A 72,089-nucleotide genomic window follows, 5' to 3' on the forward strand; every position below is an offset into this window, starting at 1 on the left:
TCAACATAATTGATGCCTATTCAACTTCTGTCTTATTTGTAGATGTTTGGTAGAATGGTATTAGTACAACGAAAGTTGGCTTTTATCAGTTTCGTGTTGTTCGATTAATATCATCACCGTTACATGCTAAGGGTAATAACAATAACTATTGAAGGAAGTATTAATGAATTTATGATCTCATGTATGTTTAATATTGTTAATTCAAGTATCAATTAAGTGTTTAATTCTCGTAGTTAATTCAAGTTAATAATTAGTTAATCATAATCTACGTGTTATTGTCTTGAGATTGAGAAGTAATTATACATTGGTGAGTAAGTGTTAATTGAACATAATTAGTCCGAGTCTCTGTGGGAACGAACTAGAAAGTATTCTATATTACTTGCGAACACGTATACTTGCGTGTATTATTAGCGCGTATTTTCCGCCCTAACAAGTTTTTGGCGCCGCTGTCGGGGAATCGGCGTATTTGTTTAGTTTATGTACTTACCATCAGTGGTCATTAGGACTCATTGATTAAGACGTGTTACTTATTGTTTCCGGTTGTGTTTCAGGTACTTTAGCGAGCGTTTATGCAAACACGTTCTCGTACTCGCAAGAGGACTTTAGATACGGCTGAGGAGACGGACGAAGTTCTTGATATTCCGGAGAAGATAGATTTTAAAGATTCGGATAATGAGAGCGAGCAGAAAGAACCAGTAATCATGGGTGATCATATAGTTCCGGCAGATCCAGCTCTTATGGACTTTTCACGGCCTAAAATTGATGATATTGAGTCAAGCATCCTTCATCCGGCTATTCATGCTAACACTTTTGAAATTAAGCCGGGCACTATTCAGATGGTGCATAATTCTGTTTCTTTCGGAGGTGCTGCTACTGAAGACCCCAACATGCACATCAGGAATTTTGTCGAGATCTGTAGTACTTTCAAATATAATGGTGTGACTGATGAGGCTATCAAGCTGAGGCTTTTCCCATTCTCTCTGAGGGATAAAGTTAAGGACTGGTTACATTCTGAACCAGCCGGGTCCATCACTACTTGGCAAGATCTTGCGCAAAAGTTTCTGGTAAAGTTCTATCCAATGGCGAAGACTGCAGCTATGAGGACTGCTCTTACTCAGTTTGCGCAGCAACCTACATAATCTATGTGCGAAGCTTGGGAGCGCTACAAGGAGATGTTGAGAAAGTGTCCACATCATGGTATGCCTGATTGGATGGTGATCATTGGTTTCTATAATGGTTTGGGGGCCCAATCTCGGCCCATGCTCGATGCAGCAGCTGGAGGCGCCTTGTGGGCCAAAAGCTATACTGAGGCTTATAATCTTATTGAGACTATGGCTGGAAATGAGCATCAAAACCCAACTCAAAGGATGATGCCTGGGAAGGTAGCGGGTATTCTGGAAGTTGATGCACCTACAGCTATTGCAGCGCAGCTCCAAGCGCTGTCTTTGAAGGTCGATTCTCTAGCCACCTATGGAGTAAATCAGATAGCTATGGTCTGGGAACTTTGTGCAGGTTCTCATGCTACGAATCAGTATTCTCTTGTTAATGAATCTGTTCAGTATGTGAACAATTATCAGCGACCGCAGCAGCCTGTGCCAGCTACCTATCATCCTAACAACAGAAATCATCCCAATTTCAGCTGGAGCAATAATCAAAATGCTATTCAGCAACCATATCAGCAAGGCGTAAGTAAACAGTTTAATCCACCTGGATTCCAGCAACCACAACATTATGCTCAAAAGCAATCATATCCTCAACAAGGAGGTGAAGCTCCACCTTCTAGTGTTGATTTCGAGGAACTCAAGCTATTGTGCAAAAGTCAGGCTGTTTCTATCAAGACCTTGGAAAATCAAATCGGTCAAATAGCCAATGCAGTGCTCAATCGTCAACCTGGCACACTTCCCAGTGATACTGAAGTGCCAGGCAGAAAGGAAGCTAAAGAGCACGTCAAGGCTATTACCTTAAGGTCTGGAAAAGTTGCTGATGCTGAAAAAGTAAAAGACGTAGAAGCTGAAGTTGGCGATGAAGAAGAGAAGCAAAAGGAGAAAGCGGCGGAACTAAGGAAGACTACTGTTGAACACACTCTTCCTGAGGGTAATATAGGGGAGAAACAGCTCTATCCTCCACCACCTTTCCCTAAGAGATTGCAACAACAGAAGCTGGATAAGCAGTTCGGTAAGTTTCTGGAGGTGTTCAAGAAACTTCACATCAACATAGCTTTCGCTGAGGCTCTGGATCAAATGCCTAGTTATACAAAATTTATGAAGAGTATTCTTTCAAGGAAGGTGAAACTGGATGATCTTGATACCGTTGCTCTAACGGAAGAGTGCAGTGCTGTGCTGCAACAAAAATTACCTCCAAAGCTTAAAGATCCAGGTAGCTTCACCATTCTTTGTACAATCGGCAAGTTGTCTTTTGACAAATGCCTGTGTGATTTGGGAGCAAACATCAATCTGATGTCGTTGTCTATCTTCAAAAAGTTAAATTTTCCTGATCCAAAGCCCACCTACATGTCTCTATAATTGGCTGATCGTTCTATTACATATCCACGAAGCATAGTGGAGGATGTGCTAGTAAAGGTGGATAAACTCTTCTTTCCTGCAGACTTTGTTATTCTGGATTTCGAGGAAGATAAGAAGATTCCTATAATTTTGGGGAGACTATTCTTGGCAACAGGCCGTACCTTGATAGATGTGCAGAAAGGAGAACTTACTATGTGGGTGTAGGATCAAGATGTGATATTCAATGTGTTCAAAGTGATGAAATTCCCTACAGAAGACGAGGAGTGCTTAAAGGTGGATTTGATTGATTCTGTGGTTACTTCAGAACTTGATCATATGCTAATGTCTGATGCATTAGAGAAAGCCTTAGTGGGGGACTTTGACAGTGATGATGAGGACGGCAATGAGCAATTACAATATCTAAATGCTTCTTCTTGGAGGCGAAAGCTAGACATGCCATTTGAATCTCTTGGTACTTTTGACCTCAAAAATGCTGAAGGAAAGCTCAAACCATCTATTGAGGAACCACCTACTTTGGAGTTTAAACCATTGCCTGAACACTTGAGGTATGCCTTTTTAGGTGATGCGTCTACTTTACTTGTTATTATTACATCTGACCTTTCGGGTAGTGAGGAGGACAAGCTCTTGAGGATCTTGAGAGAATTCAAATCGGCTATCGGATGGACTATAGCAGACATCAAGGGGATCAGCCCTTCGTACTGCATGCATAAAATTCTGCTAGAGGAAGGTAGTAAGCCAACGGTTGAGCAACAGCGACGACTTAATCCTATCATGAAAGAAGTGGTGAAGAAAGAAATTCTGAAGTGGCTGGATGCAGGAATCATATATCCTATTTCTGACAGTTCTTGGGTGAGCCCCGTGCAATGTGTACCTAAGAAAGGAAGTATTACTGTGGTAGCAAATGAGAAGAACGAGCTCATCCCCACTCGAACAGTCACAGGATGGAGGGTATGCATGGACTACAAAAAGTTGAACAAGGCTACGAGGAAGGATCACCTCCCTCTTCCATTTATTGATCAGATGCTTGATAGGTTGGCCGGTCATGAGTATTATTATCTTCTGGATGGCTATTCGGGGTATAATCAGATTTGCATTGCACCAGAGGATCAAGAAACGACTACCTTCACTTGTCTATTTGGCACGTTTGCTTTTCGCAGAGTTTCATTTGGCTTATGTGGCGCACCTGCCACTTTTCAGAGATGTATGATGGCTATATTCTCTGATATGATTGGAAATAATGTCGAGGTGTTCATGGACGACTTCTCCGTCTTTGGACATTCATATGATGAATGTTTGAATAATCTTCGTACGGTGCTCAAAAGGTGTGTGGAAACTAATTTGGTACTAAATTGGGAAAAATGACACTTTATGGTGCGTGAAGGCATTATTCTTGGGCATAAGGTCTCTAGCAAGGGTCTTGAGGTGGATAAAGCCAAGGTGGGCGTCATTGAGAATCTTCCGCCACCTATTTCTGTGAAAGGAATCCGTAGTTTTCTTGGTCATGCGGGTTTTTATCGGCATTTCATCAAGGACTTCTCGAAGATATCAAAGTCGTTGCTCGAGAAGGATGTGCCTTTCAAATTTGATGATGAATGCTTGGAGGCATTCGAGACTCTCAAGAAGAGTTTGATAATAGCACCGGTGATTACGACACCTGATTGGACAGAGCCTTTTGAGATGATGTGTGATGCGAGTGATTATGCGGTGGGAGCAGTTCTTGGGCAGCGCAAGAATAATCTTTTTCATGTGGTCTACTATGCTAGTAAGACTCTAAATGGAGCTCAAATGAACTACACCACTACTGAGAAGGAGCACTTGGCTATAGTCTTTGGTTTCAAAAAAATTCGATCTTATTTGCTTGGGACAAAGGTGACAGTATTAACTGATCATGCGGCCATTCGCTATTTGGTTTCCAAGAAGGATTCGAAGCCTAGACTTATTCGTTGGGTGCTCTTGCTACATGAATTTGAGTTAGAGATCAAGGATCGAAAAGGTACTGAGAATCAAGTAGCTGACCATCTCTCTAGATTGGACAATCCCGATTCTACTTCACATGATAAGACATTGATCAACGAATCTTTTCCGGATGAGCAGTTGTTCGCAGTTCAGGAGGAAGAGCCATGGTTCGAAGATATTATGAACTATCTTGTCAGTAATATAATGCCTCCTAATATGAGTACAACTCAAAAGAAAAAGTTTCTGCATGAGGTGAAGTGGTATATGTGGGATGAACCGTATTTGTTTAGACAAGGAGCTGACCAGATCATCAGGAGATGTATCCCATTCTATGAGACGGAGGGGATATTACGAGACTGCCACTCCACAGTTTATGGTGGACTTTATATTGGTGAAAAGACAGCAGCTCGTATTCTGCAGGAAGGTTTTTCCTGGCCTACTTTGTTTAAGGTGTGATCGTTGCCAAAGAGTGGGGAATCTTATGAGGAAGGATGAGATGCCGTAATTTATGATGCTTGAAGTCGAGGTCTTTGATGTTTGGGGAATCGATTTCATGGGACCATTTGTCTCGTCCTGTAATAATCAGTACATCTTGCTGGCAGTCGATTATGTCTCAAAATGGGTAGAAGTCAAGGCTCTACCGACGAATGATGCAAAGGTAGTGTTGAATTTTCTTCATGAGCTGATTTTCACAAGGTTTGGAATGCCACGAGTAATCATAAGTGATGAGGGGTCACATTTCTGCAACCATAAGTTCACTTCTATGATGCAGCGCTACAATGTGAATCATCATGTTGCTACTGCCTATCATCCGAAAACGAATGGTCAAGCGGAAGTGTCTAATAGAGAGATCAAGCGCATTTTAGAGAAGGTTGTTTGTCCGTCAAGGAAGGATTGGTCTTTAAAGCTCGATGAAGCTGTTTGGGCTTACAGAACAGCATACAAGACTCCACTGGGGATGTCCCCGTTTCAACTTGTTTATGGTAAGGGATATCATTTACCTGCGGAGCTTGAGCATAAGGCTTATTGGGTATTGAAGAAGTTGAACCTTGATCTAGATGCAGCTGGAAAGAAGCGAATGCTTCAGTTAAATGAACTTGATGAATTTCGACTACAAGTGTACGAGAACAACAAAATATACAAGGAAAAAAGTGAAAAGGTGGCACGAAAGGAAGCTAAATCCTAAGTCATTCGTGCTGGGGCAACAAGTTCTTTTATTCAACTCTCGTCTCCGACTTTTTCCTGGAAAGTTGAAATCAAGGTGGTCTGGACCTTTTATTGTCAAAACTGTGTTTCCACATGGAGCGGTGGAGATTTTTGAGAAAGATCCGGGCCAAGCATTCAAGGTTAATGGTCAGCGTTTGAAGCATTACTATGGGGACACGGAAAACTGGGAAGTGGTTAGTGCCGTTTTATTGTCAACTTGAGCGAGGTACCCTACGTCAAGCTAATGACAAAAAAGAAGCGCTTCTTGGGAGGCAACCCATGATTTGTGACTATAGGAACCCTTAGAAGTTAGTAACCTATCCAAAACCACAAAAAAATGTGAAAAACCAGGGCAAGAAAAAAAAAATCCAGAAGGTCCCTGAGCGCCCGTTCAGCTCTGCTGAACGACCGCTCAGCAAGCTGGGCGCTGGCTCAGCTCTGCTGAGCGACCGCTCAGGACCCGACTGCCTGAAAAAAAAAATTTAGCCTAATAAAAACCCAATAAAATCAGAAAATACAAAAAAATAAAAACACAACCCACAACCCACGAGCTAGTTTCCTATAAACCCACGTTTTTAACCCTAAACCCCACTCTTAATCAAATTTTAACCCTAATCTTTACCCTATATATACATACAACTATTCCATATACTCCCCCATACACTTTCAACCTTAAACGCTCTCCCATATTCAAAAACACAAAAATTAAACACTTCTTCTCAGTTTCAATGGCACCCAAGAGATCCAGGATGATTGATAGCAGCAGCACTGTTCCTACTGCTGACTCTTCGAGGGGTACTGCTGTGAGACCTCGTTTGTTTGATAGGGCTGCGGAGGAGGAATATACTAGGCTTCTGGGTAAATAAATTTTGAAGGAGAGGGGATTCTTACCATCGTGGAGGGATGGTGAGTTGTTGCCGATGATTGCTGAAAAGGGGTGGATTTCTTTTTGTGAGTCACCGGAGGCGGTTCCGATGAGCGTGGTTCGCGAGTTATATGTGAACGCAAAGGCTGAAAAGAATGGGTTTTCTGTTGTGCATGGGCTAACGGTGGATTATCATCCTGAGGCGATTCGCCGAGTGATTGGGCAGCGACAGCGGAAGCCCACAGAGGAGAATTGGAATGAGAAGAATGCTGAAGATTTTGACTTGGATTTGATTTGTGCTACTCTCTGTCGGCCGGGCACGGTTTGGAAGCTCAAGACTGGGACTAACGAGTATCGTTCTTTCCCGGTGATTGCGATGAATATGTATGCCCGTGCATGGAATGCCTTTATTTGTGCTAATATTCTGCCTACTTCACATGCACATGAGATTACAGTTGAGCGTGCATAGTTGTTATGGGGTATTTTGAATGAGGAGTACTATGTGGACCTTGGTGAGTACATCTACCAGGGAATTCTGAAGTTTTTGAGGGGAGCGAAGCACATGAACATCCCCTATGCATCTACTGTTACAAAGCTTTGCCGAGCAGTGGGAGTTCATTGGCCTTCTCATGAGCAGTTGCAGATGCCGGTCGCTCCTATTGATTCAGGGACTCTGAATGCGATACAGGAGTGGACTGGTGGAGAGCCCGAGGAGCATGGGCTGGGTTATCATCTTCCAGGAGGACGTCCAGCAGCTGGTGCTACCATGGCTAGACCGGGGCGTGATGAGGCACGCTCTTCTAGAGCTCAGGAGGGTGCTGGGATGGCTGATGCCCAGTATAGGAGGCTGTCAAGGAGGATGGATGCTATGTACGAGACGCAGAGCAGGTTTGCTCAAGAGCTCACCCTTACACTTGGGACTGCTTTCAGAGGCCTTGGAGCTGACATCCAGTGACCCGTTTTTGGTGAGGACTCTGCGTATCCGCCTCCTGATACTCCACCCTCTGAGGGTGATGATGATGATTTCTCCGAGTAGGTATACCATGTGTTCTTTTCTACTACCTTCACCGGGGACTGAAGATTTTATGTTTGGGGGTGGTAGTTAAGGAATATTTTGTGTGTGTGTCATGTAGTTGCATATTCATGAAAGTTTAGTTCATATAATTGCATATTTTTGCCATATAGTTTTTTTTATATAGTTTGATTTATCATGTAGCTCATGCATATACCATGATCCCTTTTGCGTTGCTTTACCAATTAATTTGTGATATTGATGCGAGTGTAGTGATAGCGTTAGAGTGATGTTGAGTCTTGTAGGTTGAAATGCATGCTAGAAACACCTGTAATTTCACTAAGTCTTAGAGAATGCTTAAGGACTAGATTGTTTTCATGGTTTGATGGTTGTTGAGTTTAAATAGTGATTATGCTTAGAATTTAAAATAGGTTCCTAATGATAAAAGGTATGAAAAGAACCACTTAGAGTAAAATTTTGGAATTCATTGCTAGTTGTGGCTAGGCGTCAAATGGCTAGTAGCCGGCTCGTATTTTTATGCGAGTAGTCTAGGGTTGAGCAAGATGGAGCGAAACGCACTTGCTCAGAAATTGAGAAAAAAAAAAGAAAAAAAAGAAAAAAACTTAGAAAAAGGAAAAAAAAAGAGTAATGCATAATTGATCATGAGTGGGCTCTTTGGTATTCGAGTTATTAAGTTCTTAGGGGACTTTGTGCCTAGTGACCTAAGGCTTTTATAATCTGGGATCCGCTAACCTAACGATCTCTAAATAGATGCCATTGCATAAGTCTTTTGTGGACCTCACTCATTGCACGGTCAAATAAGCATTTGTTTGTGTGTTAAATAAAAAGCATGATTCCGTAATAAGCTCCAGTAATCTTGAAATGTTATAAGTCATTTTGTGCCTAGAAATTTATTCTTCGTATAATCATGTGATTGCCTTGAGGATAGTCGAATTATGATAATTGATCTAGTTTCGAAGCATATCTGTTAAGCATTCGCACACACCATGTGTCTGGCTGTATGTTAGTTTGCATAATTTGATTGATCTTTATTCGCCTAATTGCATTTATTGAGATGTCGTAAGTTGGTTGGTTTGGTCATAGTGAGGGGGATGGCTGCATTTCATATAGATTGCATTCATGCATGTTTTTGTTTGTAATTGAGTCTGTGACGCTTGAGGACAAGCATCGATTTAAGTTTGGGGGTGTGATAAGTGGCATTTTATACCACTTAGAACGTCTTATAATAGCTTGAATTGATGTCTTGAAATCAAGTATTTTGTGTATTTGATGTGTTTTTCTAGTGTTTGAGCATTTCAGGGTATTACTTGCATTTGTGGAGAGATTTCATCAAGAATAAGCCTCAATATGTATTTGGCATTGCAAGTGGGAAGTTAGGAGCAGAATGCAGCAAAGAACGGAAGCAAAATAAAGAATTTTCCAGAAAGGTTCTGGGCGCCCGCTCAACCTAGCTGAGCGGCCGCTCAGGAAGCTGGGCACCCGCTCAGGATTGCTGAGCGGCCGCTCAGGGGCGTAAATTTTAATTCTGATTTTTAGACTCCTTGTTCGGCTAGACTTCCAACTTCTGAGATAGCTGGGTTTTGTAGGGATTATATATAAGTAATTTTTAGAGACGTTTCACGTGTGTTGAATCGTGGTATTAATCAAGGAGCAAGGAGATAAGGAAGAAGACCGTTTTAGCACATAGCAACGAAGAGGAAGCATAGTTTCTTATGATTCTTTATTTCATTGTTACAGTGGATGCTAGTTTTCTTTACTTTGAACCTATTTACTCTTGTGACGTACTCTGGTTTAATATAAGTAGTTCATTAATTATTCTCGTGTGTTATTATCATGTTTTCATATGAACCCATGGTGACGATGAGTGCTATTATGGGCTAATCGTGATCATGGGGTCGTAACAGATTTACTATGGAATTCTTTAGTTAGTTGTTTAATACCTTAGTGTGTGATTATTGTAAGATATCTAGTAGTGGTTGTACTTATTCGTCTTATGTGCGTCACGAACATATAAGATAGGGTGTTAATCTCTTGTGAAGCGACGGTGGATCTTGAGATTTAGAACTTGCCATGCTAGCATAGGTTCATGTATGTGTATGCATGATTAGTGGGTAACTCTAACCGTTTTACTTGCCCTGTGTAATCATAAGGAATAACTTGTGCTTAAATCATTATGTTGTCAAATTCTGTAGACATATAGGGTCTCAACATAATTGATGCCTATTCAACTTCTGTCTTATTTGTGGATGTTTGGTAGAATGGTATTAGTACAACGAAAGTTGTCTTTTATCAGTTTCGTGTTGTTCGATTAATATCATCACCGTTACATGCTAAGGGTAATAACAATAACTATTGAAGGAAGTAGTAATGAAGTTATGATCTCATGTGTGTTTAATATTGTTAATTCAAGTGTCAATTAAGTGTTTAATTCTCGTAGTTAATTCTAGTTAATAATTAGTTAATCAAAATCTATGTGTTATTGTCTTGACATTGAGAAGTAATTATACATTGGTGAGTAAGTGTTAATTGAATATAATTAGTCTGAGTCTCTGTGGGAACGAACTAAAAAGTATTCTATATTACTTGCGAACGCGTATACTTGCGTGTATTATTAGCGCGTGGTGACGATGAGTTCAATTATGGGATAATCATTGTCATGGGATTCTAGCGGATTTACTTATGGATTTCAATAGTTAAATATTTTGATATCTTGGTGTGTGGTGATTGATTGATATCCTAGTATTGGTTGTGCTTATTCGTCTTATGTGCGTAGCTAACATATAAGATAGTGTGTTAATCTCTATTGAAACGACAGTGAATATAGAGGTTTAGAACTTGTCATGCTAGCATAGGTTCATGTATGTGTATGCATGATTCGTAGGTAACTCTAACCGTTTTACTTGCCCTATGTAATCATTATGGATAACTTGTGCTTAAACCGTTATGTTGTCAAATTCTATAGACATATAGGGTCTCAATATAATTGGTGCCTATTGAGCTTCTATCTCTTTTGTGGATGTCTGGTAGAATGGTACTCGTGCAACGAAAGTTGGCATTTATCAGTTTCGTGTTATCTGATTAGTGTCGTCACCATCACATGCTAAGGTTAAGAACAATAAGGCTATTGAATGAAGTATTTAATGAAGTTAGGATCCCATATTTGTCATATATATTAATTTAACCTCAATTCTCTTAGTTAATGTTATTTAGTATAATCTCTTAGTTTAATAAAAACCCAATTTGTCATTTGTCTTAGCATTGAGCAATAGCCATACGTTGTTGCATAGGTGCATAAATTGAACTTAACCTAAACCAGTCTCTGTGGGAACGAATCTGATTTATATCTTATACTACTTGCGAATGCGTATTAGGAGCTTGGTTTGCATCAGTGAAAGCAAGATAATCAATTCCTTTCTCCGGGATAGATGCCCTAGCAAGATTTTGAGCTATAGTTGATTGATGAGAATGAATGGGTAGGAAAGATTTCTGAGAAAGAATGAAAAACGAGAGAGAAAATGGTTATGGATTGAAAGCTAGGTCACTTTAGATCTCGAAAGTTGTAAGTAAGTATGTATCGAGAAGTCTGGGTATTTATAGTAAAAGAAGATGACTTGTCGAGAACTCAAAAATAGACATTTGGAGTTGTCTATCGAGAAGTCATTAAAAGAAGTGAAGTACATGTCGAGAAGTCATTTTAAATTACTCTTATAGAGAACTCAAACTTGACTTATCGAAATGTTAAATAAATACCCAGTTTGTCCAAAAAGTGGACTGAATTAATTCTAACTTTTATTTGAATAAATTCGAAATAAAATTAAAATGCATTTTCCAAAAGTATTTTACTAAAATAATTTATCAATTTAAATTATCTCAGTTCTGAGTTATTGATGAGTTAAATTTTGTACTCATAGAGAACTCTGTGAATGAATACTAGTAGAGAACTCTATAAAGACTTATCGATAAGTCATTTTGAACCTATCGAGAAGTCAGTAAGTTGTCTTATCGAAGACTCACTTGAGAAGTCCTAAAATGACTTGTCGAGAAGTCACTTTATTCTTATCGAGAACTCAGTTCTCTAGATACTTTTGGTTATTGTAATTCTGCCTTGAGTTAATTTTACATATTAAGGATGTAAATTAACACCTAAGCAGTTTACTCAGAATTTGAAAAATTCCAAGTTAAATGAATTTGAAAGCCAAATATACAGAGAATTCTGAAATATTTATAATTCATATTTAAGTTAATTTCCAATTTAATCAAATTAATTTTGATTTACTGAAGATTAATCTGTTGCACAACATTAGCTGAGTTCTTGCCTTAGGATGAAGAATTGAGCAAACCAATTTCACTTACAAGTCTAGTGAAAGTTTCTTCATCCAAAGGTTTAGTAAAAATGTCAGCTAGTTGTTTTTCTGTTGGTGCAAGAAGTTTTAATGGTAAATCAGGATACAGGTCTTAGAAAGACAGAATTTGTATTTGTGAAACCAACAGCTCCAAAATTGATTCCCTTGGAATGTCATAATTCCAAGTTGAGCTTCCTTCCAGTATCTGAAGATCCTCTTTCTCCCCTTGAGGTTGTGCAATCAAACTCAGGTGTATGAGATGAGCTTCCATTTGCCATAATTCTCTTGTTGGTTAGTTTCTTCATTTCCTTGGTTTGACAAACTTTACAAACTTCAACTTGAGCAAGCTTGTTTCTTTCTCCTGATACCTTGGTGTAGAAGTAACAAATACCATTCTTATTTGTTGAGTCAAAATCTTAAACAAACTAGCTTCCTTTCCTTGCTCCCTTAAGAGCAACTTCACCAGTTTTCTTGTTGATAACAGTGCATTCTCCTTGTAGAATAAGACTTGAGACCATTGTCTACAATATGCTAATTCTGAAAAGACTCACTTCAAGATCAGCTACCAGTGCTACATTAATCAAGGATAAAATTTTCAAGACATTCTTGCCATATCCCATTTTGAATCCTTTGATGTTGTCTCCAAAGGTCACAAATGGGCCAACTTTCTCCTTAAATTATGATAGCAGGGCTTTATCACCAGTCATATGCCTGGAACATCCACTATCTATGATCCAGATGACTTTCTTCACTTGCCATGCACACAATGAGTCTTAAGTGTGTTTGGAAACCCAAGCAGTGTTGGGTAGTTTCTTCTTGGTAACTTTTTTCAGGAGAAGTAGAATGAGTAATTTTAGAAGAAACATAATTCAATGATTGTTGTGCATATTTTCCTTCTGATGTAGACTCATTTCTTGATTCTTTAAGATCTACTCTCAGTTTATGGAAACTCTTCATTACCTTCATATTACAAGGAATGCAGTCAAACTTGTCACAGAATGAATAAGGATCATTAGAATTAACTTCATTGTATTTGCAAGCTCCTTCAGTTGGCTTGCTAACAACCCTTTTTACAAAGGCGAGTTAGATGATTTGAAGAGCCACATTTTTCACACTTCTTTCTAGGAGCATTTGCAATATAAGCAAAATTATTGCTTTTGTTTATCCCTATTTTTCCATTTCTATTTCTCTTTTTCTTTCTTGCATCTATAGCTTTGGTTTCTTGAACATGAGTCTTGGGAATGTGTTTGTTCATGAGCTTCTCTTCAGTTTTTGAAGTCTGAACTGATTCTTCAGTTTTCTTTTCTTTATCTACATCAATAATTTCTTGCTTGATTATCAATTCTTCTTCACTAAAGTTGACTACACATGCTTTGAATGTAGGTGCATTAACCTCTTTCAAAAAGGTTGGAGCATTCTCAGTCTTCTTGGCTTTCCCTTTGTCACCTACAGTCATCTTTTTGTCACTCATGTCTTCATAGTCGAGGGCAATAGCAATGTTTGCACATGGCTTATTCTTCTCATGATACTGTTCAACCAGTTCAGATGCATTTTTAAAAGATTTCATCTTTACTTCATTCTTTTCTAGTTTCTCCCTTAACACTGCTTTAATTTTATTTGCACACTTGAGATTGTTCTTGAGATAGGCATTTTCTTGTTTTAAAGCTTCAAGCTCAACCATCAACAATTCAGTTTCTTGCTTCTCACTCTCAAACTTCTTATTTATCTTTGTTAATCTACTAACTTCTTCATTAGCAGCAACCATGCTCGTGTGAATGTGAAACATTTATGTGCTCATCTTTTCAACAGTTTCCTTGTATTGATTTACATTTAAATCAATAGTGGTAAGAATTGGTGTTTGTCCTTTTGATGAGGATGATTCACCTTGCTCCAAGGCCATTAGAGCATCATAGTTTCCAACTTCCTCATCTTCATCATTATCTGAATCATCCCAACTCTTTCCCTCAGCAATGTTAGCTTTCCTCTGTTGCTTTTTCAGAAGAGCTTCATACTTTGCTTCCAGTTCAAGATAAACTTTGTCTTTCTTTACTTTTTTGGGGTTTCCTGCATTCTGTAGCAAAGTGGCCTAGTTCATCACAATTGAAGAACCTTATATTAGATCTGTCAACAGATCCAGTTTTGTAACCACTGTTGCTGTCAGAATTGTACTTCCTTTTCTCTTTCCAGCTGTTGTCTTTGTTGAAGGATTGTCCTTTATTCCTGAAGTACCTTGGCTTCTTTACTCTAATGTTAGAGAATTTTCTAGCTAGATAAGCCATAGACTGATCTAACTCATCCAGTTCTTCAAGAGTGTAAAACTCATCCTTTTCCAACTCTAAGATGACTTGCTTCTGTGAATCATTTGTTCTCTGCTCACTTGATAAGGCATTTAAAGTTTGGTATCTTAGTTCATTATTGAATGAGTGGCTTTCATTAACAATTAAAGCACTTGAGCCATCCACCACATGTCCTTGACCAGACTTCAGCGATTGCCTTTGAATCATCTCTAGTTCATATGTTTTAAGAATCCCATACAGAACTTCCAGAGTTATTCTGCTCAAGTCTCTTCCTTCCCTGATTGCTGAGATCTTTTGTTTCAAGTGGTCAGGGAGAGTAAGCAAGAACTTTAGATTCACTTCTTCAGCTTCATAGTATTTTTTATGAAGCTGCAAGTCATTTATCATCTTGTTGAATCTTTCAAACACATCAGTAATGCTTTCCTTAGGCTTAACCATGAAACCCTCATATTGTGAAATCATTATCCTTCTTTGATTTGATCTAACCTCCTCAGTTCCTTCACACATTATCTCAATCTTTTCCCATATCTGCTTGGCAGTATCACAGTTGATAATATTGTTGTACATCACATTGTCAAGTGACTCAATCAATATCATTTGCAAGCTGCTATCCAGGGAAACTTTCTCCTTTTCAGGATCTGTATACTCAGCGGGATCTTTTGGAGCATAATGAGCTGGTATGACAATGTCTCCATTTGTAGATTCCTCAACTCTTACCATAGGAATGAAAAGCCCATTCTTGAGGATCTGAATGTAGAATGGATTTTCCATCCTGATAAACAACATCATTTTCTTTTTCCAAAGAGTGTAGTTAGCTTTGTCAAAGGTAGGAATTTTGATGCTACTGATTTTCTGTGTATTCATTCTTCCAAGATCTTGAATCTTTTTTCTTTCAGATTTTGCTCTGATACCACTTGTTAGATAATGAATCACACACAGAGGGGGGGGTGAATGTGTTTTTTTGATTTTAGGCTTTTCTTGAAAGATAACGGTTGAACAAAGTAAATTAAATCTTGTAGAAAAGTATTCATGCAGAAATTAAACTTGCACAAAATAAAGAACACGGATCTTCAAAACTCACTTAATTTTTGTATTAAAAATTAAGATGTTTTGCTACAAAATTTCTAAGCTCTTCGAAGTTAAAGAGCTCAGCTTCTTCTCGAGAGTGTTGCAAGAATTTTGATCTAAATTGTTACTTCTAACTAGAGGACCAGTGTTAACTTTATAGCTCAATTAACTGCTGGTTTACACAGTGGATAATAAACATGCTATTAACTTTTCTAAACTGTCACTTATCATTTCTATTTATAGAGAATCAAATCTTCCATTTATGGCTTAGCTAGTAGCCCGTGTTTACTTTAATTTTACTCTGTCAGTTAATCTTTACCATTGATCTTGCACACACTTCAAGCTGCTTTTTGTAGACTTGTCAATCCAGCTGTTGGATTGTTTGTTGATTGTTTATCTTGGATATTAAACTGATCTGCAATTCTGTACTTTGAGACTGTACATCGAGATCTCCAGTTTGATTCATTTGAACACTTGATATCTCGATAAGTACAAAGGCTTATCGAGATATCTAGTACTCCATAATGAGTTTGGCTTGTAGAGGTCTTCAGCTCATCGTGATCTCTAGTCTTCATAACTTCACTTGACTTATAGATATCTCTGAGTTCTCGAATGGATATAGACTTGTCGATAACTCTGAGTTCTCTAGTGAAGGAATGACTTGTCGATATCTTTTTGAGTTCTCGAGTAGCTTTCCTAACTTCTCTACTCCCGGTGGATATTGCTTATCCGTTGAGTAGATATTGCTCATTCGTCGAGTAGATGTATAGCTTATCTGTTGAGTAGATATTGCTCATCCGCCGAGTAGATGTTATTCATCCATCGAGTGGATATATAGCTCATCCGTCGAGTAGATATTTCTTATCTGTCGGTACTCTCTAGAGTTTGAATGACTTCTCGATAAGTCATTCTGGAGTTCTCGAATGACTTCTCTATAACATTAAATTTGTGACTTTAGAGATCTTGACTTAGAACATTTTTCTCCAAACAGATTTATTCAACTCCAAGTTTCTTCAAAATTCTTCCGAGGCATGATCTTCTTGATCTTCTTCCAGATAGAATCCTTAGGCTTGATACTGTTTTAGGAAAAAGACTCCATTATGCTCCTTTGCATTTTTACAGACTTTAAGTGTTACAAGTATAGAATACAAATTTAGATAATAATACAACTTATTTAGGGTTGACAAGTTGTCTTAGTCTTGTTAAAGTACATGCATGTCTTTTACAACAGCCGTTGAACATCGTGCTGCTGTGAGATCGGTGTTCTGTTGCTGTTTTATCCTGGGAGGGTTATTGCAGGCTCTGGACACAGTAAGTGAGGACAATAAACTCTTCAAAAACAGTTTCTTCCTCTTGAGGGATTGGTGACTCAGCTGTGTTGAAAGCTTCATTATGATAAGCTTTCTTCCTCGTCTTGTTTTATTTAACAGTTTCTGATTATTTTATGTTTTCAACCTTCATGGCTTGTTTTCGTTATTGGTGATTTGCATTGTTCTTGTTATTCGTTATATAACTGCGTCGTTGTGTTAATTTAATCGTAGTACTATTATTTTTCCCAACAGTTGTTCTAGTGAAAAATTACATATAGTTAGAGAAGTGTAAGAAGTATAGTTGCTCCATTCACAAATATTTTGAATTGCATCATTTATGCTTCTTTTTTTGTAATTTTAAGTATAGAGGGTTAAGATAGTAAATGGTTTTTGTTTAGATTGGTTGGTGAAGTATCCGTTTATTGAAAACATAAACCGGTCAAAGTAGAGGACGAGACGCATATCTTAAAACATAACTTAATCTCTGCTCTTTATTAATAAGCGAAAATATATATAATTTGGTACTAAAAGTACCAATGTACCAAATTTTGGTACTTACGTGACACAAGTTTTTATCAATAAACTATGTTTTTAATACAAATAGACTTCTATTCTTTGTAAATTTTATTATTTTTTTATTTAGTATTCATCCAATTGTCTATTTACTTTATAAAATAAAAATAATTTTTAAATGATTTATAAATTATATTAAAAATTTATCAAGTTATGTTAAATTAAGTAAAATAACTTATATTTATTTTTAAATTTAGAAAAACTACAAACTACTAAGTAAACTACTAACACGAATTGACTTATATTCTCTGTAAACTTTATTTATTTAGAAATTATATTAAAAATTTATTAAGTTATCTTAAATTAAGTAAAATAACATATATTTACTTTTATTTTGAAAAACTACTAACTACAAAGTAAGCTATTAACACAAATTGACTTCTATTCTCGGTAAACTTTATTTTCTATAGTATTATTTTAAAAATAATTAGGTAATAGCAAATGACTTTACTAACATTTATTAACTTTTAAACTGAAAATTATTGATTTAACGATTGTATTTGTTACTATTCATCATAACATTTATTTACTTTAAATTAAAAAACATATTTTAAGAGTAAAAAATTTGTGGGATGTATTTAGATTATATTAAGTAATATTAAATTAAGTTTAATAACATTTATTTACTTTTAATTCGTAAATTAATTTTTATCTATAATTAAGTAATATTAAATAAACTATATTGAAAAGGCTAATTATAAGATAATTATCAAATAATATTATTTAATATTAAATTATCTAAAGAACAGATATTTGTTTCATAAGATAGAGATAAAATTTATTTCACAAAAATAAAACTAATATGTTAGATTTTTATATGAAGTAAAACAATGCAAAAATAGAATTATAGTGGAAATTTTTTTAACTGATTCGAATCTTTTTAACCACATAACTATTGATTCAATTCTTTTGAACCACATAACTATTTTTTGCAAATATCAATTTAATATTGATATTAATATATTAATTTTAATTCATGTTTCGCACCGATTATAAATAATTCTCTACAAATATTAATTCGATATTTTTAATCTCGGACTCATATTTAGCATAGGTTATTAACTATCTATATTAATAAGAAAACCATGTTTAGGTCCTAAATTTTGGTACTCACTAGAAAATTGTACAACTATTTTTACAAGTTTATGTAATAAAATCTCAACTGACAAAAATTAACTTTTGCTCTCTGTAAATTTTATTTTCCTTTAATTTTTATTTGTTGCTGAACATCCAAATATCGGTTTACTTTAAAATAATTGTATTAGTAAGTTAACAATTTATATAAGTAAATAATTACGTGCATACATGATGAGAACTGTATGATGAAATTTTAGAGTTATATTTAATTTCGATTTTTTTAACTACATATTTTAACTGAATTTTATATATAATATTTAGATATGTATTTTACACGGATTATGAAATGAATTTCAATTTTATGCAAATAATAATATGATTCTATTATTTTTAATTTCGGATCCGTGTTTCGGGTTACCAAATAGTATCTATAATTACTTTAATATATTTATGTTATGATTTTTAATTAGAACTTAATGTCACGGCAATATATATGTTCAAGTATACATACAACTTACTGCGTGGCATAGAGAACAAAAATAACTTCTGAGAAAGTTTAAAATCAACAAATTTGGACGTAAAGTGAATTTATAATAAATTTTACGAGATTTAGATTTTCACTAAATATTGTTTAATTAAGAATTAAAAAGAAAAAAACAGATATAGTCAGAGAAATTCGAGATTTGAAATGTGTTATTTTTATAGATTATTAAGATTGAATACATGTTCACGTGTATACACAACCACCATAACTTTTTGCCAAACAACTTTTTGCCAAACAACGTTACACTGTTACTCACATTTGTTTACATGTATCTTTTAATTATTTATATTTTAAAAAATTTTAAAAATAGTAAATTTTTTATAATTTTAAAAAAAATTAAATCCGCTACTTTTTTCCACTATACTTACTTTATACATATAATATTAATTGGTCTCATTATTTTATTTATTTTTTTAATTTTTCTCTATTATTTTATTATTATTTTTAAACTTCTTAAATATTGAGAGGGACGGATGAAGGTGACAACTGTAAGTGATACGAGGGGCCACGTTAAGAATTTTGTAATACAACTAAAGTTGAACATATGCATTGGGAATTGGGATCCTACCCATCCCATTTTGTAGGCACATGGTGTTGAACAAAAAACATCCTTCTTGTTTGGTTAGGGGTTACCATCACGTACGGAGACTGAGACACTGTTCCATAACCTCCCCAATCTTATTGGTTCATACCAAACACTGTCTAGCAAAACCTAACAAAACTGAAATCAAAAGGCACAAGTCAATGGGAAATCTATGGATAAAATTCTAAAATTGCGGTCATACAGCAAAATAAGTTATTGTATTGTGTATATCCTTATGTCTACCAACCAAAAATATTCGGGCAACTTGTTTGGACTTTGGACTAAAGCATGCACTCAAATGCTGTGTTTGGTAGGTGAGTGAACCCTAGCGGATTGGTTTGATTGCGGATTTTTTCACCTAAATATATATTCTTTCAATATAAATCAAGAATAAATTTTAGGGGGTCAGAATTTATACGTTTGTAAAACTGCAACTATGATTTTTATTATAGGATCTCCATTTCATTTTTTTTAGTTGCGCTACCTACCTACTTCATATTGTTAAAATTAACTTTTTTTAAAATATTATAATTTTAACTGATAGTTTTCTTATCAAAATAATACTATTAACAATTACTCTGTAAAAATGCATATTAAATAATTGTTATCAGAATAAATGGAAGGGAGTTCTTAATCAAGTTTAAGGTTGTAAATATCTTCACTAATAGTTTTCTTAACAAAAAAATAATCATAACAATTACTTTGTAAAAATGTGTGTTAAATAATTATTATTAGAATATATGAAAATGAGTTCTTAATCAAGTTTAAGATAGTCCATATCTCCACTAAGTACACTAAATTCACACGTTTTTTATGACTAAATCGAAATTTAAAAACACATCTTTTACATCTTCTCACTTATCAGTTACCAGTAACTTTTGGGGCCGACGGAATTTCAAAGTCTACGCATACATGAATAAAGCAAACCTCCAAAGTTGAGAATGAAAAGATATTTTATTGTTATTACTTTATTGCTAAACAACAATTCAACTAATTCAACTAGTGTAAGAGAAAGTTCATATAACCATTTCAAAATAATTAATGTTCTCAAAATTTAAATTCGGATGAACACGATTAGATTTTAAACTGAAAAGTTATGACAAAATATTTCATATTGTGTTTGCTGGTAAATAGGAATAGGTAAAGGGCCCGGAGAAGATGGGTTGTTTGGCAGATAAACAAAAATTCAAGTATTTGTTGTTTTTTTATTTTAAAAATCATACTTTTGTGTATAAACTTTTAATTTTGCGCTCAAGTAAAAAAAAAAATTCAAAAAAAAAAATAATTTGCGCTCTAAGTGAAAGTGGGTTGATGAGTGGGCGGCGTGCAAGTAATTATTTGCATTTTACTATTTTAATCAAACCGGTTAACATCACAATTTAAAGTATGATTATTATAAAATATTGTTACCAACAAAGATTTTTTTACTAATTTTCTATAAAATATAAAAGTTAATTTGACTAATATCATTTGATTCCTCGTTTCAAATTACTAATACTAACCCAACGACTTGCCACTAGAGTACTCAACTACCATCAGCCTATCAAATGACTTTCCCCGAAGATGATGACTCCTCTGGTCCTCACCTCAGCAAGATTTTATCATGCTAATAAACCGAATAAACGTTGAGTTTTACATGTATTTAGTGCAAGTCAAGTTTACCTATTTTAGATTTTATAAGAGTTCATATATATGTCCAGTTGAGATACCTTCAAATATGTGTTATGAGCTAAAATACATATGTTGATAAGCATATAAATATTTATAAATCATGTATTAAATCAATTTCCCTTTTAAATTAATTAAAATTTTATTAATCAAATGGAATTAAATAATTATTAAATATAATTATATTAGTTTATGAATTTTAAATTAACACAATACTAACTAAAACATATATGCTAGAAATTAAAATTAATAATAATTTGAATAAAAAAGAGTAAATGATTAGTAACTTCCCACATCATATTGACTAAATATATAACATTTTTGAAGTAGGCTTATATTTCAAATTTTAACATGTTGTATCAACGGATCCTACTTGTAGAGATACTCCTTAGGGTGGATTCGATTACGACCATGGTTTTTGACTGCTTTATGAAAACCATTTTAATAACGATAGAATTATAAATTTAACATCCAAATAAATAAAAATTCAAGCCATTCCAAAAACATCTTTTTCCAAGGCTGGGTCTCCGGATTATGGACTTGTGAAGGGTGGTAATATTTAAAAATAAGTGGGTGTAGTAGTTCAACCAAGTATTACGAAGCTACAGCGTAATTCATTCAAATTCCAAGTTATTGGTATAAACAACAAATCAAATAGTAAAAGCCAAAACAACACATAACAATTTAAAGTCTGCTTCTCTACTTTTTCAATTTTCAGAATGAAAATCATTATTAATTATCTTCACCAACCCAAATCCCAAATAAAAAAAGATGGTTTTGTGGAGTTTGTAAGTACACAGGCCTGCTTACATTAAATCGTGTTGAAAAGGTAGTGTACAATCTTGAACCTGCTTTATTAGTCTCTGCTTTGTTACTCAGTAATGTATTTTACTGGTTTTAAAAAAATAAGTAGGTTTAGTTAATTATAATTAATTTTGGATGGTGCTGGATGTACGTACGTACGCAAGCAAGTGTTGTTGCAGCAACTTTGACTGGAATCAGTCTTTGGGAATTCGGCTACTTTATCTAATTGCAATAAGCAGCTGGTTTTGTTTTCTAATCAGACAAATGCATCACGATGACTTAATACTCAAGTAATCAAGTCAAAACTCAGAGTAAACATGCATCAGTTACTTTTCAGTCTTAACTCCAAAGTACAACAAAACATTCTATGTTGATATATGACTCATCGTAAATACAAACACCCTCAAGTTTTTTAGAGCAATTCAGCACAATTCAAACACTTTGAGCTCGGAGTATCGTGATACACGAGCATATGTGTTTTGACAATTAATTTGAAAAACATTAATCGACTCTGCGTGTTTTCATCATTTGAAAAGCTCTCTGTCTCCGTCATTTTTTAGGAGGACCATCTATCAACCACTTCTACTTTTGCATGATAAATCCAAACTTTTTAAGAGATATAGAAAATGAAAACGAGCTAGTCCTATCAAGCCACTAACAACCCATCGATCAGTTAGTTTTTTTGGTGGATAAACAAAAATTTCAAGGATAGGGACGCCGAGATTTCGATTCACAAACTTTTTGAGCAGTAAATGTTAGAAAATTAGGATTTTAGAGCTTAATTTAATTATGTTCTTGATGTTAATCCTAAAATCTAATGATTGGAAATTGTTCAATGATATTTGAACTTAAATTTTCATGTATGGTTTTAAGAATTTTCTTAATGAAATCCATATGAAATGAGAGTTGAAAGTAGCTTGGAAAAGCTTGGAAAAATTTGAGAATGTTTGTCCCACATTGAAATAAATAAAGGAGGGTGTGTGCTTTATATGGTATTACCCACATGAGTAGTATACAACTACTAAGGTGTGTGATGGTCCATTGTGTTGTTGTGTGCTTCACGCGCGCACACACACGCGCGCCCCGCCACGCACCGCACCGGACCGGGTCGGGTCGAAGGGCGATTTGGGCGAATGTCTCGGCGTCTCGCGTACGCGAGGCGACCTGGGCGAGGATTATTTTAATTCGAATTTATTTATCGGTGATTGGATTATTGGGCTGGGTACTGAAATAGGCTAAGTCCTGCAAATAATCTGATCTGTAACAAGTTCTAACAAGTTCTGAAATAAGAATCAGAACTTAAGAACTGATGAATAAAATCAGAACTTAAGAACTGATGAATAAAATCAGAACTTAACAAGTTCTGATATCAGAATCAGAACTTAAGTACTGATGAGTCAAATCAGAACTTAACTTAAGTTCTGATAATAATGTGGGTGTTAATGTGAAAAGCTGTTACAAATAATTTAAATTCAAAAGCTGTTCAGTTTTGATTTTTTCATTAATGAATTCAAAATCTGATCAGTTTTGATTTTTTCATTAATGGAGCAGTTTAATTCAGACATTAAGTGTGTGGACAGTTTCATTTTTCCTCTCCTATAAATAGAGGCTAAACTGAATGAATATTGAGATATAACGTACACACTACATTCTCTTCTCTTCTCTTCAACCTCTCTGCATTTCTCTCCCAAAAGTCCTGAAGTTGCTGATATTTTCCGGCGACTGAGGTGCTGGTCGAAGTGGAGCTTTTGTTGCTGCTGTTAACATAAACTCCGAGCTGTTTTATCCTGGTGGAGATATTGCACACATCCCAAACGCAGCAGGTAGGGAGCAATAATCTCTTCAAGAGCAGCCAGGACTTCGAGCAAGGCCTGGTGACTCAGCTGTGATCATTTTCTTGGCATTTTGTATCTGTAAACCTTTGTTTCAGTCACTGTTGAAAGCTATGGTTTCGGTTACATCTTACTTTCTCTCTTCGTTATTTCAGTTACTGATTTTGTTTACCTGCATGTTTTGTTTTGTTAACTGTGTCTTGGCCTAAACTTGTTAAATTCTTTATACACTTGCCTCTATGTTGCTATACTTGTTAGTGAGATATACAACATTCTTGAAGAGATTATTAGTTATTTAGAATTTAGCATAATGGTTAACGAAAGTGAGGTTATCGTTGGTGGTGGTAGCAGTTCGGGTGTAACTGCTGGGGCCATTGATTGGACCACCTATAGTTTCCCACAAGCTGTTGAACTAACCGGTTTACCGGAGAAATTCAACGGTGGCATTGGCTTTTCTCGCTGGCAGAAAAGGATGAAGTTGTGGTTGACTATAAAGGGTCTGTGGCCGGTTGTGGAATATGAGAAACCAGTAGTGGATCAAGAGAAGGCTGAAACAGTTAAGGCTTTTGCGAAGTGGGCTGAGAAGGATGGAGTGGCTAGAGCGGCCATTCTGGCGGCACTAACAAACACTTTGTTTGATGTCTATTCTTCTGATGCCTACTCTGCAAAACTCTTATGGGAGAAGCTGGACCAGACACATAATACTGACTCACAAGGTCTAGAAAAGTATTCTGTGGTAAGGTTCCTCGAGTTCAAGCTGGTGGACAATAAGTCCATGACTGAGCAGGTGCATGAGTTCGAGATGATAGTGCATGCTTTGAAGGAGTCTGGAATGAATCTCCCGGAGAAGTTCAAGGTGATGAGTGTGATTGAAAAACTCCCGAAGTCTTGGGAAGAGTTCTCTCTCTCCCTGAAAAGACAGAAAGGAGAGATCACCTGGACCAACCTTATGCTGGACATCTCTGTGCAAGAACAACACAAGTCCAAACAGGGACATGTGATGCCAACTGAACACGGTACCTCGAAGGTAAACATAGCAACTGTAGGACAAAAGAGGAAGGCTTTTGCTAAGAAAGCTAATAGTAATAAACCTAAGAATGACAAGGACAAGGCCAAGAAACCCAAGGCAAACAAACCATGCTGGTCTTGTGGGCAGGTTGGGCACTGGAGTAAGGACTGCCCTACGAAGAAAGCGAAGAAAACCGAGGTAGCGCAAGTGAATGTTGTGCTTGGAACCGCAAGTGGGCCTGTAGTGAACATGGTTGTTGGTGAGGCTACGGCTTCTGAAACCAACGTTGACCGGTATGTATCCTACAACCCTGTGATATTTTTTACCTATCTGTCAAATGAATGGTTGATAGATACTGGAGCTAATGTACATATTTGTGCTGATATTAGTTTATTTGTATCTTATCAACAGAGTCATAGCTTGACTGTGAAGATGGGGAATGCTAGTGCTGCTCAAGTACATGGAGTTGGAAACGTGGATCTGAAGTTCCCTTCAGGACGTATTCTATCTCTGACGAGAGTGCATCATGTTCCCGACATGCGTAGAAATATAATAAGTGGAAGCTGTTTAGTTTCTAGTGGTTTTGAAATTTCGTTCAAGTGTAATAAAGTAGTTCTTATTCACACTGGTACATTCTTTGGCAAGGGTTACTTGTCAAATGGTTTATTTGTTATTAATGCGGATCCCGTTTTGGGAAGTTTGAATAATAATGTTATTCCTACTGTTAATTGTATTGAATCCTCAAATATATGGCATGCTAGACTAGGTCATTTGAACTTTGGTGCTCTTAAGAACATGATGAACTTAGAGTTGATTCCAAAATATACCATAGAAAAGAATTCTAAATGTCAAGTATGTGTGTCTGCTAAACAGATAAGGAAACCTTTTCATAACGTTGTTAGGGATTCAGACTTGTTAGATTTAGTACACACTGATATTTGTGAATTTGGTGGTGTGTTGACCAAGGACCAGTTTAGATACTTCATTACTTTTATAGATGATAGTAGTAGATACTGTTATGTTTATTTACTTAGACATAAGGATGAAGCACTTAGTAAATTCATTATATATAAAACTGAAGTAGAAAAACAAACTAGTAAGCTACTTAAAAGATTGAGATCTGATAGAGGTGGTGAGTATACGAGTAATGCTTTTAATGAATTTTGTGCAAACAATGGTATAGTTCATGAAGTTACTCCACCATACACACCTGAGTCTAATGGGGTTGCTGAGCGAAAGAACAGAACATTTAAAGATATGATTAATAGTATGCTTATTAACTCTGGGTTGCCTAAATACATGTGGGGAGAGGCTCTAAATACGGCTTGCCATATTTTGAATAGAGTCCCTCTGAAACACATGGATAAAACACCCTTGGAGTTATGGAAAGGCAGGATGACTAGTCTTAAGTATCTTCGTGTGTGGGGGTGCCTTGCTAAGGTGCTTGTACCTGAACACAAGAGAAAGAAACTAGGTCCAAAGACTGTTGACTGTATCTTTCTGGGCTATCTTGAAACCACTACAGCTATGAGATTTTTAGTGTTAAAATCTGACATAGATGGTATAGTGGCAAACACGATAGTTGAATTTCGAGATGCGACATTCTTTGAGGATGTCTACCCTATGAAGACTGGAATACCTGAAACGACTTCTGAGGAAGATCCTACTCACACATCAAGTTCTATTCCTGATCATGTGGAAAAGATGACAAATGTGGGGGCGGAACCTAGTAGTAGCTTTATTCCTAAGGAATTAGAGGAACCAAGGAGGAGTAAGCGTGCAAAGGTAGTCAAGGATTTTGGAGGTGACTTCATCACTTACAATATCGAGGACGAACCTTTAACTTTCCGGCAAGCTATGGATTCTTCTGAGTCAAGGCACTGGAAGGGCGCTGTCAAGAGTGAAATTGACTCTATTGTTTCCAATGGAACATGGGAGTTGGTTGATCTCCCTCCTGGGTGTTCTACTATTGGGTGCAAATGGGTCTTTAAAAGGAAGTTGAACCCTGACGGCTCAATAGATAAGTACAAAGATAGACTGGTAGCTAAGGGTTTTAAGCAAAAGGAAGGAATTGATTATTTTGATACATACTCTCCGGTTGCAAGAATGGTAACAATCCGAATGCTTATAGCATTGGCTTCAGTCCATGGTCTTATCATCCATCAGATGGATGTAAAGACGGCTTTTCTTTATGGTGAACTTGAAGAAGAGATTTATATGGATCAGCCTGATGGATTTGTTGCAACAGGCAATGAAAGGAAAGTATGTAAGTTGATCAAGTCCATCTATGGCTTGAAACAAGCTCCCAGAGATTGGCATAAAAAGTTTGATGAAACTATATTGCCTTTCAGTTATAAGATTAATGAAAGTGATAAGTGTGTCTACACTAAAGTTAAAGGTAATGAGTGTGTTATTTTGTGCCTATATGTGGATGACATTTTACTGTTTGGAACCAATATTGAGATTATTAACGAGACTAAAGAATTCTTGAAAAGGCATTTTGAAATGAAGGATATGGGTGAGGCAAGTGTGATTCTTGGAATCAAATTGATTCAGTCCACTGAAGGAATAACCTTGACTCAATCTCATTATATAGAGAAATCTATACTTGAGAAATATGGTTATTCACAGTGTAGAATCGCTAGTACACCTTATGATTCGAAAGTTGCCCTTGTCAAGAATACTTCAGGAGTGCCTGTTTCTCAGTTAAGGTATTCTCAGATTATTGGGAGCTTGCAGTATCTTGCTAACTGTACTAGACCAGATATTTCATATTCTGTGTCTAAATTGGTGAGATATACAAGCTGTCCAAACAGAACTCATTGGGATGCTCTTGATAGAGTACTTAGATATCTAAAAGGCACAATGTACCTTAGTTTACACTACAGGAGATTTCCTGGTGTGCTTGAAGGGTACAGTGATGCAAGTTGGATAGCTAAGAAGTCTGGTTCCAATGGAGTGACTGGATACGTGTTCACCTTGGCTGGTGGAGCAATATCCTGGAAGTCAAGCAGACAGACTATTGTTACTCGGTCTACTTTTGAGGCTGAGTTGTGTGCACTTGATGCCACAGGGACGGAGGCTGAATGGTTACACGGACTTTTGTCTGCAATACCTGTAGTAAGCAGACCGCTTCCTGCTATTGCTATTCACTGTGATAGTCGAACAACTATCGACAAGATTAGCAGTAAAAAGCATAATGCTAAAACTAAGAGACACATCCAAGTTAGACTCAAGTCTATAAGGGGTTTAGTGACTGATAGGATCATAGCTATAGAGTTCATAGGAACTCAGAATAATATAGCTGATCCTCTTACTAAAGGACTGGAACCTGCAGTGGTCCTTAAGTCAAGGTTGGGGATGGGACTGTCAACCCATCATAATTCATCAACAGTGGGAACCCAATACACATGAGAGGAGATCCCTCGAAGTATATTCAATGGGTAATAACAAGCTGTAAGGATGAGTTGGTAGTACCTTTGCTACATAGATGATATTATAGTATCTGAGTCTATCCCCTGTAAACCTAGAAGGTACTGACACTGCCAGAAAAGCAAGAGTGGTAAAACTCTGAATGGGATCAAGTCATTTGACGAGATAGAGGCAGTATATCTCTGGAGATGCCCAGCTAAGCGAATGTAATTGTGTGGTCGCAATTAGAGGATAGGGTTAATCCTTGAAGCATTCGACGAACAGGATCGAGACATGACCATTAATGTCTCAAAGCCGTAGATTGGCACCATAACCTTTGACTTGTCGTCGTCTATGGAATATGGTTATACTAAACGGATTAAGATTCAAGGTGAAACATTCCATCTGAGTCCGATAGCCATTGAAGTAGAGGAATTAGGAGGGTTTAAACCCGGAAGGGTACCGACTCTGAAAAACAAGTCATGATGGGAAATTGATCACATTTCTGTATGGATTTGTGGGGGATTGTTAGAAATTAGGATTTTAGAGCTTAATTTAATTATGTTCTTGATGTTAATCCTAAAATCTAATGATTGGAAATTGTTCAATGATATTTGAACTTAAATTTTCATGTATGGTTTTAAGAATTTTCTTAATGAAATCCATATGAAATGAGAGTTGAAAGTAGCTTGAAAAAGCTTGGAAAAATTTGAGAATGTTTGTCCCACATTGAAATAAATAAAGGAGGGTGTGTGCTTTATATGGTATTACCCACATGAGTAGTATACAACTACTAAGGTGTGTGATGGTCCATTGTGTTGTTGTGTGCTTCACGCGCACACACACGCGCGCCCCGCCCCGCCCCGCCACGCACCGCACCGCACCGGACCGGACCGGGTCGGGTCGAAGGGCGATTTAGGCGAATGTCTCGGCGTCTCGCGTACGCGAGGCGACCTGGGCGAGGATTTTATTTATTTGAGAATTATTTTAATTCGAATTTATTTATCGGTGATTGGATTATTGGGCTGGGTACTGAAATAGGCTAAGTCCTGCAAATAATCTGATCTGTAACAAGTTCTGAAATAAGAATCAGAACTTAAGAACTGATGAATAAAATCAGAACTTAAGAACTGATGAATAAAATCAGAACTTAACAAGTTCTGATATCAGAATCAGAACTTAAGTATTGATGAGTCAAATCAGAATTAACTTAAGTTCTGATAATAATGTGGGTGTTAATGTGAAAAGCTGTTACAAATAATTTAAATTCAAAAGCTGTTCAGTTTTGATTTTTTCATTAATGAATTCAAAATCTGATCAGTTTTTATTTTTTCATTAATGGAGCAGTTTAATTCAGACATTAAGTGTGTGGACAGTTTCATTTTTCCTCTCCTATAAATAGAGGCTAAACTGAATGAATATTGAGATATAACGTACACACTACATTCTCTTCTCTTCTCTTCAACCTCTCTGCATTTCTCTCCCAAAAGTCCTGAAGTTGCTGATATTTTCCGGCGACTGAGGTGCTGGTCGAAGTGGAGCTTTTGTTGCTGCTGTTAACATAAACTCTGAGCTGTTTTATCCTGGTGGAGATATTGCACACATCCCAAACGCAGCAGGTAGGGGGCAATAATCTCTTCAAGAGCAGCCAGGACTTCGAGCAAGGCCTGGTGACTCAGCTGTGATCATTTTCTTGGCATTTTGTATCTGTAAACCTTTGTTTCAGTCACGGTTGAAAGCTATGGTTTCGGGTACATCTTACTTTCTCTCTTCGTTATTTCAGTTACTGATTTTGTTTACCTGCATGTTTTGTTTTGTTAACTGTGGTCTTGGCCTAAACTTGTTAAATTTTTTATACACTTGCCTCTATGTTGCTATACTTGTTAGTGAGATATACAACAGTAAATATGTCTGCTAAAAATTATACTTCTTCCTTTTCAAAATATATTCTCAATTTTTTAAAAAATCATACGTATTAAGGAAAGTGAATGAATAAATTAATTGCTTTAATTGCCTGTAATATGTAGGAATAAGGTTGATCCCATAAATATAAATCGGAGAAGTTGATGTTAAAAATATAAATTTGCTTTGAAAGTTGAAGTTGACAACTATATATTGAAACAAAATTATCTTTTAACATTTTGTCATGTATTTTGAAACGGTAATTTATAATAATAGTTTGTTAGGGATATGACAAATAAAAAATATACATAAATTATCATAATATTATAATGTGTAATATATAAAATTCTAGTATTATATATATATAATTAATATATATAATAATTTAGGTTTTTTTCGGATTTCCGGTTCGGATAGAGTTTCGGATTTCGGATCGGGTTTCGGTTCGGTATACCTAATATCCAAATTCAAATCCAAAAAATTTAGGGTTTAAAAATTAAATCCATATCCAAATTCAAAAAATCAGATTCGGTAAATCCAAAATTTCGGGTTTCGAATCGAGTATCCGTCGGATCAGATTATTTTGTCATCCATATTATTGATATATATAGGTAAAACTTTCATGCACTCAAAAATCTAAAACTACATGAAATAAACCCTCTTTATTGTGAACATTTGTCCTAGATTATACAAAGACACGACTAATTAAGGGTAGAGTGTTCAAAATCAACAAGAAAAAAAGGAAAAGAAAAAAGGTAGGGTGTACTGTATTATAATTTTCACGCCGTTGAAGTTGAATAGGTATAATGTAAATGACCAAGTTGTTTTAATAATAGCAATAAAGTACAGCTCATCATTGCGCAAAAAAAAAATCAAAATCAAAATCCTATAATTAATAAAGCTATAAATACAGGGGGATTCTTCGTACCTTGATAAGCCAATACACTTTGCATTGCATTGTAAATTGTCATACAAACACACAAGCAAAGCCAAAGGCAAGATACAATGGGCTCCATCGATAATCTTACATCTCAAAAATTAACTTCCCAGTTTCCGATGAATACACTCGAGCCCGAAGAATTCCGCAGACAAGGCCACATGATGATAGACTTTCTTGCTGATTACTATCGCAAAGTTGAAAATTACCCGGTCAGAAGCCAGGTCTCACCTGGTTATCTTCGTGAAATTTTACCAGATTCTGCCCCATACAATCCCGAATCTCTTGAAACAATTCTTCAAGATGTTCAAACCAAAATCATCCCGGGAATCACACACTGGCAAAGTCCAAACTTCTTTGCTTATTTCCCTTCCAGTGGTAGTACCGCTGGCTTTCTTGGCGAAATGCTGAGTACTGGTTTCAATGTTGTTGGATTTAACTGGATGGTTTCACCTGCCGCTACCGAGCTCGAAAATGTTGTCACCGATTGGTTCGGAAAGATGCTTCAACTTCCCAAATCCTTTCTTTTCTCTGGTGGTGGCGGCGGTGTTTTGCAAGGGACCACTTGCGAGGCCATATTGTGTACACTTGTGGCAGCTAGAGACAAAAACTTGAGGCAACATGGCATGGATAATATTGGCAAGTTGGTTGTTTACTGTTCTGACCAAACTCATTCTGCCCTGCAAAAGGCTGCCAAAATTGCTGGGATTGATCCCATGAATTTCCGTGCAATCGAAACTACCAAATCCTCAAATTTCCAGCTCTGTCCTAAGCGACTTGAATCGGCTATTTTGTATGATTTGCAAAATGGGCTAATTCCATTGTACTTGTGTGCCACTGTTGGGACAACCTCATCAACCACTGTTGATCCTTTGCCAGCTCTTACAGAGGTGGCCAAAAAATACGATTTATGGGTTCATGTTGATGCTGCTTATGCTGGAAGTGCTTGCATTTGCCCCGAATTCCGACAGTATCTTGATGGTGTGGAAAATGCAGATTCATTTAGTTTGAATGCACACAAGTGGTTTTTGACAACATTAGATTGTTGTTGTCTTTGGGTGAGGAATCCGAGTGCTCTCATAAAATCTCTTTCCACATATCCCGAGTTCTTGAAGAATAATGCTAGCGAAACAAACAAGGTGGTGGACTATAAAGACTGGCAAATAATGTTGAGCAGGCGATTTCGAGCACTTAAATTATGGTTCGTATTGAGAAGCTATGGAGTAGGTCAGCTGAGGGAGTTTATAAGAGGGCATGTAGGCATGGCCAAGTATTTTGAAGGGCTAGTAAGCATGGACAACAGGTTCGAAGTTGTGGCGCCTAGACTCTTTTCAATGGTCTGTTTCAGGATTAAGCCGTCTGCCATGATCGGAAAGAATGATGAAGACGAAGTAAATGAAATAAACCGGAAGTTGTTGGAGTCGGTGAATGATTCGGGTCGGATATATGTGAGTCACACGGTGTTGGCGGGGATTTACGTGATCAGGTTCGCCATAGGAGGAACCCTAACAGATATAAACCATGTGAGTGCGGCTTGGAAGGTGTTACAGGACCATGCAGACGCCTTGCTTGATGATGCTTTCTTGTCTAAGACCAAGCTCGTGAATTTATTATCCTAATTAAATGGGGATACATTAAATAAAAGTGTTTCTTTATATTAAGTGTGCTATAATTTCATCATGTAATTGTCACGATTAATTAATGTACCTATTTTTTTTATAAATCGTGTTCATAATATTGATCAAATGAACTGACGACATTGTGCAAAATGCTGAGTAGTACACACAACTCTTTTTTACTCTGAATTCACATTAAATACTGGATAATGCATGTGTTTTAAAAACCATGAATTCGAATTCTCATCTACCCAATGAAAAAGTTGGTGAAGAGTTTGAAGTTGTCCAAGCTAGTGTTATTGGGTACGTACCATGTCATGATAAATATAAAATTGTATGTGAAGTTTCTCATCTACTTTTGTGTGGCTTTGGCGGGCATTAATTAAGTTGGTCAATTTATAGAGTAAGGGGCGGCCCCAAAGCGGAATTTATAGAGTAAGGAGCTAAGTAACTGGTTGGTCGAAGCTCCAGTAGATAGCCACCTCCTTCTCAGGGAACCGTACCTGAGACTTTCGCATCATACGGCTACGTCCGAACTTCAATGGTCGACCTTATCATTAAAACACTATCTATGCATGTATTTTTAGGCTGATCCTCGAATCTTTTGCGTCTTGATTGGTGATGGACAATGCTTTTTTTGAAAATTGTAACTAATCGGTTAAATTATTGATTTATTATTTATCTGACGATTTTTAAAAAATTGAATAATTTATTCATGATTTATCAAATATTTTTTACCAAATTTCAGGGACTTATCGATAATTTTTGAAAAAGGGACAGATTTCTATTAACCATGCCAGCTGCTTGTCCAATGTTTCATGAAATAATCAAACCCTATAATTTTTCTTTCCCACAATAAAATAGTTGGTGAAGAGCTTGAAGTTATCCAATGTTATTATAGTACTATTGTGACATATATGAATATTAATTTGTATTATTATCATGTTTCTCAAAGGCGAGGATTGTTGTATATATCTATCTATCTATACTATTATATTAAAAATGAAATATTAAAAATTTGGTTGTTGGTTGTTTGTCGTTCTATTATATTTAAAATATGACACTTAATATTATATTTAAAACAAGACACCTAAAATTACTCACCTATTAATTCTATTATATTTAAAATAAGACACTTATATTATGACACCTAATATTATATTTAAAACAGGACACCTAAAATTAATCGTCTATCAATTCTATTATATTTAAAATAGGACACTTATATTATATTCTTATCTGTACTATTATATAAAAGACGAAACATTGAAATTTTGGTTGTTGGTCGTTGTTGACCGTTAAATTTATTCTTAAAAATTAGTATTATTTAAGAGTTATAAGGTTCGAATCTTCTCGGCAACATATTAAAATTAGAATTTACAATATATATGATAAAAATAACCGTGCATCGCACGGGTTATATACTAGTATTATTACATTAAAGACGAAATATTAAAAGTTTGGTTGTTGGTGGTTGTTGGACTCAATCCAGAGTCGTCAGATCAAATCGACCAAAACCGTTAGATTTATTCTTAAAAGTTAGTACTCCCTCCGTCCCTTTGAATTGTTTATATTTTTTAGAGAGTGTCCGACACGCATTTTAAGGTGCATATAAATTATAGTTCTTTAATTTATTTTTATAATTTTATTTTTCTGAATAAAAATTAAAACATTCAACTTTTATTCAAAAAAAGAAAATTGTAAAAATAAATTACATAACTATACTTTTTATGCACCTTAAAATGCGTGCCGGACATCTGCTCAGAAGTGTAATCAATTGGAAGGGACTGAGGGAATATTATTTAAGGAGTATAAGTTTTGAATCCTCCCAGCAACATATTAAAATTATAAAAAAATAGTATTTTTTTAAGAGTTATAAGGTTCGAATGCTGGCAGCAACATATTAAAATTAGAATTTATAATATATAATGATATAAAAACAACGGTGTATCGCACATATTATATACTAGTGTATATATATATATATATATATATATATATATATATATAATAAAATAAAGACGTACTTACTAACGAAAACCGGTAAGAAAATACCCGGCCTACGAATTCATACTATATAATAATAAAATAAGTAAACTATAAAATATCTTTTTCTCTTTCTTGATCAATCAACCGCAAATGAATCAAGCAAACTATTATGTGACTGGAAAAAAATAATACAAATTAATAACAGTTTTATCTATTAATTTTTTAAGGATACATGCAGATGTGCAAGACTAGACAATCCTGATTCCTGGTTGTGTTCAGTTGGATATTGGAATGAGAAAGAAATGAAATTAAAAAATTTAAACCAAGGGAGTAAAAAGAGTACTTTTTCCACACGAGGGACCTGAGAAGTACGCATAGCTTTTTTTTACGCTTGAATTATTTTAATTTAACATTTGTTATGTGTTTTAAAAAACCACAAACTCTAATATTGATTGTGTGTTCAGTGTTCTATACGGTCAAAAAGTTGGTGAAAGAGTTCGAAATTGTTTAAATGTTATTGTATTCTGCATTATTCGATCCCGTTTATATTGATCACGTTTTTCTTTTACGTCTGTCTTAAAAATATGACACAAATTTTTATTGAACGTTAAATCTGTTAAGTTTTTCTGAATTGAATATGTTAATAATTAAGGTTAAAGTTAGTAACTTTTGAATGAGTGCTAAATAATTGAAGAATAAAAAGCATTTACTGAACACTTGGCGTGTTGTACTATGCAAGAATTGCTATTTTATTTGAAAGTATTGGTAAAGTGCAGGTTTGAAAAAATCAAACATTTGAATTCTTATTTCATACAACGCCAAAAATTGGCGAAGTCTGAAGATATCCCAAGATTGTATATTATAATATTTTTAAGACTAACCAAAATTATCTTATCTCAAACACTCAACAACGTACAAAACCACAAAATATGTAAAACAAAAAACTGGTAGGAAAACACCTTAAGACGATCTATGTAATAAAATAATAAAATAGTTACACCTGTTTATTTGCCGTTTACAGACTGCATTGGTGATTTTAGGGTAGGTCGTCTTTAATTTGGACTAATTTTAAGAATGGAAAAAAATGAACCATAAAAAGCAGAGTGAAAGACAGAAGGCACAGTTAAACGATTTACTGAATCACTTGAATCTGTTTCTACTAGAAGCAGCAATGTAAAATAGGACTATGACAATCTATGGATTATGTTTGTGCAGACCTCTGTGTTACAAGCTAATTTGCAGAGTGAGTCATCATGGCTACAAACTCATCAATGTCAATGAAACCATCTTGGTTACTATCAACAGCCCTCACCATTTTTCGACAATCTTGCAAGCTACATTTCTCCCCTAGCCTTTCCATCAACTCATACACTTCCTCTCCACTAATCTTCCCATCACCATTTAGATCAAACACATGAAAAGCATTTTGTATATCTGCCATCTTAAGTACTCCTCCCTTCTTCTGCACATTCACAAACTCGTCGTAACTAATATATCCGTCTCCATCGAGATCAGCAACCTCAAAGATCTTCTGAACATCCTTACTTGTGCTTTCCTTCTGCACTGCTCTTATTATGACCTTGTACTCTTCATGCGATATCTTTCCATCTTTGTCAATGTCAAATTTGTTAAAAATTTGCCTCATTTCATCTGTGTTCGGCTCAGGAACAGGTAATGATCCTGAATTCTGCCTGCTGCCAAAGGACAGCATACGAGATGGTTTCCGAAGGAACTTTATGTTATACTGCATATCTAAATATGTAGTAAGGGACATAATATTTCTACACCAGACATTCTCAAGCATATGATCCTTTTATAATAGTACGTACAGAATAAACGAATACTTAACATACACACATTCTAATGCTCAAAAGTATATGACAAGGCAGAATAACCTCATTCCCAAACTTCTTTTCCTAAAAAAAGACACTACTACTAATAAACTTAAACTAAGCTAAAAGATACACTAAAGCATAAAGATGGAGCGTTAGATTCTTTGTTCAGGTAACAGAGCTGGCACATTTATATAAAAAAGTTTGTGACGATAACACAGTTAAAAGTAAAGAAAGTAATTGTACTGTAAATGTATTAGTATGTTTTGGAGTTGCAAAAATTGCAGGTATTCAATACAATATATCTTCTTTTGAATTTTCAGGGTATAGTTTTGATGCCAATATATATGAATTACAATGCATTTTTACCCCTTCCCAAAATAATGATCCATCACTCTCTCTTTATACCCCTCTTGTACTGATGATCATCATCCCCTTTTTCCATCCAATGTGCACGCGGAAGTTTTCCAATTCTCCTCAACCCTTCTTTAGCATTATTCTTTCCCATATGACAAGTTATTTCCAGAGACCCTAAACAAGAAATTTCAATATTAATTCAAATGCACCTATAGTTCCAAAAGCAGGTCTACTGACCTTCGAATATTTCTCACGTATCTTCACATTGGAAGCTATGCTAAATCTGATTGAAATACAGGACAAGTATTTAGCATATTCAAGCAAGTTCTTGACACAATTGAAAGCAAAATATGACGTAAAATAACTAAAAAATTGCTCAAATAATTAGAAGAGGTTCTAACTTCTAAGAACCTTGCTTGCTTAACAAAACACAACTCTGGAAGGAAAGAAAAAAAAACTTACTGAAGATTTATTTCCTTCTTATACGCTAAATTGTTTGGAATGCTGCCACTTAGATTGTTATTTTGAAGGAATCTGTAAAATATAGAAACAAGCCGGTAGTTTGCCAGAAATTTCAAATGTACACAATATATCGTTGGAAAATTTCCCAAGTAAAACACTGCCAGCTAATATATTGTGCACAGTAGGATCTGTAATATGACGGTAATTCCAGCATTTAAAATATCACTACTCCCAATTTTTTCATATTTCAATATATTTTTCAAGTAGGAAAAACTTACACTTCTTGAAGCTTTGGGAGTACTCCTAGTGATTGAGGGATTGATCCTTCGAGTTTGTTGTCCTCCAAATGCCTTTCACGGATAAAAAGGAAAGAAGAAAGAAAAAGGATGGTGGTGTCATTAAGTAGAAAGCTGAAACAAAAATGATTGAGAACAGTAAAACACGAGACTTAGGCCACTCGGATTGGCAACTTACAAGGATTTTAGAGCCTTTAATGATCTCATATCTGGAATTGTACCGGAAAGCTGATTACCTCCCAGCCAGCTGTCCAAAAGAAAAATGAAACAAAAATGTATATCAATCCAAATTTCTGGAGACAACGGGCTTGGAAAACAGAGTCTTGGGAGGTATTCTTTAACTCGCTACACAGACCGAGGTGGCAGAGAAGGTGACTAAACCTGATGTTGATGCTCTGGGAGTATAACAATATGCATCTATGCTAGAATTATTGCTTATGCACAAAAAAATTCTTAAAAAGCTACCAGTTGCCTAAGCTTGAAACACTAATTTGACCACTTACATACTAGAGATGGCAGTTAAGTTGGCTATGTCTTTAGGAAGTGTCCCGGAGATCCCGAAGCTAGTTAGGTTCCTTCAAAAGACAGAATGAATCTTATAATACATAGTCAAACTGAATCATGAATGAATATTATTAGATTTTAATGATGTGAATCACATAACTTCTTAAAAACGTGTTTAATATTTATCATGATCATTGTTAGTAGATTATAAGTAAAACTTACAAGGAGATAACTCGAGTGTTTTTTTCTTCAGAACATGTAACTCCAGTCCATGAATGTTGTTTGGGTAGGCATGGATCTCCGTTCCAATCAGGAGGCAGATTTTGAAGGCTTTTAACCAACTTTTCCATTACTTTCACTGTGAAGAAAACAAAACCAGTTACTCTGATTCATAAGTACAACACACTAAATAAAAGGGTACATTTATAACCGAATTCTTCACTCGAGCCCATAAAACTATCTTGCAAGTTACAATAGCAAAGTTGTGTTTTCTGTTTTGTGCATCTAACATCTCTTTTCAGTATGGAACTATCACACATGATGCAGCTTTTGCTATTGCAAATGTAACAATACATGTAGTTTATATTGGTTAAGTATTTGCAGTAATTCCATTTAATCCGAATCTGGAAATTTGTTCTATTTACCGTCTCTAGTAACAGTCCTTCCTCCAAGAGGCAGAATCTGAAAGATTTCCCCTGCATTGATTAAAGGGGCAACATTCATATCTCTCCGCGGATTCATTACAATCTCAACTTGCCCTTCGAGAGGCCATTCCGTACTATAAACACTTACACCTGTGGTTGTAACATTAAGGCTATTGTAGAAAACTTCACCATTTACACAGACATTGAAAACTCTCCAACTATATGGACCTGGACTCCGGCTTTCTTGGAAGTAAAATGCAATATAGTAAATACTGTCAGGCAATGGAAATTGAGGCCATTTGACTGTGAGAGTTTGGGCTTGGCTTGCTGTAATTGCTGTTGCGAATGTCTTTGCTGGCGGAATGTTCCAAAATTCTAAAGTACTTACGTTGAAGTGGCTTTTTTCAGCAACATTTTTATCCATGAATGGTTGCCAATCCCGATTGTATGCATCATCTGGATAACTAATCAATTATTTATAGTACCATTAGAAACAAATCTAGCTTTTTTATTTTAAGTATTAACAATGTTCCAAGAAAAGCATTCAAAATTTTGAGGAAAAAGAAAAAGAAGCTATAAACCCCCAGTTTTTGCATGAAACTATAAGGAAATTCAGAAATCCATCTGCAACATTCATTACCTTATAATATCTCCATCAGAGCCAAAGCTGGCTCGAGCAACCATTGATAAAGCATATTTATCAAAATCAGTTGAATTATACAGAGATTTTTCGAGATAAATCACCTCAAGAGCTGAGATGAAGGGGCTAGAAACTGTGTGCTCATTCTTAGCCAAGCACACACTTAACGACCTTGTGTGAGCAGTGACTATGATCTCATAATAGGAGCTAAGGCCATTGGCATAATCCTCAGTGGTATTAACAATGCTCCATCTAGTTCCATCGACTATCTGATCAAACACTGGTGGTTCTTTCTTCCCATCAAAATCACCATAGTAATATGTAGTTCTAATAAGAAACTTCCCGCCTTTGATTACTGGAAATGTGTAGCAGTATTTCCTAAATGCAATGTCCGGAAAAAACCTCAATGTTTTGAGTATAGGCAAAACATCTGGCTTCTTAACAGATGTAATGTTTCCAACAACTACGTAGCCGTGATCTGGAATGTAATTTAGGCCATTTTCTGCATTATACTCTGGTCCTCCGCAGTTTAATAAGAAGCCTGCAGTGAATTATGGGGAAACTTATATGTTAGCCACCTCGGCAATAGATCAGACTTATAAATAATATCATTTCTACAAATGTTTATAATGATCCAACTGTATAGACATTAAAATTATTGCCAAAGGTATAAGCTTTTTATGGGATTAGAGCATGACACTAACGCTGGACAAATTATTTAGTGGTTATTAATCTTTCTTAAACAAGACATCAAAATTATGACAAGGAGTATAAACAATTTTATAATTCTTGATTCCGGAACAAAAACAATATATTTGGGACATATATACACACATTACCAATGATTTAGATAATCCTTGAACATGTAGTTTAATAGGACAAAGGGTTCACAGCCCTTGTGTTTTTGATGAATTTTGAACATAATACCTAATGGACAATAAATAGAATATGAAAGTTGTTACCTTTAGGCTGAGGGATGGCAGCACTGATGGAAAATGGAATGGTAAGAAGCCATAGGAGGACCAAAGGAATGCACATCGCAAGGGGAACGGGCTACCAAACCAAATATGAATGTGGTAGCTTTGAAAAAGAAGAAGGGTTTGACATGGGTCTATTTTAAAATTGTACAACGTAATAGAGACAAAGCATCGTCACTTTGACCATGGTCCCCTCTCTAAACTTAATAACTAGCTTATTGTATAATTTTTTTTGACATTTTAGTTTGCTAAGTATTTGAAGAAAATAAAATTTATAGTCCCTAATAATTTAATATAATTATATAAAAATATTATTGGAAGTCACTTATACTTAATGCTAATGATTGATTAGCTTGTTAAGTGATAGTATATTGTGTCGTCTGTACATATTTTTTTTATGTTCCGGCTCCGTTAATTTAGGTAATCGATAAATAATTTTGTTATATGTGATTTCCGAAATTAAAGATATATCAATATTTATAATAATTTATGTTGATCCGATATCTATGAGTGCAAGGTAATTGAAACGTGTTGAATATTGAATTAAATATGTCTATGTCTAAATTTAGCGTTCTCATGTAACGATGTCAATACAATATTGTTAAATTTTTCGACTGTGTCGCATAGTTAGCAAATGTAAATATATATATTGTTCATGCATGAGGCATATTTTTAAAATATGTCATTACGTGTGGCAGTTTTAGTTGTTAAAACACTACTTATTTATAAGCATATTGGCTAATGTAACATTATTTTAATCACTGGCCATTTTTCTTATACTAATTCAATAATAATATAATTTTTTTTTCCAGATAAATTTTGACTAAATTCGATTCAATTATCATAAAATTAATTTAGTTTAAGTTTATAATTCATTTAGATTACTATAAAAGAATTAATAACATATTTTCGTAATTTATATATTCATTTAGATTACTATAAAAGAATTAATAACATATTTTCGTAATTTATATATTTATTTTTATATAAATAACATAAAATGAATCTAGTAAAATCATATAATATAGTGTATTTGTAATTTTTATTCATATATTAAAATTATAAATATAAAAGTATTTCAAAACATATTCGATTACCTAATTTGTAAAGATCTCTGAGATAAATAAAATGTAATGAATTTTAACGACAAACAGTGATTAAAGTTTTTACGACATGACATGTCAGCATGACGGGAAGTTAGTTGGTCGAGGGTTGAGAGCTGATAGGCTATTTTGGTTTAAGGACATGTGTCAGATTGCGATAAGAGTTTTGAAAATAATACAATATATTGTATTTTTTGTCACGATTACATCAAATTAAATTTAACTGACCATGATTCATGTTTTTACCGAATTCAGTAGGTTAAATGTTAAGGACTAATTAGATCGATTAGTGCAATATAATTGTAAAAGTAAAAACATAAATGTAAATGACACAAAAAATTGGTGACGTGAAAAATCCGTAAATAGGAAAAAACCGCGAGTGAAATTGTGTACCCAATCTAATCAACTCCACTATGATCAGATATTCTATACACGTGATGATTCTAATACATGATACGATTCAAACTACATAATATGTTCATAGTATCAAGTTTATGTTTTTGTTGGGATGTGCATGTGGGTTGTGTATGTTGATTTCTTGCTATTGTCTGTGTGCCCTTTACAGTGCATGTGTCGCTCTTTTTTTATGTTGTGAACCCCTTGATCGATGCCTGTGTTCTTGCTTATATGCCTTGATCTTCCGTGTTGGTTCCTCTTTTCTCTCCTTATTTTCAAATCATGCTTATCTCTTCTACTCCCGCCTCTTCCACTATTAAATTGTGCCTAAAGAATAGGTCATATCGTTGAGTTTGATCTTTCCAAATAGGGACGTTGATGGACTCAGTCTCTAGTCTTATCCTTCTAAATGATCAGTTAGGTATTCCTTGAGTTGTCGTTCAGTTAGCTTCATGTCTTCAATCCGCTCATGTCTCGCCGCGTTTCTTCTTCTCGTCATGTCGAGGTCATGAAAAACCAGTACTAACAATAGCCCCAAATTTTATTGAATTAACCTTAATTAATCAATAAAATATCCATAATCTAATTGAAATATAATCATAATGATTACATGCACGTGATATTGTATTGGATGCGTGCCCCGCCTGTTTATCTTCTCTTTGAAGTTGCGTGTGTCATAAAGGGATATCCATGCATTTGTTTCTCGGTTATCAAGAAATATCTTCCCAAAATCTTTTCAACACCCTCTAGTATTACCTATATACTCTCCCTAGAAGTAGGTCTTTCTTTCTCTAATTCTTCTCACCCTTTCCAGCCGCCCTCTCAATAAAACATTGTTCAATAAAGTAAAAACCCTTGTACTCCCTTTATCCATGGCTAAAAAAAGCTCTAAATATGTTGAAAACCCAAATAGCCAGAGCCCCAACGCATCCTCCAATACTTCTGGATGGGTCGTTAACAATTTGTTAGATTCCCGTGATAGTCAGTCCAATTTCATGAAGCCTGAGAAACTTGACGAAGCCCAATTATTGTTCCCTTCTGGCGCCATAGCCTTCGCTCCAGATGTCGATGTTCGTACAGATTTCCATAGATCCAACTAGATCTGTTTCTATTATTACCCCTTTGACATTGGTTTCACCTTTCCCTTCCCCAAATTGGTCGTTGATGTACTCAAGACCTTGAATATCTCTCCCGGGAAAATTATGTCGTTTGCATGGAGGACACTTGCTTCTCTCGACGCGATTGAAAGTAAACATCACTTTCAAATTCACGTTGAGGTGATTAAACATGTGTATAGTCTCATGAAATTCAGTAACTGTCATTTTGGTTTCTCAAATAAAAACACAGATGATCCTCTGATCTTGAATTACGACACCATTAATGATAGGAATTGGAAGAAATATTTTTTCTTTGTAGACAAGAAATACCTAAGAGATGGAGGCGCTTACTTGTTAGAGCGTTGGAACAATACTGGTAACGCTCATTCCGATTTTATCGTTGTTCCCTTTTCTACTTTGTTTTGTATCTTGGTACCACAGTCCTTAAATTTGCTCAATTTGGTGTCTTGTTTACGCATCATTATCGTGTTATTATACTCATGCCATAGTTTTATATTCTTTATACTTTTCGTGTTTTGAATATGACTTATCATCCTTGTGGTTTTATAACTTTGCCCCTCTATTATCATGTTTGTCCTCATGTAATATTACTCGTAGTTTGTTTTGTCGTACCTTTTTTTATATATATCTGTTGTTTCCCTTGTAATATCTGGGACATAGCGTGTACTTATTTTTATTGATAAATAATTATTATGTGATTATATTATGATTTTTGGTGAATTATCTGATGATTGGTGTTGTTATGTGGATGTTTATATGTGATAAAGTATAAGTATGTTAATTTTATTATGTCCAGAATAAAATATAGATAATTAAGGTATTTTTCTGGTAATTTTTAGAGTGTTATATGATTTTTTATTGATTTATGAATTTATTAATTTTTTTCTGAATAATTACAAAACTATTTTCTAAAGCCGGGAATCGTCCAACCTCAACCGTTTTTATGTTTTTACAACCCGAAACTCTTCTGAAAACTCCTTTCTAACCTAATCTGATAATTCCGGACATTTTCCGTATTTTGACTTTTTCGATCCGGATTACGGTTTGACCCGTGCGCGGCCCGACGCAAAATTTTCGATACGATAATCATTTCGATGAATCAACAAAACCCGTATTCTCAAAATACGGAATATCATTACATTATTTTCGTATAAAGTATTTTATAAGAAGTCCGGTTTGGATAATTATCCCAATACGGGTATCAAATCGGATCATTTTTGCAGTTACTTAGCGGCTAAGTAACTAATTTATCGATCTCATACGATCCAACACGAACCAATATTCCATAAATATAATAGCCCTCTTCTTATTTCATTTTATTTGAATAATCATAAACAACCAGTTAAAACTATTAATTTACAGAGAAAAACCCTAAAAACGTTGCATTCTTCATAATCAAACCCACGAACGAAGGCGTTATCGAACTCTGATTCGGGCGTGCAATATATCAAATCGAAACTCTCGAAAACACCTTTATGAATCAACCATCACTTTTGGTGCAAAAATCAAAGTTAATTTCTTATTTATTTATTTTAATTCGAATTATTTAAAGATTAAAATATCAATTTTAATTCTTGATGTTGTTTGGATGATTTGATGCTACAATCATGTAGATCTTTTCTTCCTGGTCATTTTGGTATATTATATGACTAATTTGGAGTTCAATAACATGTTCAAATTGATGTTTGATTCTCGGATTTTAAAATTAGGGTTTATATGCTTGAATGTTCTTAATTGAAAATTAGGTGTTTTTTGTTAGGGGTTATTAGATGAAATTGATTACATGGTTGTGTATATCATGGAAAAACAAATCGATTGGTATATTTGAAATTAACAGACGATTCCTGGATTATTCTAATCGAGCTCGCCGAAAAAGAAACAGTGGCGGCGGCGATTTGAACTTCGGTTGGATTTTCCGGCCAAAACTGTATCGTTTGGCGATTTTAATTGCATAATAATACTCTTGGGAATATAGGCTTCTGATCTGCATAGTTTGGTCGAGTTCTGGGCCGTATTGAAGATTCCGGCCACTTTTCCGACGAGTCAGGGCGGCGACTGCAAAAATTGCAGTTTAGCCCCCAGACTTTTGGAGATGGTGAAGTTTGATCACCCAGGATTCTGAAATTGCAAATAAGTCCCTGTAGATTTCAAAATGTTCGAATTTACGATTTTGGTTTAAAAATTTATAAAAATAAGATTTCTCTTTTGAAATTATATTATTTGATTATATTATTTTAGAAAATTAGTTTTAATTATTTTGAATTCCAAAATTTATTATTTTTAATTCTAAAAATTACTTTTAAGTTAAAAATAAATCTTAATTAATTAATTAATTTTAGTTGATAATTAATTATTTAATTATTCAATTAATTTAAATATTAATTGATTAATTAAATTAATTAGTTATAATTAATTTTAATTGATTATTTAATTAGATTTAATTATTTATTTGAATTTAAAAATCCCGAAAAATAGTATCGAGTTTTAAAATATTATTTTAAATTATTTTTAAGGCTCGATAATTATTATTAAATGGTTTTAAAGTCAGATTCGGGTATTCAGACCTTATTATTTTATTATAAAATAATTCGGAGACCCGTTTTAATTCCGAAAAATGTTCAAAAATTCGTATTAAATACCTGGAAAATTATTTTGACCCCGAATCTTCTTTGAAAAATTATTTTGATCTAATATCTTGCGTGCTATGTGCTACGTGCTATCTGATTTATGTGTTATATGCCTATGTGATTATTGTTTAAGAGTTTTTGCTGTAACTTTCAATCCGTAAATCGGATTTGGGTAAAATGAAGGGTAGATAAAAGCTTATGACGTCTATGTGACGATTAGAATGATATGAGATTGAGTATTGATAGATATTTGTGATGCCTAGCAGAGTAAGCGAGGCATATAAAAAGAAAGCCAGTGATCCGTATATAGAATTGAAGCGTCAAAATAGAATGCAAGTGATTGATGAATAAAAGCAAGTCATAGAAGAAGAAGGAAAATGATTGATGAATAAAACTGTTAGATGAGTACAAGTTGGAAATTATTGTGATAATGCAAGTATATTTGAACCTTCTTCAAGATATATTGCAAATATTTTCGAACTTTCTCATAACATGTTGCTAGTATTCAAATTAAATCATGTTTTGTATTGCAAACGCTTTAAACAATTAAACATTGAACCCTGGTCATATCATTGAACTTGAGCTGTAAGCCTTATTTCTTGTAAACCACCAACAGTTGATTTCCCAGATATTAAACCATACAAATACGATACTACTCCACAAATACATACCCACCATAAATAAAATACTGAAACATAATTACTTGAGCATACAAAAACGGATATACTCTATACTATCCTATATCAATAAAGATCCATACCCTGCTTTATCATTGAACCATTGTTCATCAGGCTTGAAGCGTTCTTCATATTTACACCTTAATATACCCTGGTGATACGTATAAAATGGTTTATGCTCTGAGATAAATGTTTTATCAATGTTAATTATGATTCTGTTTTTATTGAATTACAATGGTTATCGTTTGAATCATTTTAGAATTAGATGGTTTTATAAATGTGGACCAGATTCGTGGTCAGACCATATTCGTGGTCATAATAGGCCAATCCGTGCCTTGGATCCAGCATAGAGAGCAAAGCTGTGTGCCTTGTTCATGGTTAGTGCGTGACTGATTAGCAGCCTAACCTTGGTTTTTAAAATGAAAAGTGAATATCCAATTCTAATCATTGCTTATCCAGAAATTTGATTCTTCAGAATCATTTCAATTGATTACTGTTTAACCTCAGTTATTGCTATTATGACTTGATGAGCTAGTTCGCTCACTCTTGCAAACCTTTTTATGTTTCAACAGTTAAAAAAGGAAATTGTTGGTAACGAGGATTCCCTGTCCAGTGTGCGGGCTAGGATTCCAGGTTAAGTTGAACCGTACTAACATGAGCTTTATATTGTAGATGAGTTATGAAAGATTATAAGAACGATTTCATTATCATTTGTAATATGAACTAGTTGGGATTTGGTACGATGTAATAAAGGTAAGGTTGTGGCTTATTTTCATACTTAAACCTGTTACGGTCCGTGGTTGTGTAAAGGAGGGTCAATGCATATAATATTTTATATACAGGTTTATATATTGGGTGTGTGTTGTGAACCCAAAACTTCCGACCCGGGTTTGGAGGGCGTCACAGGTTTGGTATCAGAGCTACAGGTTATAAGTCACTGAAACAAGCCGAGATTATCAAGAATGGATAGAGTGTTATGATTAAGATTAGGAAATAGAGAGATAGAATGTCGAGAGGTTAAGTGCGAATGTATAGTAATTTTTGGTATGATTCGTGATGAGATTTGAGATTCTTATCTAGCGACGCGATTGTCAGATAACGGCTATGGCAGATTCTTTTGCCTTAGGATCGTCTGATCATTCGGAGCCTTCAGTCGGAAAACCATCATTTGATTCACGCCCTGCTCTTCCACTAATGTTAGCTATATCACCTCATATCGCGACGGTTTCACCTTTTCAAGCTATTGTCTCATCCCCTGATGCGAAACTACCTATTCGAGAATCCCCCACATGTTGATTCCGGTTCTACTGGATATTTAGCTGTGAGTGCATCTTTTCTGTCTACCCTACGCCTTGTTCTATACCATCAGTTTAAAACCCGTCCTATGAAGGAACAACACCTATGAGGATGGATTCGAGAACTACAACATATGGTGAGTATACGAGATATTAAGAAGGGTGAAAAGAAATCTAGAAAGAGGATTCGTATGTTCTGGAGAATAGCTGCTACCAGGTTATATGGAGCTACTAGTAAGTATGCCACCTATGATTATCTTGTGGAGTGATCTAGATGGATTTTAAAGGAGTTTGAAAATATTGGAAATCGAGAGTTTTCTGGGAAGTAGATGATGATGTTATGACCAAACATGATGCGTATAGTAGTAATGTGATGTGATATTAGCCGATCTTATTTTATAAAATAGATTTGATAGACCTATTATACTTAGTAATCGTAAGAAATAATGGGAGTGTTACCAGTATGGAAGATTAGAAGCGAAGTTATGAATAAACTTCAAGGGTGTTCTTCAAGGAATGGTTGGGCTTTCCCACTCAAGTAAGTGAGTTATGGTAAAATTGACACTCATAACTGAGCCAGTGAAGAAGGTTTAGTATGGAAATACATAAGTGGAGATGAAGATATGGTGGTTTAACTGCAAGAATTATTAAGAAGTAATGCTTTTAAACCAATTGAATTCTTTCACAAGATTATGATAGTGTTGGTTGAGACCAGGTGCTGGTTATCAGAAGTTGAACAAGTTAACTTATAAGAACAAGTGTACATTGTCAAGGGTAAGTGAATTTTTAAATAGAGAGCTTGAATTGAAATATGAACTAAAAGATTTCTAGAATAATTTGTAATGGTACTCATTAATGATATTATGTTATAATCAGAAGATATAAGAAAAGGTATGGTATAATAAGAATTGTTCGCTACAATTTTAAGTTGAACTAAAAATATGGGTTATATTGGCTAGTATTATATGTGGTGGTGAAATGGTGAGTTTAGAAGGTGGCAGCTGGTTGGTACACTTGTGGATTGATTGTGGGTTGTTTGATTTATTTTTGGTATCGGCTTGAGTCCGACTGGTAATCAATAATATAAAGGAGATGCTGCCCAAATTTTCGGAAATACCCTACTCTTAAAAATAGAAAGTATACTTCTGTGTGTTATTGATATTCATGTTGATACTCCAAACAATCGTGATCTCGGCTCTTGAAAAAGGTTGTTACAACCAATCCGACTATATATAATTGGTCTTTGATTTCATTTAGCTAGTCATCACTTGGTGTAATTGATCAATTAAGTGAGTTAACTAGTTAATTTACCAATTAATGGTCAGTTAGATAAAAATCGATTCCAATTAGATTAAGTCAAAGTTTGATGTGACATTCAAATCTGAAATTAAAGCAATGAGGAATTTGGAGAAGGTAAGGGCACTAGTAGAATTCAGAATTTGCTGCAAATGTGTGAAGCTTTACTTGGATGAATATGCCCTTTTTAATGGACAAGAGAAATAGAAAGTTATTTGTATGGACAAGTGAGAGAAATGTTTTCAAGAACTAAAGATTTAAGATAGAGAAAAAAGAAGGAAGGAAAGGAAGAAGAGAGGTGGAATAAAGAAGAGATTAATAATTACACCAATATGGATTTTATTAGACAATCAAAGAGGATTTATCATCTACAATAAAGTTTTATTAATGGACGTCTTGTTTCTAAATTGTTTTGATAATTATACAATAAATGATTTATCAAGTATTTATGTTTTGGATAAAATGTGAGATACAATTTTAATTGAGTTTCCGATTGATGTTGATACTTAGGTTGTTAAATATTAAAAGTGGTATTAATATAGATGATTCATGTTTACTTCAGTATGGGATGTTGTGAGCATCAAAATTCGTATTGATATCTAATTTGATATAACATCAAAATGAGTATTAATATCAAGAGTTCGGTTTTGGATGAGCTATGAGAATGAAGAACGGAAAATAGGAAAGAAGGTGGAATCAAAAGGATGATAAAGAAACTTTATAAGATGCCATGATATAGGTAGGATATGGGTGATATGAGGGACAGAAGTAAAGTGAAAAATTTAGGAAACATTTGTAAATTGAGATAGGGAATGCATCCCAGGAGTACGATTGAGTACCAAGGGCTAAAAGAAAATATCTAGTGACCAGAAATGAAGAGAAAATGGAAGTGGGGACATGTAAATAAATGTTATACCTACCCAAGAATTAAGGCGGGACATCAAAGACTAGATGGATACATTTCGTCAGGAGACGTCGTAGTGAAGTCACATTAGAACCAAAGGTGAGGAAAGCGTTAATTGCATCATTATTGATAGGTTATACAAACCTAATCATTCTCTTTTATTAATAAACAGTTTGTCCAATAAGTGGGTCAGTTGCTGCCTGAAGAAATGGTGGTACGTCATCAGATCCAGAAATTGATTTTAAATGATCAATATTGTTAGATTTGAGATTTGACAGGAGTATTTAGAATACGATGAATTGTGTCGAACCAGAATAGTATATACCACTCCTAGATGAACGGGCATTAAGTAAGGCGGAACTAAAAGATAGGAATTTGGCTACGATAACTCAAGGGATTCAAGCTACTCTGAAAATATGATACGAGACATAGATGTCAAAGAAGACTTTCTGATAGTATGGCACAAAGAAAGAATAAACGTTATATATGACTAGACGTCAAGGAAAGCATTGCATTCAGTTTTATATGAGAACTTCTTAGAACCAAAATAAATGATAATATGGGTTAGAATATGCCGGTGATGCCTCCAGGCTGGTGTATTTTCTTCAAAGTAGTAAGAGATTTTAGCTCAGCAAATATACTCGATTATGATTCAAGGAAAATAAGATACGGTGATAACTTTGTGCGTCAATCATATTCAGTCGAGATTTTCTCGTTAATTTTAATTTTGGAGTAATTTCGAGAACGTTAGAAATCGAATACGCCATGGTTTCAGTATATCATTCGCAGATGGACGAGAAGATTAAGAGAACGATTAAAGAGCCTCTAATGTGATTGGAAGCGATTACAAACTAGGTTAATTGAACAGAGAAACATGTAGGAATGGGGTTTAATAACCAGTAACTATTGCAAATGTTCATGAGCAAGAATTACTAGAATTAGAAAGAAAAGAGAATTAATAGGCATTATGCTGGTCCTTTTGAAACAGTAAAATAGGCAAGATAAGTGTAAGTGAGTTGGCTTCACCGCCACACGTATAGCTGGTTCATAGGGTGTTTATGTCTGTATATTTAGGAAAAGTGATTAAGCTCCATTATATATATAAAATGGGGACTTAAGTTGAGTTATATGAGCAACTAATAAAATATGATATCAGCAAGAGGCTGTTAAGTAACGAGTGATGTTGCGAGTAAAGTTTATGAAAAGTTGTAAGGTTGAGGGATCAACCTGAGAGAATGGATGTGAGATACTTGAATATATCATTATCTGATCCTTAGTGTGATTCTAAGGATATAATCCTTTTAAGGGGGAAGGATGTAATATCCGGGAAATAGCATGTAATTATTTTTATTGATAAATAATTATTGTGTGATTATATTGTGATTTTTGGTGAATTATCTTATGATTGGTGTTGTTATGTGGATGTTTATATGTGGTAAAGTATAAGTATGCTAATTTTATTATGTCCAGAATAAAATATGATAATTAAGATATTTTTCTGGTAATTTTTGGAGTGTTATATGATTTTATATTGATTTATGAATTTATTAATTATTTTCTGAATAATTACAAAACTATTTCTAAAGCCGGGAATCATCCAACCTCAACCGTTTTTACGTTTTTACAAACCAAAACTCTTCCGAAAACTCCTTCCTAACTTAATCTGATAATTCCGGACATCTTTCGTATTTTGACTTTTTTGATCCGGATTACGGTTCGACCCGTGTGCGGCCCGGCGCAAAATTTTCGATATGATAATCATTTCGAATAATCAACAAAACCCGTATTCTCGAAAGACAAGATATCATTACATTATTTTCGTATAAAGTGTTTTATAAGAAGTCCGGTTTGGATAATTATCCAATACGTGTATCAAATCAGATCATTTTTGCAGTTACTTGGCGGCTAAGTAACTAATTTATCGATCCCATACAATCCAACACGAACCAATATTTCATAAATATAAATAGCCCTTTTCTTATTTCATTTTTTTCTAATAATCATAAACAACCAGTTAAAACTATTAATTTACAGAGAAAAACCCTAAAAATGTTGTGTTCTTCATAATCAAACCCACGAACGAATGCATTATCGAACTCCGATTCGGGCGTGCCATATATCAAATCGAAGCTCTCGAAAAGACCTTTCTGAATCAACCATCACTTTTGGTGCAGAAATCAAGGTTAATTTCTTATTTATTTATTTATTTTAATTCGAATTATTGAAAGATTAAAATATGATTTTTTTTGTTCTTGATGTTGTTTGTGTGATTTGATGCTAGAATCATGTAGATCTTTTCTTCCTGGTCATTTTGGTATATTATATGACTAATTTGGAGTTCAATAACATGTTCAAATTGATATTTGATTCTCGGATTTTAAAACTAGGGTTTATATGCTTGAATGTTCTTAATTGAAAATTAGACGTTTCTTTGTTAGGGGTTATTAGATGAAATTGATTACATGGTTATGTATATCGTGGAAAAACAAATCGATTGGTATATTTGAAATTAACAAACGATTCCTGGATTGTTCTAATCGAGCTCGCCGGAAAAGGAACAGTGGCGGCAGCGATTTGAACTTCGGCTGGATTTTCTGGCCAAAATCTGTATCGTTTGGCGATTTTAATTGCATAATAATACTCCTAGGAATATAAGCTTCTGATCTACATAGTTTAGTCGAGTTTTGGGCCGTATTGAAGATTCCGGCCACTTTTCCGGTGAGTTAGGGCGGCATTGCAAAAATTACAGTTTAGCCCCTAGACTTTTGGAGATGTTGAAGTTTGATCGCCCAGGTTTCTGAGATTGCAAATAAGTCCCTATAGATTTTAAAACGTTCGAATTTAAAATTTTGGTTTAAAAAAATTATAAAAATAAGATTCCTCTTTTGAAATCATTTAAAAATTATATTATCTGATTATATTATTTTAGAAAATTAGTTTTAATTATTTTAAATTCCAAAATTTATTATTTTAAATTCTAAAAATTATTTTTAAGTTAAAAATAAATCTTAATTAATTAATTAATTTTAGTTGATAATTAATTATTTAATTAGTCAATTAATTAATTTAATTAGTTATTAATTAATTTTAATTAATTATATAATTAGAATTAATTATTTATTTGAATTTAAAAATCCCGAAAAATAGTATTGAGTTTTAAAATATTATTTTAAATTATTTTTAAGGCTCGATAATTATTATTAAATGGTTTTAAAGTCAGATTCTGGTATTCGGACCCTATTATTTTATTATAAAATGATTCGGAGACCCGTTTTAATTCCGAAAAATGCTCAAAAATTCGTATTAAATATTTGGAAAATCATTTTGACCCCGAATCTTCTTTGAAAAATTATTTTGATCGAATATCTTGCGTGCTATGTGCTACATGCTATCTGATTTATGTGTTATATGCTTATATGGTTATTGTTTGATGGCTTTTGCTGTAACTTTCAATCCGTAAATCGGATTTGGGTAAAACGAAGGGTAGATGAAAGCTTATGACGTCTATGTGACGATTAGAATGATATGAGATTGAGTATTGATAGATATTTGTGATGCCTAGCAGAGTAAGCGAGACATAGAAAAAGAAAGTCAGTGATCCGTATATAGAATTGAAGCGTAGAAAGAGAAGGCAAATGATTGATGAATAGAAGCAAGCCATAGAAGAAGAAGGAAAATGATTGATGAGTGAAACTGTTAGATGAGTACAAGCAAAATTGGAAATCATTGTGATAAGGCAAGTACTTTTGAACCTTCTTGAAGATATATTGCAAATATTTTTGAACTTTCTCATAACATGTTGCTAGTATTCAAAATAAATCTTGTTTTATATTGCAAACGCTTTAAACTATTCAACCTTGAACCCTTGTCATATCATTGAACTTGAGCTGTAAGCCTTATTTCTTGTAAACCACCAACAGTTGATTTCCCAGATATTAAACCATACAAATACGATACTACTCCACAAATACATACTCACCATAAACAAAATACTAAAGCAGAATTAATTGAGCATACAGAAACAGATATACTCTATATTATCATATATCATTAAAGATTCATACCCTGCTTTATCATTAAACCATTGTTCAGCAGGTACTTGATTCTTTATCAGGCTTGAAGCGTTCTTCATATTTACACCTTGATATACCCTAGCGATACCTATGAAATGGTTTATGCTCTGAGATAAATGTTTTATCAATATTAATTATGATTTTATTTTTATTGAATTACAATGGTTATCATATTGAATCATTTTAGAATTTGATGGTTTTATAAATGTGGACCAGATTCATGGTCAGACCAGATTCGTGGTCATAATAGGCCAATATGTGCCTTGGATCCAGTATAGAGAGCAGAACTGTGTGCCTTGCTCGGGGTTAGTGTATGACTGATCAACAACCTAACCTTGGTTTTTAAAATGAAAAGTGAATATCCAATTCTAATCATTGCCTATCCAGAAACTTGATTCTTCGGAATTATTTCAATTGATTATAGTTTAACCTCAGTTATTGCTATTATGACTTGCTGAGCTAGTTAGCACACTCTTGCAAACCTTTTTATGTTTCAACAGTTGAAAAAGGAAATTATTGGTAACGAGGATTCCCTGTCCAGTGTGCGAGCTAGGATTCCAGGTTAAGTTGAACTGAGCTAGCAGGAGCTTTATATTGTAGATGAGTTATGCAAGATTATAAGAACGATATCATTATCAGTTATAAGATGAACTAGTTGTGATTTGGTGTGATGTAATAAAAGTTAAAGTTGTGGCTTGTTTTCATACTTTAACCTGTTACGATCCGTGGTTGTGTAAAGAAGGGTCAATGCATATAATATTTTATATACAGGTTTATATATTGGGTGTGTGTTGTGAACCCCAAACTTCTGACCCGGTTTTGGAAGCCATCACATCCCTTCATGATTTATTCCCGAACAAATTGCGAATTTGAGGCTGATGAGAACAATCTCGTTGCTAAAGGGATTATTGAAAAGATTCGTGCTCTTCCTGTTGGTCACAGGTTATGGCCTAATTGTCTCAACCATCCTATCCACAACACTAACAGAGTGAATGTCGAAGAGTTCGCTACCAAGATGAGGAAGATCGTTGACAGGACTAAATGACGCATCCCAGAGCTTCCTGGAAGCAAGGGTGTGACTACAATGATAGAAGTAAGTTGTCTACTCCTATTCTTAAGCCTTCCCTTTCTATCCACAATGTTTCTTCAGAATCTATATAAAGTCCAAAAACTATGAATGAGAATGAGATGAGCTCAGGACTCAAGTATGCTAGAGGTATATGTCAAGTATTTTTCTTTTTGATGTGTCTTCTTTTTTCCTGCCGTTCCTTTTTAATTTTGCTAACACACCTTGACCCCTGCTTCCTAATTGTAGAGTTCAAACCCTTGTCATCAAGCCATTAATGATCTGTAGTAAAGATTTGTTTAAAAGATCCTGTGAGGACAAGCCTTCCGAAACTGAGTCTTCTAAAGCTCTTGCATTATCAAGCCCCTTGATGAGCCCTACTGTGAGCCCAATGACTAAGAAAGTCAGGGTTAATCTGTTAGGAGCAATTGATGATATCAAACAGAAAATATCAAAAGTTCACTTCAGAACTTATATATCAACGGATGATGATATCAACGGATAACGATATCGATAGATGATGATGTCAACGGATGATGTAATCAGTATTTGTCACATCAGTTGATCTTCAATAAGGAAAAGGAAACACGAACTAAAGGAGGTGAAGGACTTTATCTCATAAGTATTGTATTAAGTTTCCTAGTTGTTGAAAGAATAGGAATCCTTATATATTAAGTAGATTTGCTTTATATAAAGCACAGATTAGGTTCATGCTATAAGCACTGCGAACATTGTTATATCTTTCGCATAACCTAGCAGCTCTCAAGGATATTTTTCATCCTTTCGAGAGAGTACTTTTGTAATCAGTTTTTATCTGTTAATATAAAAACTTGTTAATTCTGTTGACGCTTTATCGAATTGATTGTATTAACTATATTCACCCCCCTCTACAGTTGATTAAGGGCCTAACAATTGGTATCAGAGCTTGCTGTTAATGCACAAACAGTTTAAGATCTGAAAATCAATCTACAATGGGAGACAAAGAAGAAGAAACACAGAATCCGAAACCACCAACCCAAGTCACATCACAGATTAGCAGCAATATGAGTAGGTATGAAGCAATCAAGGTGCCAATCCTGAAGATACATGAATATCCAATTTAGAAAGTCAAGATGGTCATGTGTTTGAAAGCCACGGATCCTGAATATCTAAACAGGATCTATGATGTGATCATAAGGTAGTTGTTTCTCTTGCAGGAGAACCGGAGAAGATGATAGACAAAGACATGAAGGAATATACTCCTGAAGATCTCTCATCTATCATGAAGGATGCTAAGGTCAGACACATCCTGCACAGCAGTCTTGATAGTGTTATGTCCAGTAGAGTTATTGGATATAAGATAGAAAAAGAGATATGTGATGCTTTAGAAGTAATGTGTCAAGGTACAACCCCTATCAAGAAGAACAAGAGGACAGTACTTACTCAAGAATATGAACACTTTGACTCAACGGACAATGAGTCCTTAACTGAGATCTATGACAGATTTCAGAAGTTGTTGAATGACTTATCCCTTGTCAACAAAAAATATGATTTGGAGGACTCAAACTTGAAGTTCCTACTTGCTCTCCCTGAAAAGTGGGACTTTAAAGTCACATCAATAAGGGATAACTATGAACTTGATGACACACCTCTAGATGAGATCTATGGAGTTCTGAAAACTCATGAACTCGAGATGGAGCAAAGAAGCAAGAGGAAAGGATCTAAATCTAGACCGTTGTACTCAAGGTTGAAGATAAGCCAAAAGAGAAAGCTAGGAGGAAAAGCTACTCCAAAGGGAAAACCATGATTGCAAAGTCAAATATCGAATCATCAAATTCTGATGATGACTCAAATACTGATAATGAATCAGATACTGACAGTAATCATAATAAAAATGAAGACATGGATCAAATGGCTGCCCTACTGGTTAAAAGCTTTAAGAAAATGGTCTACAAGAACTTCAAGAAAGGGAGAAGATTTTCCATAAAAGGTTCCAGTTCCTCAAATTCTGATAAGAGGAACAACAGAAGAAATACTGATTGGAAGGAATCAAGATCTGGAAAACTTGACAAGTCAAAAGAGAGATATTTCAACTGTGATAGAATTGGACACTTTGCAGCTGACTGCAGAAAACCCAGAGCTGAGAAGAAACAAGCTTTGATCTCAAAGAAAAGAAACTAGGATGATTCATCAGATTCAGATGATGGGATCAATTATGCTCTCATGGCAAATGCTGATGCTGAGGTCGACAATGCTGAATTAAAGGTACCTCAGACTATTCTTGCTTTTAATACTAATGATATATATGAATTAAAATTATTTCTTAAGACTCTGCATGTTAGTTATAAGGATCAAACCTTAGAGAATAATAAAATCAAGAGTGAAAACTCCGAGTTAAAGAAAAGGAATGATCACCTAAAAATTGAGTTGCTTTCCATGCTAAAAATTTAGAAAGAAAGAGATAATGTTGTTTATGTTTAAGAAAAATTGTTAGAAAAATATGCTTATCTAGAGAAGGAGTTAGCTAAAGAAAGAGAAGTTATTAAACTTTGGACTCTCAGGAAAGACAACTCATGAAATTTTAGAGAATGGATGTTAGGGATCAGGATTAGGATATTTTGCTAGATCTAATTCTAATAAGAAAGGTGAAAAAGAAACTGAGAAAATAGAACCAATAAAAACTGATGGCAAGGTTAAACTGAACAAGGTTCAAATAAAGACCATTAAGATAATCATCTTGCTGATTCTTTCAGGAAGAATAAAAAGATAAAAGTTGTTCCTTCCAAATCAGAGTTTAGGAATAGAACAGTTAGATATAAACCACAGAATCCTTGTTTTCATTGTGGTAGTATTTGGCACTCTATTTATACATGTAAAGCGTATCACAGTTTGTATTATAATTATTATAAACTGAAACCCTCTTTAGTTAAAGCAAAATTTGGTTTTGCATATATAATACTAATAGTAAGAATGTTAACATAAACTCTGATAAAAAGTATTATGCTGCATATTTTAACAAACTTAAAAAGGCCAAAGGATCCAAGAAAGTCTGGGTCCCTAAAAATACTAACTGATTCAAATTACTGATTTCAGGGTAGTAGGAGGAATACTTTAGTCTTGGACAGTGGCTGCTCAGGACACATGACTGGTTATAAATCCTTGCTATTAGAATTTGAGGAGAAGGTTGGACCAAGTATTTCTTATGGAGATGGAAACTTAGGAAAAATCTTGGGATATGGAAAAATCAAAATTGGAAATCTCATCATTGAAAATGTAGCTCTAGTTGCAAGACTCAAGCATAATCTGATAAGTGTGAGTCAAATATGTGACAGAGGTTATCATGTCAACTTCTATGAGGAGCATTGTGAAATTGTCAGTAAGTCTAATGGCAAGATTGCATTAACTGGTGTAAGATATGGTAGTTTATATGAAGCCAGGGTCTTCACAAATACTGATGAATCAGAAGTTTGTCTACTGAGTAGAGCATCTGTGGAAGACAGCTGGAATTGGCATAAAAGACTTTCTCACCTCAACTTCAACAATATCAATGAACTTGCGAGGAAAGATCTTGTGAAAGGATTGCCCAATGCAGTTTTTACTCCTGATGCCTTATGTGATTCATGCCAGAAAGCCAAGCAAAGGAAAACTTCTTTCAAGAGTAAAACCGAATCCTCCATTCTTAAACCATATCATCTAATTCATATTGATCTATTTGGTTCACTAGATGTTATGTCAATTTCCAAGAAGAGGTATGCACTCATAATTGTTGATGAATATACAAGATACATATAGGTGTATTTTCTGCACACACCAAGGATGAATCTCCATCCATTCTTCTTGATCATGTGAGGGAGTTGGAAAAAGGATCAACATACAAAGTAAAGATCATAAGAAGTGATAATGGAACTGGATTTAATAATAGCTCTATGGAAGAGTTCTGCAAACTTAAGGGGATAAAATAAGAGTTTTCTGCTCCTAGAACTCCATAACAAAATGGAGTTGTTGAAAAAAAGAAAAGAACTCTTATAGAAGCTGCAATAACCATGCTAGAAGAAGCAAGATTGCCTACCTACTTCTGGGATGAGGCTGTGGAAACTGCTTGCTTCACATATAATGCAACATTGATCAACAGGCATGAAAAAATACCATTTGAGATGGTGAAGGGAAATAAGCCAAATTTGAATTTTTTTCATATTTTTGGTTGTAAGTGTTTTGTTATCAAATCTCATCTAAAGCAGCTGACCAAGTTTGATCTAAAAGCTAATGAAGGAATTTTTGTGGGATATCCATTGTCCACAAAATCCTTCAGAGTTTACAATATGAGAACAAGAACAATCATGAAATCTATACATGTATCTTTTGATGACAAAAAGATAACAGGTCTAGAAGATGCAAATGACCATGACAAATTGAGATTTGAAAATGAAGTACCTTATGCTGAACTTTTAAGTCCTGACCCTGAAATAGTAAATTTTGATATCACTCAAAGCTCTAAGGTTCCACAGAACAATGGAAATTTTTCTAACACTGAAGCATATGTTGAGGGAGAGCAACATGACTCAAATCCAGTGACTACTACAAGTGATTCAACTCAAGAAATATTAGTAGAAAGACCATCAGACTCATCTTCCTCAAACTCTGATGGGTCAAATATTGATAACAATGGGAACATTGATTCAGGGGGAGCATCAGGAGATAATAGTGGTACTAATCAAAGAAATAACAGAGTGTTCATGGATCAAAGGGAGGTTCATCTTCAAGGAGTCAACTTCCATCTGTAAAAAAATGGTCTAAGTCACACACACCTGACTTAATCATTAGAAACCCTAACAGTGGTGTAAGAACAAGAAAAGCCACTCAGAATGAATATCTCTACCATTCTTTTCTATCTCAAACTGAACCTAAGAAGGTTAAAGAAGCTCTGCAAGATGCTGACTGGGTCACAGCAATGCAAGAGGAGCTCAATGAATTTGAAAGGAACAAAGTCTGGACTTTTGTGCCGAGACCAAAGAACAAATCTGTAGTTGCCACAAAGTAGGTGTTCAGAAGCAAAACTGACAGTGAGGGCATTATCTCAAGGAATAAAGAAAGAATTGTTGCAAAGGGTTACTCACAACAAAAAGGCATTGATTATGATGAGACATTTGCTCCAGTTACAAGGCTTGAAGCAATTAGAATCTTTCTTGCCTATGCTACTCACAAGAAGTTTAAGGTATTCCAAATGGATGTGAAGAGTGCATTTTTAAATGGAGAACTCGAAGAGGAAGTTTATATTGAACAGCCTCCAGGGTTCATTGATCCAAAGTATCCAGATCATGTCTACTTACTGGATAAAGCACTCTATGGGCTGAAGCAAGCTCCAAGGGCCTAGTATGAAACACTTGCTCTATTTCTGCTAGAAAGTGGTTTTATAAGAGGTACAATTGATAAAACTCTCTTTTATAAATACCATGGTAAGGACTTATTGTTAGTACATATATATGTTGATGATATCATTTTTGGATCTACTAATGATAAAATATGTGAGAGATTTGCAAAGCTAATGCAGTCCAGGTATTAAATGAGTATGATGGGAGAATTGAGTTATTTTCTGGGATTACAAGTTAAACAAACTGATGAAGAAATCTTCATAAATCAATTCAAATACACCAAGAATCTACTCAAAATATTTGGAATGCAAGACTGCTCATCTGCATCAACTCCCATGGCCACTACAACCAAGTTAGATTTAAATACTAGTTCTTCAGTAGATATAACTAACTATAGAGGTATGATTGGCTCACTCCTATATATGACTTCTAGTAGACCTGATATCATGTATACTACCTATCTATGTGCAAGGTTCCAAGCTGATCCTAGAGAACCTCATCTAATAGCAGTGAAAATAATTTTTAAGTATCTTAAAGGCACCATGAATCTGGGATTATGGTATCCTAGAGATTCAGACTTTAAGCTAATTGGATATTCAGATGCTGATTTTGCAGGATGCAAAATAGATAAGAAAAGCACTTCTAGAAGCTGCCAACTCCTTGCTGGCATAATGGTTTCTTGTTATAGCAAGAAACAAAAGTCAATTTCTACATTAACTGCAGAAGCATAATACATTGCTGCAGGAAGCTGTTGTGCTCAGATTCTATGGATGAAGAATTAGCTACTGGATTATGGGTTAGACTATTCTTCTATTCCTATATATTGTGATAGTCAAAATGCTATTGCAATGATAAGAAATCCAATGCAGCATTCAATGACTAAAGACATCAGCATCAGGTACCATTTCATAAGGGATCATGCGGAAGCAGGTACAGTGGAATTGATCTTTGTTCCAATAGATCAACATAATATTCACCAAGCCTCTCTGTGAAGCTACTTTTACAATATTGGTGAATGAATTAGGATTAATATCAGGACAATCCTCAAACTCTGATAATTAAGACTGATGATATTATTGAAGCATGGTATCTTATTATGTGTCAGTACTTGTTAGATACTGATTATTGTGCTAAATATTGATGCCATGATAACATGCAATTATCTTCTATGATCTTATATGAAAATTGCATGTTGAACTACTGATTATGCGTACATGTTCTGTTATTAGTTAAACTTGTTTTGACTAATAGATACTATCAGTAGTTGATAAATCCCGATACGTTGTAATTAAAATACTGATAATGGTTAAACCATGATTGACTGTTATACTTCATTGATTATTTTGAATTTATTCAAAATAAATGGTTACGCAGTCTTTTTAATTAATCAATGAGTTAGTGGAATATCTTTTAATTGCTTAAATGTGTTAGCTACTGATGTAAGTATCTAGTAATACTTGAGTACTTATATAGGGAATAGGAATATGAAAAGAGAGAATACTTTTTGTTTACCTAGATATACATAATCGTGTATACATATTATGTTTAATTATTACATGGTTAATCAAAGAGTCTTTTCAGTGTCTATCTTCTCTGCTTTAAATTCATACCCTCCACTTTCAAAACTTCACACTGCTTTTTCACTTCAAACACTCATATTTCAAGTCTTCTTGAACATAACTCCTCATCTTTTCAAATGTTCATGGCTCAATGCATGTTTTGCACTCGTACTATTGCTGCAACTTACTATCCTGCTTTCAAGCTCGATAAGGGTCGTGTCTATTATGACCCCTGAGGATGTAGAGTCAAGATTAACAATCAAATATTTCGTCCTCATGACGTTCCATCATCAGTCTATGAGGAGTTGTCAGGTGATCAACGATTGGATCTCCAATTATTTCAGTTAGAAATTACTCTTGAGGAAGAGCGCTTAGCCAAAGAGGCTGAGCAGCAGAGACTTGAAGCTCTTGAGCTGCAAGAGAACATAATCTCTCTTGCAAAGACTATCTCGGGGATTTATCACCGTCGAGCCTTGAAGAAGCAAGAAGCATTGAAGAAGTTGAAGATGGGATAGTTTCTAGGAATAGTTTCTAGCTTGTGTTAGGACTATTTTATATTTCTGCTCTGTATTTATCTTCTTCATAATTAGTGAAAATCCTTAATCTTCTTGCTCTCTTATTTGATTCTGTAAGTGAATGAATAATTGTTTACTTTCTTGTGTGTACTTGAATGTTATTAACTGCTCATATTCAAATTAGTACCGCATGCTTAATTTTAGATGTTTTTAATAGTGCATGTGAAGAAACTAATCTCTGTTTAAGTTCATGTGATCACTTCAGTACAGATTGAGCACACTACAGGAAGTAATTGTTGTAACAGAAGAAATTTTTGAAAGATTTAATTATGAGTTCACAAGAATCATAATCTTTGAGTGTTGCATTCTATCCAAATTCTTTGAAACTTTCTTTTTCTCACCAAGAAAGTTGTCCACACTCAATCTCAATATCATAAATCTTATATCATAAATTTCTTCTCACAACTGAAACACTTGAATCCTTTTCTCAAATGTTGCCAAAAATCAAGTGACATAATTCTTGAATTGTGATCACCACACGGAAATAACATTTAGTTGGTTAGAGACTACTTACTGTGGTAGATCTTAATGATACTAACAGAAACACAAAGGTTTCATCAGTTTTTACTGAAGACTCTGTGATAGCTTTCAATAAACACATTCAAGTATTAGTTCTTTGCAAAAAGAACAAGGTTTGAGATCATGGTACATGACAGTAACCTGATCAAATCCTCTCCAATTTAAATGGAGGTTCTCATTATTGATGAACAATAACTGTCATAACCACAGTGTTAACTGTGAGTTTAATTGTGTCTTCAGATTCACAATGTATAAATATTGTTATCACTTTATCAGCATTTATTCTAAATACTGATTTAGTCTTTTTAGCATTTATTTTTCATGATATAAATCCTGTTGATATGATTATTTCTAGACCTTATTTAAGGACTACCTCTAGTTTTATGACCACATGTCACCCTTCTTTAGCCACCTCTTATTTCTGTCGGACAATCTTTCTGAGCCTTTTTTCTGTGAGATGTGTGAAAAGATTGAGATAAAAAAAGAATTAAAGAGAGGCAAGATCCTTCCTGGAAAAAAGGAGAGGTAAATGAGAGATATGATTTAGTAATCCTTGTGAGGAAGCTCTGACTATTAAAAGTCATGAGATGTGTGGTGTGAGGAGTAGTGAGACTACTTTAAAAAAATAGAGAGATTAAGTTTTATAGCTATATGTTTGCAGGTTCTAAGAGTACAAAAGAAACAGATGTTGTCTATTGAACATCAAGTAAACTATGATGTACCAAGGGCTATTAATCTCCCTGCAAGTCTAAGTATTAATACTTTCTTGCAGTCCATACATTCTACTATTTCACCACATAAGACAATCCGTATTTTTGTTGAAAAATAGTCCATTTACTCTACTATACCATCACCTGAGAAAATCCATGTTGTTGCTGAAGATGTAGTAGCACAATAGTCCATTCATAAAGTTTCATCTATTTCAGAATCACCACAACATTCTACAGGAACTGAAGTCCTGAAAGTTAATTTCAAAGCTCGGATTCATTTATCTCCAATACTTGAAGATATGGAGTTAACTGATGTAGGTGTGGAAGCTTCTGAAGCTACTGGATCACATATTGCACCAATTTCTCATTCTATTCTACATGCTGAAGCTAGTGATGAAGTTCAGCAATCAGTGCAAAATCCAGTTGCTATTGAAAAATATAATGATGGTGAAGAAGCTAATATTTTTAATGCTATTATAGATCCTGAGGATGATCTTTTCTTCCCTGAAGATATGCCTATGCATGTGAAACAACTGAAAATAAAAGAGTTAGATGCTAAGAAGGACAAGGATTATTTTGATAATCTCTGGAATGCGCATTGGAAAGATGATACATATCCTATTTTCAGAACAAAAGCTGTTGCACATCTGGAAATAACAGAACAAAAGATTAAGAATCCAGATATGCTGGCTCATCTGAAAGCATCAACTTTAGTTGTCAGATTCTTACATACAACTCATGAAGCAACTATTACTCAAATCAATCAGATCAAAGAATCATTGATTGCCTCAAGGCTGACTACTCATCAGAAAGTTCAGAAACAAATTGCGCCAATAGTTGTCAGATAAACTACAATTAAAGCTAGTCAAACTACAACAATGCAACAATCATTACAAGTCAAAACTGCTGCTAATGAAGACCAAGGTATTCTGGAGATAGAAGCTGGTGCTGAAGCAAGTCAATATCTTCAAACTCTGAAAGTAAAAGGAAGAAAGACAACTCTATTCTACAAGGATTCAAAGATTCAATTATTTGACTCTGAGGTGAGTAGAAGAATCTTTGCAAGAGAAAATCCCGGAGTTGATCTTGAATAGCTGAGGCAAATGGAGGAAGACTTCAAGAATTCCATGAAGACAGCAAATGCTAATATTACTGTTATTTCTCAAGTACTTTATGAAGATGATCCTTCTAACAGACCAACCAGAGGTGTAGTTATAAGGGAAATTAGTCAGGCAGAAGATGAAAGATCTCTCAGAGCACAAGTTATTGTAACTGCAGACAAGAAGCTTAAAGGAAAAGAGAAGATAGGAGAGAAGTCAAATATTTCAAAGCCTAAAGCCAAAGCTGTTGTAAAGAAGAAATCAGTATCTGAGGAAACTAAATCTCAAATATTGATAGATTCAATCTATGCAGTAGCTCAAGCTTATGATACTAAATAAAAATATGAAGAAGAAGAAATCAGCCAAGCTCACCAAAGAAGGAAGATTTATGGAGCTAACTGGGCTGATGAACTGAAATTAACCTCTGACGTTGCTCAAGTTAAAGAAGCAGTTCAGAATGAAGAGTAAAGTTTGATATTCACTAGATCAAGATTGAATATGCATACTTGATTCCTGCGTTTAGATAGTTTTGACATCATCAATTGGAACTTGTCCATATTTCCATAATGAACAAGTAGGGGAGATTGTTAGGAGCAATTGATGATATCAAGCAGAAACTATCAGAAGTTCACTTCAGAACTTATATATCAATGGATGATGATGATATCAACGAATGATGATATCAATGGATAACAATATCGACGGATGATGATGTCAACGGATGATCTAATCAGTATTTGTCACATCAGTTGATCTTGGATAAGGAAAAGGAAACAGGAACTCAAGGCGGTCAAGGACTTTATCTCAGAAGCATTGTATTAGGTTTCCTAGTTTTTGATATAATAGGATTCCTTATACATTGTGTAGCCGTGCTCTATATAAAGCATATATAAGGGTTCATGCTATAAGCATTGTGAACATTGTTATATCTATCGCATAACTTAGCAACTCCCAAAGATATTCGTTCATCCTTCCGAGAGAGTACTTTTGTAATCAAATTTTTATCTGTTAATATACAAACTGTTGATTCTGTTGAATCTTTGTCGAATTGATTGTATTAACTGTATTCACCCCCCTCTATAGTTGATTAAGGGCCTAACATAATCCTTCTATTACCACTATTGATTTCGACATTCCTTTGCCACTTCTGACCCAACGTTATGCTGTCCATGCAAGTCCTTCCACCTTTGCTCACATGCTCGATGATATGATACTTCCGCAATCTATGAAGGACCTCTCTTCCAGAGAACATGAAGATATACGTGATGATGGTGCTGGTTATTCATTCCATGTATGTCGTCTTTATGAAAATTCTATTCAACTTTATATTATGTCAAATACCTACTGCAATTTTTCCCTAACACCTTCCTTGTCGTTATGTAGGAACTTCAAAGTATTTTGGTCGCTCATGAAGTTTAATTCACAAGATCAAATAAACAAGGAACTTGAATTCGAACATAAAAGTTGTGCCAAGAAGTTAGAGATTGTGAAAAACCTGGCTAAAGAGAGACCGGTCACCTTGAACAATTCGCAGAATGAATTCGATGACTTTGCCAACAAAGTACAATCAATGGAACAGGACATGGGCTCTAAAGCTGAGAAGGTTATTCACCAACAAATTATGAGGACTCGCGTTGATATGATGCTTGAATATCACAGGGGCGAATGGAGCTCCTGGGATGTACTCTAAACTGTAAAGATCAATAATGAAGCCTTCATTGATGATGCTTTTCCCTTGATGAATTCAACAGTCCTGGTGATGGTGACACAGAGATGAAGTCCCCTAGAGATGGTGATCCCGATGATGCATAATCTAGCATTTCTATTTGATTATGAACTTGTTTTTTTTCGAAGAACTTTTTTTTTTTGGTACTTTTGTTGATTCTGCTACGCTCAATCCCTGTTTCGCATTAATGTGGGGGATTCATGGTTTACTTTTGTTGGTTTTTGATTTGAACGCTTGACATAACTTTATGTGCGTCGTTATGAATTTTATTCTTATCGTCATCTTATCATCTCCCTTTACTTATGTATTTTAGGCGTATTCTTAATTTACTCTTTTTTGTTGATTGTAGTTGTCTCCTTTATAAGATGTCGTATACATAACTTAACAATTTGTTGTAAATGTTAAGTGTTGAATAGTTGTTCGACTTGTAAAATGAAATCCTCCTAAGTATTGTTACTAAAAAATGTAAACATCCAGATAAATTACTTGACAAAATGAATAAATCACTTACATAATTTCGTAAGGAAAACTTTCATCTCGTCATCATTATGTATCTTAACGATTTAATTATTTATTCCAAATCTAATTGTAATTGTCAATTTACTTTGTTTGATTCGTCAATATACATTGGTGCATGCACTCGTAGAGTGGTTAAGAGGCCTTTATCCCTCTTAAAATTCACCAAACATTATGTTATTTGTTAGTATGGCATGAATTCGAATAAGCGTTATTCGTTATTGCGAGAAATCTAATACAATACTTTTGTCGACTATAAGTATTGCTTACTTGTAGTATTTATTATTCGAAGCAACACAATCGTAGTAGGGTGATCAACCCATACATCTATAATTGACACGCTGTGTTTGTCATATATCGACGTACGCAATTACTATAAAACCAACTATAATAAAGTAGACTTATGTAAACATGAGTAAATCTAGAAAACAAGCACAATTGGTAGAAATAATTTTCATAATCATGTAACTTATAATGCAAAATGCAAAGAATTGAAACATGGGATCAAAAGATTCTGTTACCACTATCGATTCGTGCAATGTAACTATACTAGTAAAAACAGAAATGTAAATTACACAAAAGATTGGTGATGCAGAATACCCGTAAATGGGAAAAAACAGCGGGTGTGATTGTGTAACCAACCTAATGAACTCCACTATAATCAGATATTTTATACACGTGATGATTCTAATACATGATACAATTTAAACTACATAATATGTTCATAGTATCAAGTTTGTGTTTTTGTTGGGATGTGCATATGTCTGGGTTGTGTATGTTGATTTCTTGCTATTTTCTGTGTGCCCTCTGTAGTGCATGTGTTGCTCTCTTTTTTATGTTACGAACCCCCTGATCGATGCTTATGTTCTTTCGTATTGCCATGATCTTCTCCGTGTTTATTCCTCTTCTCTCTCTTTTTTCAGATTTGCTTATCTCTTCTACTCCCCCCTCTTCCACTATTAAATCGTGCCTAAATAATAGGTCCTATTGTTGAGTTTGCTCCTTCCAAATAGGGACACTCAGTTTCTAGTATTATCCTTCTAAATGATCAGCTAGGTATTCCTTGAATTTTCGTCCAGGTAGCTTCATGTCTTCAATCCTCTCTTGTCTTGACGCGTTCCTTTTCTTTTCATCATGTCAAGGTCATGAAAAACCAGTACTAACAATTCACAATGCAAGTGAAATCGCTAAAATTTTTAAGTGGCTTTGCAAAAAATGAAATTGAAAAGTAGGATGACTGAGTGTGAACGTTATTCTACTACAAAGAAGATATTACTTAACTTGATAGTAACTACAAAATAAAAGCATTATTTTGTAAAATATGATTGAACGAAGGGTTAGTAAAAATTGATTGTAGATGATAAACACCCTATATCTATCAAATGACAAACATGCAAGACGGGAATGTTTAAATAATTTAGTAATATAATAAGACATGTAACCTAAATAAGGAAACTTATACCAGAGTAGAACTTTAACCAAAAATTTTAAAATTTTGGCGTGAGCCTTTCATTTATTATATCATTTATGTCTCCGGGGACAGACAAAAAGAACAATGGATATCCCAGAGGGTTCCCAGGTTCATTTGAAGAATAGAACTTCACAAAAATATGAGCTTCTAATGATATTTGCTTCTACAACAATCATGCACTATAATTAAAAATAGATCAGGTTATTAGAAATTGTTATAGTCAAAATTTAGCATTGGATTATTGCGGGTCAGCAAAGGGTCAATTAGAGTCAAATTAAACAAAAAGATGATAATTAGGTTTACAGACTGCAGTACAAAAAGCGAGGACGCGTCTTGTACCTAGGACGCACCCTCATTGGTTGAAACATAAAAATATGATTTACATGCAGAAAGAATTACAATGCAACGAGTAAGTATGTTCATTCCAAAGGAAGAGGACGCGTCCTAGCATGGTGAAATGTGTGGGTTTGGGTTCATTTAAATAATTGGGTTTGTCCTCATCTAGGACTAGGTATACAAAGAGAACTTTAGGATAAGGAAAGCATGGAAGAAGTAATGGAGATTATTCTTACTATTGTATTTGTTGTAGGTACTCTTTGAAGAATTATCTCCTTGAGTCGGTCAAGGAAGAGGATGTCCATGAAAAGTTTGAAGGCTTCCAGCAGTATGTCTGATGATTGAAGGCCTCCTCTTATATTCAACGGGTGTCCTTATTGGGGATGTGAGGTTAACATTGGTGTGTGCTTTGGAAGCTCTGTTCTTGTATTCAACGGGTGTCCTCATTGGAGAACTTTAGAGTCATCCTGCACTTTGCACCCAAAATCTCGGGATCACCTTCCCTGCTATCTGGTGGGTTATCCTCATTCAGGGGACGGGGACACGTCCGACATTTGGGGTGAACCGTGGTTATACCTGCGTTCGTAACTCAAGGGAGATGGCTGCAGCGGAATGTTATCCATGTGCAGGGAGATGCATTATCCGTGAAGTCCTCCGATTACGAACGAGCCTTGGGCCTTCGCAGTTGGGCCTCATAGTTCGACATTCCTAAAGCTACCGGAAGATGGATTATGGAAGGACTTCTACCGGTCCTTGGAATAAAAAGTCTAAGCTCATTAGGTTTCTTGTTCCCTAAGAACTACGTCAGGCTTGATCCCTATATAAAAGGTACGTAGGGCCCCCACTAACCCTAATCAATCTCAGCCACCAATTAACACACAAACACCACACAACGCTTGATTTTATGGCGAAGAACCACCATCATAGATATTGTGTCCGGCGTAGAACCTTAAACTTTATTATTACCAGATTCCACAGTCAATAAATTTGCACGAGAAGGAGGGGTGCTGATCAAGATTATAATATTAAGGAGGAAAAGATGTCTTATAATTGTGATGAAAATTCTTATGATGAAAGTAATAGTGAATCTGAAGGAGATGTTGGGCGCGGCTACGTTCAACACGAACCCTATGTTCCTTGAAATGTGGTGAATCCTCGGCGAGCTCCAAATTTTAGAGGAACACCACATGTGCCTTTTAGCAACGCTGATATCTTGGAGCAGCTATATCACATGGGAGATACCTTGAATAGCTTCGGTTCGAGTTTGAACACTATAGAGCATTGTAAGACGATGAGAGGCTGTCGTTATCCTCGTTACGGTCATGTTGCGGGGAAAACCCCTATGATTGAAGGGAACACCCGAGATGTTCATGGTCAATCTAATGGGGGAAACCCTCGAATCACTCTACTATAATTGGAATATTCAGATGATGTTGAAAATATTGTGGAGCTTGCTGATGAGGATACTGATGGTAGAGAAAGGAATCACATTGACAATCAGGTAAGCCCACATCCTCATAGATCTGGACATACGATGAACGATCGTTGTCATGCGGAAAATATTCAGAATCAAGGTAAATAAATGAGAGATTTCTCAACTCTAAAAAGAAGGCTTGGCATAAGGTTGGGAGATGATGACTTGAGGATGTTATTGTTGGAATGGTAAAGGAAAGGAAATGATGGAGAAGCGAGGCCCCGTGATACAACGCGTGTGCCACATACATTCCAAAGGGATGATAAGGCGTGGCACCGTAAATATAAGTGTGCCCCTCCACGTGGTTGGATTGAAAGCTATGAATGAGGTTATCAAAGGAATGGTCAAGGAATATTGGGATACCATCATGAAAGAGGGTCCTTGCGTAGACGGCGCGAGGGCGTGCCCTCGGGGAATGGTGAAGTCCCCATCATTGTTCCTATTATTTCTCATAGTGCTACATGAAATGGACCTAGGGCAAATCCTCATGGTGGAGGTGATGCTCAAACTCAAGAAAGGTCACATAACAATGGAGAGGTCCGAGGATATGGCCAGGAAGGACCTCGTGTGCAAGGGGAAACACAAAATCAAAATAGAAATATCTCACAACCGCAGTCTCATGGCGAGGGGCGGCAAGATCCTTCAGTACACCCGAGGGGTGATCAAACTGGACAACAATCTCTACAACCCAATATTCAAACCATCTCAGGAGTGGAAACATTCAACGTGGATGGTTTAAAGAAGTTACTCATTCACCTTGAAGGAGGAAGAGTTAAAGCAATGGTGCAAGCCCTATCTCCCTTCTCTACTATCGTGAGAGAAGCACAGTTACCTTCTGGCTACCAGAACACAACCAATGACTTTCACTGCGCTTTCATGGGAATTTTGATCCCGTGGAATTCCTGGGATGATTTAATATTGAGATGGATGTGTATCAGATTCTTGACTTAGCTTGATGTTGTCTCTTAACAGCTACTTTCAGGGAAGGTGCCCAACATTAGTTTCAAAAACTGGGTCTCGGAGTTATCACATTGTGGGAGCAGATGAACACTCTGTTTCTAACTCAATTCTAAGTTGTCGTGAAATATACCCCACCAATTACTATATTGGCGAATGTTAAGCAAAATGAGGGTGAAAGTTTAACCTCTTACTTCAAGAGGTTCAATGCAGAGTCTACCATGGTGAGAGGTATAACGAATGAAATGTTGAAGAGTTTTCTCATAGCGGGGTTGCGTGTGTGAAGAGATTTCTGGAAACACTTACAAGGAAAGGATCTGGCATTGTTTGCTGATATGTTTGCTCAGGATGAATCCTTCAAGACAATTGAACAATCGCTTGCTGAGACTAAAAAGAATGATAGTGAGCAATCCGAGAGGGTGGTCTAAAAGAAGGGACAGATCTGCCAGTCCGGAATATCGATGAAATGCTCAAAATCACAGTCGAGTGAATACTACTAGTACAGAGAGAAAATGGAGTCTGCCATCGAATTATGAAAAGAGGGTGAGCAACTATACTTCTTTGGCTGCATCCATTGATCACATCTTTGAGGTTAACAAAGATAAGGGGTTTTTTAAAAATCCGAAACGTTGGAACAACCTGGAAAAGTAGGGACAAGAAAAAGTATTGTGAATACCATGAGTCTACTGGACATGATACTCATGAATGTTCTAGGAGAATGGATTGATAGGGTAAAGCGGCACTGGGGAAATGATGATAAAGGAAAAGATGAACGGCGTCCCCCGCAAGTAGACCTTGATGAGAAACCAACAGATGTAAAATTTTAGATGGCTAGGAGTATTAGAGAAACCTTTGGAGGACATCCTCTAGTTGGCTATAGTAATCGAGCATTAGAGAGGCACGCTAGGGAAGCAAGGTATCAACCATTCACCAATATTCGTAGCTTAGAGAATAGGCCTCCAAAGATGTTCAAGGGAGAGTCCACA

General features: G+C 35.1%; 3 protein-coding genes across 3 annotated transcripts; 1 reads left to right on the plus strand and 2 right to left on the minus strand.

Annotated features, from left to right (window-relative positions):
* Positions 1–30,927: 30,927 nt before the first annotated feature.
* On the plus strand, positions 30,928–32,709 carry LOC141668364 (tyrosine decarboxylase 1). Its single transcript, XM_074475221.1, has one exon. The coding sequence runs from the start codon at positions 31,009–31,011 to the stop codon at positions 32,557–32,559; it is 1,551 nt and encodes a 516-aa protein (XP_074331322.1). The 5' UTR covers positions 30,928–31,008; the 3' UTR covers positions 32,560–32,709.
* Positions 32,710–35,649: 2,940 nt separating this feature from the next.
* On the minus strand, positions 35,650–36,343 carry LOC141663578 (calmodulin-like protein 30). Its single transcript, XM_074469360.1, has one exon. The coding sequence runs from the start codon at positions 36,317–36,319 to the stop codon at positions 35,777–35,779; it is 543 nt and encodes a 180-aa protein (XP_074325461.1). The 5' UTR covers positions 36,320–36,343; the 3' UTR covers positions 35,650–35,776.
* Positions 36,344–36,605: 262 nt separating this feature from the next.
* Positions 36,606–40,392, minus strand: LOC141663576 (putative LRR receptor-like serine/threonine-protein kinase At1g51810). Its single transcript, XM_074469359.1, has 9 exons — positions 40,243–40,392; positions 39,281–39,821; positions 38,641–39,104; positions 38,219–38,354; positions 37,996–38,067; positions 37,671–37,739; positions 37,475–37,546; positions 37,197–37,268; positions 36,606–36,908 (listed from the first exon to the last, which is right to left on the minus strand). The coding sequence occupies exons 1-9, from the start codon at positions 40,316–40,318 to the stop codon at positions 36,872–36,874; spliced, it is 1,539 nt and encodes a 512-aa protein (XP_074325460.1). The 5' UTR covers positions 40,319–40,392; the 3' UTR covers positions 36,606–36,871.
* Between the last annotated feature and the right edge of the window lie 31,697 nt (positions 40,393–72,089).

The sequence above is a fragment of the Apium graveolens genome, chromosome 6 (genome assembly GCF_009905375.1).
Source record: "Apium graveolens cultivar Ventura chromosome 6, ASM990537v1, whole genome shotgun sequence".
Classification (NCBI taxonomy): domain Eukaryota; kingdom Viridiplantae; phylum Streptophyta; class Magnoliopsida; order Apiales; family Apiaceae; genus Apium; species Apium graveolens.

What these genes read in the sequence shown, in the direction of transcription:
- LOC141668364 (XM_074475221.1), top strand. Translation starts at nt 31,009, where the DNA reads ATGGGCTCCATCGATAATCTTACATCTCAAAAATTAACTTCCCAGTTT.
- LOC141663578 (XM_074469360.1), bottom strand. Translation starts at nt 36,319, where the DNA reads ATGTCCCTTACTACATATTTAGATATGCAGTATAACATAAAGTTCCTT.
- LOC141663576 (XM_074469359.1), bottom strand. Translation starts at nt 40,318, where the DNA reads ATGTGCATTCCTTTGGTCCTCCTATGGCTTCTTACCATTCCATTTTCC. An exon ending in TGCCATCCCTCAGCCTAAAG is followed by an intron (nt 39,822 to 40,242) that starts GTAACAACTTTC and finishes AATTCACTGCAG; the next exon opens with GCTTCTTATTAAACTGCGGA. An exon ending in TTAAAGGCTCTAAAATCCTT is followed by an intron (nt 37,547 to 37,670) that starts GTAAGTTGCCAA and finishes TATCCGTGAAAG; the next exon opens with GCATTTGGAGGACAACAAAC.